We start from the raw sequence: 72089 nt of genomic DNA on the forward strand, positions 1-72089 counted from the left end.
GAGCCGGGGCTGGGGCTTGAACCTGAAGGGCCCTCACCTGTGCCGGATCCTCAGGAGCAGACACCAGCTGAGGTGATCAAGGACCCATTGCCTGCAGGTGCTCCACTCTCAGCCCCGTCAGGGGAAGGTGAGGTTGCCTCTGGGTCCAGTAACCCTCCAGGCGCTCCTGAGCTGCAGAGGCTCAGGGCAGAGAGGCGGAGGGAACTAAGTTCTCGCAGGAGGAGTGCTCACCTCCAAGCCAGGAGAGGTGAGTCACCTGTAGACCGGGACCGCCCTATGCCTAGGGGCAGAAAAAAGCCAGCCAGCCCAGTCCCAGGTTGTGGGAGCAACATTGTTGGTATTCTGTTCCTGCTGGCACCCTGTCCTGCTCTTCTGCCAGAGTTCCTGACCACACCCGACTCCTTGCCTTGGACCCCGCTTCAGCCTTGATGGACAGCCTCCATACCACACCCTCTACCTCGGACTGGACTCGGACCACGCCGCATGGTAACCCCCTGGGACCAGCACAGTTAGATGCACTGAAAATTGTGGACCTGACTAACTTAGGTTCATTAATTTCCACTGCTGTCACCTTGGACCAGTCAAGTTTGTTATGTGGGTAAACGAGGAGAAGGAGAACCACACACATCACCTTATGCTCCTTGGAGGAAAAAGTAGAAGAGAAATGTAGCAGAATGAATGAATGAATGAATGTTGCTCCCCAAGGTTTTCAGAAAAGAAGCGTGTATGGGTGGGTGGGGGGAATTCTAGAGTACTAGCATGGCCTCACTTACTTCCAAGATACAAAGCTAGCCCTGCTGTGTTTTGGGAGCTCTCCTGCTCATTCTGCTAAGTGGGGTCCTGGACTTCTTCCCCCAAGCCCTGTCCTGGTGTCACCACTCAAGATCACCAATGGTCAATGATGGTCCTGCTGAGTAAAAAGCATAGAGAGGTAGAGGCAAGGGTTGCACTCCAGTCTCTAGCTCATTTAAAGGAAAGTCAAACTGCTCATCAGGCAACTGGGACCCTCTTTCTCTGCGAACATCTCTAAAGACTGTCCAGCCTATCCTGTTGGCTTCAACATGACTGGGGAGAGACTCACTTGGAAATCTAAGAAGGTGCTCACCCTTGTGTTCCAAAGGTGATCTCCAAATTCCTTGTTATAGAAGAGTATAGGACATCCAAAGTGTTGCTAGTGGGAACCACTACAGCCTGCTGATTATGGCACACCCCACCCCCATTTCCTCTAAACCTCTCCCTCATACAAGACACGCTACAAACTTTTCCATGCTTCAACTCCTTAGATGCTATTCTGAGCCAGAATTTTAGGCTCAATGAGTGTCCCACTAACCTCATTTGCTGTTATTCACTCTACTGCATACAGCAGGTGGCTTCTTATTAACCTGCACATATAAATTCATTAGACTCGTGTGGTTAGAAGTGTGTGCATATCCTGAAGTGAGCAATTTCTACATATAATAAATACAATTGCTCCTTTCAAATGGCATATTCGTGAGCCTCTGTGCACAATTGTGAGTCCCTTTCCCTTAGAAATTTCGACCATTAAAGTGTAATGATTAAATGATTCCACCTTGCTTCGTGTCATTGGACCAATCTTTTTCTTGAATTGTAACTCATTCTTTCCAAATTGCACTGACTGTCTTCTTCTTCCCCAAATTGTTACAGTGGCTTGCTTATTTATTTATTTAGATTAGATTAGATTAGATTAGATTAGATTTATATACCACACTTCATCATAAGAACTCAGGGCGGTTCACAGAATAAAATACAGGATAAAAACAAGTAAATAAGTAAAATAAAACAGCAAAACAATAACCTCCCCCTTAGGGGACTAAGCATGAATGAAAGGTGTTTATATTCTTTGAATACTGCCATAGGCAAACATTTTTTTAAAGCTTTAGTGTGGGAAATGTCTTCACCCAACAATATCCTTGCTCACACACTAATATTTTTTTGTCATTCTCCTTCTGATTCACAATACAGGATTTAACGAAAGCCTCTTAATTTAGAATGCTGACATCCATCATAGCTATCTGAATAATTCACCTGGATCACGTCCCACTGGACCATCATTTGAGAACTTTTGGCAAGTTCCATTTATCATACTAAAAATACAGTTCATCTGTTTAAGATTAACTGTGAACATCCGTGTTTTGACCTGAAGGAAAGGAAGGAGATGGATCGATGCAGCAATGAGAAATCAGTGGCACTCCAGATGTTGCTGGACTCAGCTCCCTTCATCCCTGATCATTGACCATGTGGGCTAGAACTGATGGGAGTTGGAATTTAACACCAATTTCAATTTCAATTCAGTTTACTGTATATAGCCAAAGGACTTAACAATGAACAGCAGAGGGGAAAACCAAGGCATTCCTCTAAAATCACACAGCATTAGTCTATAAAGTTCTACAGCATAAAAGTCTACAACATAAAAATTTACGGCATAACAATTTAAAGTTGCAATGCATTAACCTAACTGCAGCAAACTTTCTTAGCTGCCAGAACAAATTTGGCTACCAGATGTTTAATTTTATTGGGTATGAGTTCAACTATCACTTCCTGGGGGGAATTGATCTGAGAAGGCCAATAAAAGATAGGAGATATATATATATATTCTGGACATGGTATATAAAGGGCAAATCAAGAAATACTGCATGATGTTCTCAACCTGATGACATCCATAAATGCATTTTTGTGCCATATGAACATCTCTCCTATAGTAGGCATCTCTCCTATAAGTATGCTGAGGGCATCTATGTGCTGTATTTTTTGCTCCATAAGACACACCAGACCACAAGACGCAGCTAGTTTTTGGAGGAGGAAAACAAGAAAAAAAATATTCTGAATCTCAGAAGCCAGAACAGCAAGAGGGATTGCTGCGCAGTGAAAGCAGCAATCCCTCTTGCTGTTCTGGCTTCTGGGGTAGCTGCACAGCCTGCATTCGCTCCATAAGATGCACACACATTTCCCCTTACTTTTTAGGAGGGAAAAAGTGAGTCTTATAGAGCAAAAAATACAGTAATAGTGGAAAATTCAGTGTCTCAAGGTAGTGAGGCCTTAAATGGTGTCCTTAATTTGAGGGTACCTAAGAATAATTGGCAGTGATAATGGATGCTCTGTCTTGGTTGACATCATGGTTGAAGATCCAGTTTCTAAATTCATGTGAACTAAGGGATAAATATTTCTCCATTTGGAGATTATAAAATCTAAATTTGACACTTTTGTGCTCAACTTCCTGTCCTTAGTTTCTCTAACCAGCATTGCTTGGAGAGAATATGGTCCTCAAAGACATTTAGTCTACATCAATATCTCGGATATCAATTCTGGCTGCAATCAATGGGAAATCTAACACCATCTGGAGGACCACAGCTGTTAATCCCTGTTCCTGGATTAATGGAAAAGAGCACTGACCAGAATTCAAGGAACACTTAGCATTAGACTAAGATTTTTCAAGCTGTTTTGCTTTCAGTTCACCTCCAAATGAAACTATGTGAATGCCGAGTCATCAGTAAGCACTGAGTAATCAATCCTAAGCACATTTATTTGGAAGATAGCTCCATTGATTTAAATGGAAGCTCTGTCACAATAAACCTGCCTAGTTTTGCATGTTGTCTAATGGCTGATTTTTAGAAATTCTGGCTCTAACTGCAGTAGCTAAGTAATCTGTAAACATTAATTCGTACTGGTAAACATTTGTACTTCCAGCATTCAGAAGGAGTATGCTGATACTGTTGGGTGAATCAGGAAGAACACTATCGCTGCTTTGCTTTAGGTTTGCACTAGAATATAGCAAAAATTCTCCCTCTCCCAATCTATATCATAATAATTTTGATATCTGCATTTTTGTACACAGTGCAAATTTTGAAGGATGGTTATGTTTTGTTTTTTATATTGTTCTGGAAAGTACAAATTTTGCAAGCTCAGCTGTGAATGCAAATTGAATCACATTTCTCTCTCATCCCTATCCCTGACCATTACTGTAGTCGTGCTGGTTGGGGCTGATGGGAGTTGTGGATGAAGGAAATGGATGAAGGAATTGAGGGGATGCTCATCAAATTTGCAGGTGACAGCAAACTGGGAGGGGTAGCTAATGCTGCAGAAGACAGAATCAGGATTCAAAATGACCTTAACAGCTTGGAGAACTGGGCCCAAACTAATAAAATGAATTTCAATAGGGACAAACGTAAGGTTCTGCACTTAGGCAGGAAGAACCAGCTGCACAAATATAAATTGGGGGACACCTGACTTTCCAATAGTACATGTGAAAAGTTCTAGGGGTCTTAGTAGAACAGAAGCTTAACATGAGTCAACATGTGATGCAGCAGCATACAGATGCTGCCTCAACAGAAGTATAGTGTCACGGTCAAGGGAAGTAATAATACCACACTCTTTTGCCTTGGTCAGATCGCACCTGGAATACTGTGTCCAGTTCAGAGCACCATAATTTAAGAAGGATGTTGACAAGCTGGAACGTGTGCAGAGGAGGGCAACTAAGATGATCAAGTGTCTGGAATCTAAGTTTTATGAGGAATGGTTGAAGGAGCTGGGTATGTTGAGCCTGGAAAAGAGGAGACTGAGAGGATATGGTAGCCATCTTCAAATATATTAACGGCTGTCACGTGGAAGAGGGAACAAGTTGTTTTTTTCCTCGAAACAATGGTTTCAAGTTACAAGAAAGGAAATTCTGACAAAACATCAGGAAGAACTTTCTGACAGTAAGAGCTGTTTGACTGTAGAATGGTCTCCCTTGGGAACCTGTGGATTCTCATTCACTGGAAGCTTTTAAGCAGAGGTTGGATGCCCATCTGTCATGGATGCTTTAGTTGAGATTTCTGCCTTGCAGAGGGTTGGACTAGATGACACTTGGTGTCCCTTTCAACTCTATGATTCTATGAGCCCAACATCATCTGTGGGGCAGCACATTGGGTACCCCTGGACTAGCATATGATAAGAATTTATGACTGTAAAAGTGAATAGTGCCTTTAAAAAGAAGTAAAAACAAAACAAAACCTTTTCTCAAATATAACAAACATTTATTTCCCTACAAATATAAAAGTTGAGAGACCAAGGTTCATTTGTTTGTTTTGCTTTGTTTTTGTATCGATGGGTTTAATATTGCTTCTTGTTAGACACTACTCCCCCCCCCCTTTAGTGTGCATTTTTTAAAGAAAGGAAAACGTAAACAACTTTACCTCACGACTTTGTTTCCAGCCTTCCCTCCGCACCTCCCTTTCAATCAGAATTTTGTTTCTGCTACCCAAAAGCCTTTTTAATTATCTGCGTTTTGCAGTGTGGTTATATTTCCCTCCCTGTCTCTGCAGGTTTGAAGCGTAACATTATGGGTGGATTCAATGAACTAAAGAATGCAGTCAGAGGGGAGGTAAGAAGAGCTGTAAAACTAATTGGTGTCCAACATGTCTTGGGCTGTGTTTAATTTTCTTGAGGGGAAAAGAGGTCAAGAATGGAATGAAGTCAATGAAAATGAGTATAAGACTCACAGGAAAAGTGGAAAGTGGAAATGGCCGGCATTAGAGGGTCAATAAATATCCTAGGGACAGGAAATGAACTTTAAACAAAGTATAAAAAGTAGTATTTCTACCCACATTTGGGAGCTGTTAAAATTAGTATTAGAGGGGGGTAACTTATATCACCAGATGTTCTTTGTATGAAAGCTTTTAGCATGCTTTCCATTTATTGGAAAACACGAGTAGCCCTCAGATTTCATGCACTACACCATTAGGAAATGAATATTTCAATGCAGTGGTCAAATTGATTTAAATATTCGAGATGGCCTAAATGTTCTAGGCAAGAGTAACTTGCTTCCTGTTGTACACTAATAATCTTGTTCTTAGAAGAAACCGCTGTGCTGCAAAGGAAATGTTAATTTCCCATAAGCTTTCTTTAGTGGGGGAAATTTGTCCCTATCACCCAACAATCCAATTTATAATTGCAGGCAGACAACACACACTGCACTGGTATTTGTGCTTCCTAAGTTCAAATTCATAGTAAAGGTCTATAAAATATGACTCAGAATGGCCTAGTTTTGAGTCTCTCTTGCTCCCAAAGGCCATTTATCATTAGGAATTTCAATGCAGGGATTTTTTTGGCCAAAGCAGAACAGTAAATTGTGCGGGTGCCATCTGGTGTATGTATCTTCTTAAACAGAAAGGACCGATTTTGTGATATGTTTCAGATTCTATTGACCTCTAAAGACTGTGGAGCCCATTTTTAAAACAAAAGAAAAATAGAGAGTTGATTTCCATGATCCTTGGTGCATTGCAGGAAACTTTGTTCCTAGCTGACAGCTTATAAGATTCAAGAGAGGGAGGAAATTCTTTCAAACCCAGTTACAGTGGTACCTCGGGTTACATACGCTTTAGGTTACATACGCTTCAGGTTACAGACTCCGCTAACCCAGAAATAGTACCTCGGGTTAAGAACTTTGCTTCAGGATGAGAACAGAAATCGTGCTCTGGCGGTGCGGCGGCAGCAGGAGGCCCCATTAGCTAAAGTGGTGCTTCAGGTTAAGAACAGTTTCAGGTTAAGAATGGACCTCCAGAATGAATTAAGTACTTAACCCGAGGTACCACTGTATAGCAATCTGACCACATGGGTGAGCAAAACCAATGTACTGAGGACTTTCCCCAAATGAGAGGCTTTGTCTCCTAAAACATTTGAGCAAAACACTTTTCTTCCTGGCTTATTTGCACTGTCTGTGCCATTGCTATCATCCTCCTGTTACTGGAAATAAAAGATTGCTCCCCACAACAAGGCAAGTGGGCAGTATCTTTCTGAAATATGCTCCAGAGACCCTTTTCAGTTCAGCAAGACCTGGTGCAATACACTTGTAAGCCTGTTGGAAGTAAATAGCTCTGAACTCCATTGCAAGTGTGTGTAGAATTGCAGAAATAGACTAACTGGTCAAAGTGGATGTAGTTATGTAGGTCCAGGCCCCCTCCCCACTGCATACTCTTCTACATTATGTACAGTGGTACCTCAGGTTACATACGCTTCAGATTACATACGCTTCAGGTTACAGACTCTGCTAACCCAGAAATAGTGCTTCAGGTTAAGAACTTTGCTTCAGGATGAGATCAGAAATCTTGCTCCGGCAGTGCGGCAGCAGCAGGAGACCCCATTAGCTAAAGTGGTGCTTCGGGGTTAAGAACAGTTTCAGGTTAAGTACAGACCTCCGGAACGAATTAAGTACTTAACCCGAGGTACCACTGTAATAGGTTTTATTTTTGGTGACTCGTTCTCTTTCACAGGCTTAATAAATGTAGCTGGCTGAGGCCAGTGACAAGATGGTGGTCCTCTTCAGTCCATGTATAAAAGCTGACTGAACTGGCTGATGAATCATATTTCAACTGGCAATGGGTCAATATCCCCCATCACACCTGAGGGAAGCAGGTGAGCTATGGGTGTTTAGGGTATTCTAGGCAGCACAAAAGAGTGTTGTCATCCAACATCTCCCTGCCACTCGCTCGCCCCCCCCCCATTTGATGCCTCACTCTACCTAATAGTAGGGCCAGCCTGCTCTTCCAACATGTTATTAGAAGAACCCAGATGAATGCATATTGGACATGCCTTTGAAAATATAAAGCTAAGCATTCCAAGAACAAAGGGCAGCAAACTTCCTGAAAGGCTAAGCATTTGACTTGGTCAGGCTTTTAATGTAGAATGGCTATTCTCACAGTTAGTGCATTTTAATGAACAGAAATATTTCAATATGTTCCAGAAAACAGTTATGGGCAGGGCTTTTTGTGAGTGATGGTAATTTACTGGTATGGAGTACCATACCCTCCAAGTGTCCTGATTTTCCAGGGACAGACCCAAAATTACAAAGTACGTCCCGGCTTCTGATTTCATCACAGAATGTGCTGCTTTCCCCAATAGTGCTGCTTTCCTTATTTTCACCGGAGAAATTTTGGAGGGGATGGAATAGGATGTCCCTATTTTCATCAGAGAAATGTTGAAAGGGGTGAAGTACTGGCACCTCTTGTTTTGTTGCCCATGGCAGCCATTTTTGTTCTGGCACTATTGGGTTATGGGTCTGAGAAAGTGGGTTAATGGGATTTTCTCCAGAGCTTGTGCCTCTGGACACCCCTTCTCTCCCATGTGTCTCTGTAGGTCTAGGAATTTTTCTTGTGCTTCCCAGTCTAGGTTTTTGTTTTTTTGTTTACAGCTGATGGCATGTCTGACAAGTTTGATGCATCATTAGATATCCCAGGCAACAACATCATAGCACATTCCTCTCTCATGCTGGCAAAGTCAGCAGCGTGACACACTTTTTATAAAGATTAACCAGTCTGGCAGTAAAAACCCAGGAAACTGTTAAAAAGCACCGAGCACCCACAGATCCTAGTGACTCAAATTTCTAACAGAACTTGAAACTGAAACCCACATTTCTGGCTTTGTCTATGGGAAATAACATTGGGGAGCGTTGTTGATTTGCCATTGGTTTATGAGTGCTCCCACAGCTGTAGGTCTGAGTTAGGATACTAACTTTATCAGGGGTGGGGAAGCTGTGACACTCCACTTGTTAATGGACTATAAAAACCTCTCACATTCCACAAGACTGCAAGATACTGATTCCTAGAGGTGACAGCGAGCCACTTTTTGTCTTCAAAAGCTCTGTGATGTTTCCCTTATACAGAACTCTTTCATTCCACCACCGGGTCCCCCACCCCCAGCATCAAACATCCAAATGTCATTCAAAGCTAGAGATGTCATTCACGCAACCCAGTCCTTAAATGGCTAGGTGGGACAGGAGTCTACTTTCGTTCTGTCAATTCTTTTACTTGTAATTTAAAATTTTGCACGCATTTGATCCCTTTTAAAGCGATACATCATAAAATGGACTTTAAAAATAGTTCTGCAGCCCTGCTAATATAGCAGGGAGGGGGTGGGTTTAATTGAAGTACCTGGTCTTCTAAACGTATCCATAAAGGAACAGTCAGAAACCTCAAGAAAATCTCATTAAAACTGGAGTATTCATATAACACCTGCCAAAGCTAAAAATCAGAAACTAGAAACTTGGCAAAGTGTTCCCAGCTTGTCCCTAGGAAAAAACAAAGGAGAAAATACAGAACCATTGGAGAAGTGTGTGTGTGTGTGTGTGTGTGTGTGTGTGTGTGTGTTTAAAAACCAGGTTCTCCCATGAAAACATGAAAACTTGAGCTGTAAAAATAAAAAAGCATGCATGTTCTTCTAAACTGTACTTTTCACACATTTTTCTTAAACACATGGAATGTTGATTGAAAGGGCTTATCTCAAAAGTCAGCAGGGTAGCTGGAATGCAGATTTACAAAACCTGGCCATCTTTCAGCAAGAGTGGGTGGATTTTCAGCCCGGCACATGTTTATGTATTATAAAGTATTTGCCATGGTGACAAAGCCTTGGTGAAACATCCCATTAGCCACAGACCGGAAGCCCTTGCAGATTGTTCAGATTATTCATGGCCACAGCTTTGACTGGTTGTGTGTGTGTGTGTTTCTGTATATTATTTCCAGAATAATTTTGTTCTCACAAATTCCAGTTAAACAGGTTGTGACTATGGATGCAATGCCTTTCAGTGGACTTTCCCTGGCCCAGTGCAACACGTGATTTACATCTGAAGATGTGCTGAGAGCATGCGGTTTTTAAGAGCAAGGGGTTGTTCCTTCATTTCTTCCCTAATACACCTTCCAAGAGACACAAAAAAAATTGTCACTATTTGCATAAGCAAATAGTGTGGTCCTAATCTATACAGATTATTACTGCAGATGACACTTTTTAAAATCACAATGGACTCTAAAATTCAGAACATATACAACTGCATTTGTTTGTAGTAAAAAAAAAGTTTGTAGTAAAAAAAAAAGAGGTCCCAAATGACTACCTATAGACCAAATTCAGTACAGTCGTACCTTTTTTCAAACAGTTTAGTTCTTGAAAGTTTTGGCTCTCGAATGCTGCAAACTCAGAAGTGACTGTTCCGGTTTGTGAACTATTTTTGGAAGCTGAACGTCCAATGGGGCTTCCACAGCTTCCGATTGGTTGAACAGACTTCCGAAACTGATTCCATTTGACTTCCAAGGTACGACTGTATTACGCATGACTTCAGGTTGAACAGGGGATCAGCAGGAGGAAAAGGATGGGTTTTTGCCCTTGCCACCCATGTGTACACTTGCCCCTGCCCCCAGCTGTGTTTCCACCTCTGGCAGAAAAGGCAAAGGACCCCTACACTCTCTTTACTCTCTCAAAGAGAAAAGCAGCTTCAGGTAATTTTGAATGAGCAAATAGCACCAAAGAAAGGACTGTGGTTGTTGTTGTTGTTGTTGTTGTTGTTGTTGTTGTTAATATATCAGTCATTTTTTTTGCCATGACAGCACAAAGTGACTTACAACATTTAAAGCAAGCAAACAAATGCATACATATATTAAAACCGGCATTAAAAAACCATCTAAAAGACAAAAAACCTAGATCAAAACATCCCACCTGTGCAAAAAGGGTAGACAATGAAAAGCCAAAGGCTGGATTTAAAAAGAGTGTTTTTTCCTGGTGCTTAAAGATGAGGCCAGGCAAGTCTCCATGGGGAGAGCATTCCCCAAGTAGCCACAACTGAAAAGGACTGTTCTCATTTTGCCATCCTCTGGACTGCCCAAGTAAAGCATTTGTTCTCTCTCACCAGCTTTTTGTTCAACATTAAGCCACCTGTGGCTGCTTTGCATTTTAAAAAAAACCATAACACTGGGTGAAACAACCACACATCTTCACCCATAGTGTATCTTTGGTCTGAAAGTTTGAGTAGGGTGTTATAATTATAATTAAAGCCCACTTAATTTTAACAACATGCAGTCATTTGTTTTATAAAAAGCATCTAAAAACATGCTAGCACTTCTGGCATCTCTCTTGCCCAGGAAAAAAGAAAGTTATTATTATTATTAAAATAAAACTTCTTCATAGGGCTTCATGGCCTTCTGGCTTTCTTCCCAGATGCCCAGTTGCAGCTCTGCCTAGGAATGCTTTCAATGCTTTTAATCAGTCACACTTGAGAAACTGAATACACTTTTCTGTCTCTAAGAGAGATCTGGTCATAGTTATTCATGTAACCCCTTGCATAGACCAGTGCAATATATGAAATGCAAGACAGCCCTTGAAAACAGGAAGCTTCAGCTAGCTTTTGATGGGAGTCTGACACAAACAGAATATTGAGCCAACTGTTGCTCACCTGCTCAATTTTGCAGTTTGCTTTTGGTTCAGTACAAGTTGCTAATTGTTACTTTTCAAGCTTTTAGATGCTTGGGCTCAATATGGATGAGCCTGTTTTCTCCCATGCAAAGCTGTCCAGTACCTAAGGTCTGCAGGAGGGAGTCGCCTTCAAGAAGAAATAATCTGCACCTTCAAGAAGAAATAATCTGACTTTTAGGGGGTAGCACTGCAATTAAGACACATTCTCCTTGGATAGGCTCTCCAGCACATCTACCCTACAGCACTAAAACAATCTATCTATCTGTGTAATTTTTAATATTTTACAACTTTTAGCTTGCAAATATCACATGATACCTCCTCGGCTAGTGCTTTATTATATCATTCTTACTGTGATTTAGATAATTATTTTTAAACCCGTGACTATTTTTCCGGCTCATTTGTAATATTGTTCAGTGCCTTGGCAGGGCAGTTTGGAGTTTTATTTATTAAAAAGAGACAAACCAGCATTCATTAGCACTTGGTAATTAAACTATTGACATGCAGAGGCTGCAATCAAAACTGACCCGTGAAGAGATCCAGTTGAGCACAGCGAACTGGATCTTCTAAGTAAACTGTTTAGGGTAAGGCAATTCCTTTAGCCGCTCTTTTGAACTTCTAATTGGGGTGATTAAACAATGTCACAAGTAGATTACAGACATCCACACCCCAAGCCTGAGGGTGAAGTTTGATTCTAAATGGCACTAGAGTGTAACCAGAAGTGCTAATTTGTTACCTCAGGGAGAATAGTCCCAGATTAATTACTTGAGCTTTAAAGAATGCAAGCCTGAGGTGGGCCTCAGATCACTTTCTCAGACCTTATTTAAAAGCAAAGCCTTGTCCCTAGCAGTGGAAGAAGATGAAGCTTTTAGCCTTTCTTGCTCAGGACTGCATGTTAGATACTGCTTTAGTTTTAAGCAGTAGATAAGTATATGAAACAACAAGAAGAAATTGTATCTAATGCTGCATGAGCAGTGTCCTGCTTGCACAATCTAACTTCCCTCTCCGCTCTTCTCCTCATGCACCCCTCAAATCTACTCCAGAGGGTCCTCTAATCCTCTGGAGCAGATTTTGTGGGTACACAGGAGACTGTAGCAGAGAGAAGACGAGGGAGAAATTTCATTGCATGGGCAAATGTCTGTTGCATGAGCGAAACAGAAGTGTTGGATACAAATTATCTATCTATCTACCTATCATCTATCATCTATCTATATCTATCTATCTATCATCTATCTATCTATCTATCTATCTATCATCATCTATCATCTATCTATCTATCATCTATCTATCAACCATCTATCTATCTATCTATCTATCTATCTATCAATCATCTATCTATCTATCATCTATCTATATCTATCATTTATTTATTTATTATGAAAGCACATCAAAGTGCAAGTAGATAAATAGGTACCGCTCCGGCAGGAAGGTAAACAGTGTTTCCGTGCGCTGCTCTGGTTCGCCAGAAGTGGCTTAGTCATGCTGGCCACATGACCCGGAAGCTGTACGTCGGCTCCCTCGGCCAGTAAAGAGAGATGGGCACCGCAACCCCAGAGTCATCCGCGACTGGACCTAACGGTCAGGGGTCCCTTTACCTTTTACCATTGATAAACTGGGTTTAGGGTTTTCATACGTTTATTAGCCTCTTGTAAGCAAGTTGCTGAGTCTACTGTCCTACTGCCAGAATGCATTATTACTGTACACATCTCTCTATGTTTGTTACTTTCCTGCTGCATAGTTGGGCTCCTTGAGGAGTGGCACTGAAGAAGGAAGTCAAATTTGGCGGGATTAGAAAGGAATGAAGGGTGACTAAGTGGGTGTGAATTTTTGTTGTTGTTTAGTCGTTTAGTCGTGTCCGACTCTTCGTGACCCCATGGACCAGAGAACGCCAGGCACTCCTGTCCTCCACTGCCCCCCGCAGCTTGGTCAGACTCATGCTGGTAACCTCAAAAACACTATCCAACCATCTCGTCCTCTGTCGCCCCCTTCTCCTTGTGCCCTCCATCTTTCCCAACATCAGGGTCTTCTCCAGGGAGTCTTCTCTTCTCATGAGGTGGCCAAAGTACTGGAGCCTCAGCTTCACAATCTGTCCTTCCAGTGAGCACTCAGGGCTGATTTCCTTCAGAATGGAGAGGTTTGATCTTCTTGCAGTCCATGGGACTCTCAAGAGTCTCCTCCAGCACCATAATTCAAAAGCATCAGTTCTTCGGCGATCAGCCTTCTTTATGGTCCAGCTCTCACTTCCATACATCACTACTGGGAAAACCATAGCTTTAACTATACGGACCTTTGTTGGCAAGGTGATGTCTCTACTTCTCAAGATGCTGTCTAGGCCTGTCATTGCCCTTCTCCCAAGAAGCAGGCGTCTTTTAATTTCGTGGCTGCTGCCACCATCTGCAGTGATCATGGAGCCCAAGAAAGTAAAATCTCTCACTGCCTCCATTTCTTCCCCTTCTATTTGCCAGGAGGTGATGGGACCAGTAGCCATGATCTTCGTTTTTTTGATGTTGAGCTTCAGACCATATTTTGCACTCTCCTCTTTCACCCTCAATAAAAGGTTCTTTAATTCCTCCTCACTTTCTGCCATCAAGGTTGTGTCATCTGCATATCTGAGGTTGTTGATATTTCTTCCGGCAATCTTAATTCCGGCTAGGGATTCATCCAGCCCAGCCCAGCCCAGGGTGTGAATTAGGTGATGCCAAACTAATAAGACAGACCCATTTTAACAAGAGTCAAAAGGGAATCAAAACCAGGCTCTCTTTCGCAGACAGAATATCCTTTTAAGCAAAGGTGTGTTAATAGGAAAGTTCTGTTCCTTCACAGAGAAGTTTTACAGTGTGGAACTAGTTCTTATCAGGTGCCCTGCTATTTGGGCACCACTGCATCTGTTTGCTTAGATAAGATGGAATAATGAACATGGGGCATGTGAGGTGGCCAAAGGAACATGGAAAATACATTTCCCCTCATGAAAAGTAGGTACTGTGAGAACGAGAGAGATATATGTATATGTATATGTACATGTGAACATATCAAAGACTTGATTAACCAAAAGCAAAACTTAAGATACCTTACATCCAGACTTATCTTCTTGGGTTTTGTGAACTAGAGACTAGGGTTGTGTCCCAGAATCAGTCAAAGCCCAGATTCTAGGCCAACATGAGCCTATTAGGAGGGATCTGGGTTTCTTCCAGTCCGGTGGAGACAGCCTCAGATTACTACAGGTCAGGTTGAACAGCCCAGAGCCATCCTGGGCTGTCAGAAGGTGAAGCATCAGGCAGGAAGGAGAGGCAAGAAGGCTGAATAACTGTGAAAATGAGACACCTGGCAGGCAGCAGCATCTTTGCATGAGAAGGTAGGGGACACCTTTCTTGCCAAGTCTCTTTCTTCCCACCAGTGCCTCTCCTCCTTCCTTGTCCTACCCCCTGAATTTGTTTCTCACAGGCTCAGATCCTGTGTGTGAGAGTTGCTGCTCCTTTGCTTCAAAGGAGCAGCATTGTGAAGGGCCTCTGGTTTTATTATTATTGATATGCTGTATACGTAATAACAGCATGAGCCCTGGAGAATCCTAGGATCCTGGCCAGAATAGCCAAATGTATTGCACATACCTTATGTAATATGTTTTGCACATCCTTTGAAGCATAATATTGGCTCTCTTTTGAGGGGCAAAGTTTCATAGGAACTAAAGGCTTGTGTCATAAAATTAAGTATAAGGGAGAGCTTTGCTTTGAAATTATTCTTGGCCTCACTGCATGGATGACCAAGAGTGTAAGAGAAGGGGATGGAAAAGCATAGAGGTCAGATGAAGGTTAAAAACAAATAGGTCACAGCAAATTAATCCTTATCATCTGACCAGTGTGGTCAAAACATAGGCATGGCTAAAGCTGAAGGGAAATAAAAGTCTGTAACAATGTAGTGGAAGGTATAAAACAATTCATTAGTTCTTTTATGCCTGTCTTGTCTTCCCTTTCATCTTTTGTGTGCCCTTTGTAACTGAGGGAAATGGGGTGTCCTGTCCTACATACATAAACAGCAAAGCTTGATTACGAAGCTTTTTTACTTGGTGGTGTTTTCAGCACCTGATCTTTCACAAAATTTGTTCACTTATTTATTGATTTATTTCTATGCTGCCCTTCAGCAGATTTTCCAGGGCAGTTTACCAAAAGAAGAAAGAAAGAAAGAAAGAAAGAACACATGTGTATTTATCTGTATGAGGCTAGCTATGATACCATTCAAGCTACCATGCTGGTTACTGAGGGCAGGATGCAAACAAATTTTGTGACTTTCGTTGTGGTGTGTACATTTTCCGAACCTTAATGCATCAATGCAACCAAACTTTTGTTTTGTCATCAGATTTTTGTCCTGAACTGAAGGGTAGCCCTTTGAAAGGAAGTGTAAAATCATTCACAGGAAAAGGTAGTTGTTACTGTTATGACAAAGTTTATAAAAGATACTCATGCCTATGAGTGTCTCTATGACTGAAATCCTAAACATGCTTACTAGGAAGCAAGTCCCAAAGGAACTTACCCATTATCTCCTCCCCCTTGCAATCTCCCCCAAAATGTGTTTTGCTTGTATGTCCTAACCCTCTGGAGCATACCTGGGGTACACATAATAGCTGCAAGCAGAACGGGGAAATCCATTTCACCAATTACGTCTGTTCTGCTAGTAGACTGATATCATCAGATTTCCCCCAGTGGAAAACTTAAAACTAGAGGCTTAGAATGGGTGACTGGAAATTGTCTAAAGTTTTGTGTTGATACGATCTTCACACAAACAATGCCCATTCAGCACTATACATTTGAAGCAGTATTTGAAGCACTTCAAACAGCCTTGGCTTCCCTCAAAGTATCCTGGTAACTGCAGTCTGTTAAGTGTGCTGAGGGTTGTTAGGAGACTGCCTATTCCCCTCACAGAGAAAATTCCTCTTACCAGAGAATTATGGGAATTGTCATTTTGTGACGGGAATGAGGCCTCCAAACAACTCTCAGCACCCTTAACAAACTGCAGTTGCCAGGATTCTTTGAGGGAAGCCATGGGTGTTTGAAGTGGTATGATACTGCATTAAATGTATAGTGCAGATGGACCACAAATGTAGAGATACCTGTCAGGACAGAGGGTTGTATCAACCCTCAGTTTACCTCAATAAGAATTATTCTATTTTTCCTCAATGAATATGGCAGCAAAGTTCTGCCTTTAAACTCTAAACAAATTTATGCAAGGTTTATTATAAGAGGGGTTCACAAGAGCTCAGTTACAGTGCCAGGGCTCAGCTTCATGTATGATTGAATAATGAACACTTTACCTAATAATTCTGCTAACCTATATCTGCTATTGCCATTGAAGACCCTGTTTTATTCCTTTTTATTTGAAAAAGAACGATAATTCATGCATGTTACAGCATTAATTAACATGACCCCCCCCCTTGCGCAAACAACAAATGCTTTTCATTTTAATGTTTTAATTAGTATAAATAATGTGTATGGTGATATGGAGAAAGATTCTGTTGGAATACATTTGGCTTTTTAAAAGAAAAGGAAAAGAATTATGCTTGAATCTGATCATACAGGGCTGATTGTGTATCTGCTCAGGTATCTCTGAGGTGTTTATTTAATGTTCCTTCTCTTTTTTACATGCAAATGAATAAAGAAAATTCAGCATCCGAGAGTGTTGAGTTGCATTTCAGTGCATTCCTGGACCTTGAATCTGATCGTACATGGCTGCAATTGAACCATGCAAATATTTAATCAGTCCCAGAACTGTCAGAGAAAAGAATTTACAGGCGAGGTTCTTATTTTATTGCCTACATTGATTTAATAGCAGTCAGGAAACCAAGAGGAATACAATAATCCAGTGTCCTTTAGACTGGTGCAATTTTGAATTCTCGTTGCATCAATAAAATACTGGTCTGCAGGTGAGGAAATCATCTCTGAGTAGCATCTGTTTTGTTTTGTTTTATTTTGTAACTGGTCGTCTAGTGTGTAATGAAGCATCTATACTAAAGGACAGTGTTTTTCAATCTTCTCTACCAAGCCAAACACAGTTTCAAGGAGGTGAAATACGAGCTATAGCAACAAGCCAGGGCCCATATCCATGACCACATTTCCCAAGCCAATCTCTCTTTTTGCCAAAATTATATCGTGATGTGGGATGTAAAAAGAAAAAAGAAAAGAAAAAGGCTGGCTCTAAACTCTTACAAACCTTTCATAAACCTTTGACTTGAGCATCCATTCTGCATCGCTCAGGGGCATGTGTATAATACAGGGAAAGAATGTACCCTGCCACAATGAAGGCCAAGAGTTCTGGAGCCAGGGCAAGCTGCACTTCCAAGCTGCCATGGCTGAATGATGAGCAGTAGGATCCAGGAAGGAGCCAAGTGGTTGGGAAGTGAGAAACAGGATGAGCAGGTCAGGTGATGCAGTGGTCACCAGGAAGAAATGGTGCTTGATGCTCTCATCAGTTTATAGGTAATAGGTATAGGTAAAGGACCCCTGGATGGTTAAGTCCAGTCAAAGGCGACTATGGGGTTGTGGCACTCATCTCGCTTCAGGCTGAGGGAGCCGGCGTTTGTCCACAGACAGCTTTCCGGGTCATGTGGCCAGCATGACTAAACTGCTTCTGGTGCAGTGGAACACTGTGATGGAAACCAGAGCACATGGAGATGTTGTTTACCTTCCCGCTGCAGTGGTACCTATTTATCTACTCACACTGGTGTGCTTTCAAACTGCTTGGTTGGCAAGAGCTGGGACAGAGCAACGGGAGCTCATTCTGTCGTGTGGATTCAAACTGCTGACCTTCCGATAGGCAAGCCCAAGAGGCTCAGTTGTTTAGACCACAGTGCCACCCATGTCCCTTTTATCAGTTTATGGATACACATTTGCCTCAAAGTAATTTTCTTAATCCACTGCCTTTTGGGACATCTTTGGGAGAAGAAAAGGCTAAGGAGTAAACCCTATGGCCTACACAAATCCAGAGTGGAGTCCTAAGACATTTAGATGACTAATAACTGAGGACTAGAGATGTATTCATGCTGCGCAAGAGATGTGAGGGAACAAAGCAATTTTAAGTGGAGTGTTGGATTCCTCTTAATGTAATCTCATCCTGCAAAAGTCTGGATAACAACAACAACAGGCCTTGGCACTCTGGTCAGTAGTAACAAGGAAAACAGAAAACAAGGAAAAAACTAGTGGTATACATGCAAATATGGGTTCCATTAGGGCATGCATGGCCAAACCTGGCCCTCCAGGTGTTTTGGGACTACAATTCCCATCATCCCTGACCACTGGTCCTGTTAGCTAGGGATGATGGGAGTTGTAGTCCCAAAACATCTGGAGGGCCAAGTTTAGCCATGCCTGCATTAGGGGAAGGTTATGACAGTGACATTGGCAGGAGTGAGATTAGGTGCAGCAAAATGGGTGGAGAATGGATAAGGAACCACAACTATGAGAGATACCTCTGAAGGGTGAGCCCAGTATTGGCAGAATAGTTTCATAACATATTATGACTGTGACCATTGTTACATCTATAGGTAACATTTTTTTTTCATGTTGGAGGAAATGACACAAGAAAAAGGGAGCACAGAACAAGGAAGGAGTTTAAATAAACACAGAAGAATGGTCTCAGGAACATTATTTCAGTCCCCAATAAGAATCATATAAGCTTCATTTGCGAGAGGCAGAAAACAGCAAGGCATGACCCACACCATTAGATAACCAATACTGAGGGGTGGGGACAGCGTCAGGGAAAGAAATAAAATTCCCAGGAGACACTCGGGTGGCAAGTCATTACTATAAAAGATAAACTTCAATTAGCCTTTAATTGTTTCCAGAAATAAATGTCTCTCAATCTTTCTTGAAACTAACCACAACTATTTTTTACATAAGATTATAACAGTTCTTTATTACCTTCTAGTTGGAAACATATTGTCTCGTCAAAGTTAAAGGTTGCCACAATATGTCCCACTCAGGATTTTTTTTTCTGGTTAAAAGATTCTTTTTGTGGGAAGACCCATTGCTATCAAAAGGAGTATTAGGTGTGTTTGTAAGCTAGATGGCAATTGATGACAAAATCACATTATATCCCCTGCCTGAGCAAAGACCACCACTCCTTTTGCCCACTTCTCATGCTTTGGGGTCTCAAGTCTGTTCCCTTAGCTGGCAGATCCCTACTAAGCATAGCTAAAACAATGACTCAGCTGCTAAACAGCATCCATGGAGAACTGGATACTAAAGATAGGAATATTAATGGACATCTAACCTCTCACTGAGAATGTTATCTAAATACAGAGAAGCATTGAAAATGGCCAGTATGTAAGATACCAGCTGCTGCTACACCAGATCTGTGCTATTTAGCCTGACCTTATAAGGTTGTTGTTTCATTTTTCAACTGCTGTCTTCCGGCTAATGCTCTAGAGGAGCAATTCTGAAGTCAATGGAATGATGGTACTGCCCATAAACTGTTGAGGATTACAGTTTAACAACTGTTAGTATCATAGAACCAGCTATAGAGAAAATATTTTGTTAAAAAAAATCCCACACATAGTTTTTATTTATGCATTTTTATGGTGCTTTGATATATCCTGTTAATTTCATGCAGTTGTAGAGAGTGTTCACCCAGTGGCGTAGCGTGGGTTGTCAGCACCCGGGGCAAGGCAAGTAATTTGCACCCCCTAACCCGTGGATTTGCGCCCCCTAACCCTAACCCCCAGCTGTTGCGCCCGGTGCGGCCGGCCCCCCTGCACCCCCCACGCTACGCCACTGTGTTCACCCATTACTTTGGTCATACTTTATTTGAAGACATCAAGGGATGGGTGAATTTCCATTTATTCTAGTTTCTCATTTTTCTACTCTTAAGTCCACATTTTCTACATCAGTTTGAAATGTGTGTTTTTTAAATGTCTTCATAAAAATAATCAGCATTTTAGTGTAAATTTCTGCTAATATCCACATTTCTATATGCATTTTTTTTGCCTAAGCAATTTTTCCATTAAAATATGCAGTTTTATGCTACTTTTGCAAATATATATACTTTTGTACACTTTCCCCTAGCATAGGCAATTTTGTACACATTGCTTGGCTTGGCAACTGTCTTTCAGCATTAAAAGAAGTGTAAATTTTGAAGGTTGTGTTTCAGTTCTCATATTTGTTTTAGCAAGTGCAAATTAGGTGTTTTCACCTTTAAATGTGAACAGAATTGAATTTCTTCCCTGCCCCTGAAGAGAATATATCAACAGGTAGATAAAAGGCCTCTATCTGTTAGAATAACAGGGCCTACAAAGCCATCTTTTCCACCCACCAATAACAAAGCAAGAGTTTCCACTCCAAGCAGGGAGTTCAGATAACAAAATCATGCCAGAATATAGTTTAAAAAGGACAGGAGTGAACAAGGTTTGTCACACCTTATCACCTGCTAGATAAGGGCTATGTTTTGTACATAACTACCAGGCAGCTCAAGCAAATGAGCCAGTCCTCCAGAGAATCACAGGGAAGTGAACAGATTTGCCAGAATTATGTGGCTTGCTTCTCTCTTCCATATGATCCCACAGGAATCTGGCTTGCACTGAAGGAATTTCTGTGTGGGTGTAACATCCTTTGTGGTGAACCACTATAGCATAATATCACCAACAGATTAAAAGAACATTTAAAGACATACCATGAATAAACGCAAGGCGTCAATGGATCGAAATGCGATTATTTCACAGATGAGTTAATGCACAAGAAATGTGGCATCTGAACATACCTTTCAGTTAGACCAGCCAGGAGATGGGCTTCTGATTTGTCAAAGGAACTCTATTTGGGTAATATGTTTAAATTTTATATATTTTCCCAATCATGTGAGGTACAGCCTCACTTTTCTTTGGAACTGTCACAAGCTGTGCAACAAGAAGAAACTTGATTTCATTGCACGTAGCCCGTCATGGCTAGTTAAATGGTCAGTGAAAAGCCAACATTTCTAGTAGAACATCGCAAGTTACAGATTTAAGGAACAATCCATTGCGGAATGTCCAGGAACCTTAATTATGTATATACATGTAAAAATGAGGCGATTTGTCTTGCCAAGACCCATGATGTACAGTGGTATCTCGGATTACATATGCTTCAGGTTACACACTCCACTAACCCAGAAATAGTGCTTCAGGTTAAGAACTTTGCTTCAGGATAAGAACAGAAATCGGGCTCCAGCGGCGTGGCAGCAGCAGGAGGCCCCATTAGCTAAAGTGGTGCTTCAGGTTAAGAACAGTTTCAGGTTAAGAACGGACCTCCGGAACGAATTAAGTACTTAACCTGAGGTACCACTGTATTGCAAAACCCATTTAAAGCAGTCTTGCCAAGATCCACCTGCTGGAAATGGCTGGGCATGTTAGGCTCCTCACTGGGCATGGCCAACTCGGAGCTGCTGCCATATGCAGGGTTAAAAAACCCATAATGTGATGGTGTACACAGTTTGCTCTTGATTCTGGAGGTGGCTGGCTTCCAGACGCGCCAACTTACAGAGAAGATTGAAGGAGCCAAAAAGCTGGGCCTCTAGGAGTTGGTACCTATGCTGGCTGCACACAAATGGCTGTCCATTGACAGGAATCACACATGGCTACCCCAAGGCCAATGGTTTTCTGAATTATCTGGAATTCAAGACAGCCCCAGAAGTTTACACCAACTGAGCATCGTTTTCCTCCCCACTTTTGTCTCTAATGCTGAGAAGCTGCTTTTGTTTTTATATGAAGAACATAAATTAGCATGCACAGTAGGAGCCGAGATGCAAGCTTCAGAGAACATTGACAGCGGCAGCCTATTAAACTTTATGTCCTGAAAGGTCCCATTTCTCTTCTGGCTCCAAAAATCCCAAACTCTTTCTTCCCCAGACAAAATAACATGGGGCTTCTTGTCTGCAATCTCAGTTCGGGCTGAGTGCACTTCAAAGCTGCATTGGGGCCCAAGTCTGGATGGGATGCTTATTAGTCACAGTCAGTCATGTGAGCTGTCCTGCTAGTTGAACAAGTAGCCTTCGGGTGCAAGAAGACTGGGAAACTTCTCAATGTTACAAGACGCATTTGAAGCAATCTGGACCACAAATCTGTATGCAGTAAATCCGTCAATCTAGATGCTTTCGCACACGTATCTCTCTTTAAAAAAAACAAAGACAAAACCACATTCTACAATGGGGGTTAACCACACAGTTCAAACTATTCCATTTTTTTGTTACCTCTCCAACAGAGTTCACTCGTTTTGGGAGAGGAGAGGAATTGTGGTAAAGGTCACTGGCACAAAAAGATCTTAAAGCAAAAATACTCTTTTCAACAGTACTAGTAAAAAAATAATAATAGACGGCTAAAGCACAACTACATGTTTAACATCAACCACACAGGTTTCCTCTGAATCCCCTCCTGAGACACCTTAACTCGTTCACTTTTAGATTAATAGCCCAACCAACCTGCAATGCAATAGCCTCTTCTTCCGACACCACCTTACTTATGCCAATTAAAACAACCAATCAATCCAACCAATCAAAGCCAACCAATCACATCTCTAGCCTTTCAACAAGTCATAATTTCCAGCCAAGGAGGTCTTTTTCTCCTTCCTTCTAAGCAAAGAATGATAAAGAGACCATGAGCAAACTGCTGCTCTTGTTTATGAATCAAGACATAGATTTCTAGCTTCATGAGACAGGGTATAAGAAAACACAAAAGACATCCCCATGGTTTAGGGAAAGACTAGCAACACCCAGAATTACACTGAGATAATAATAATAATAATAATAATAATAATAATAAAAATAATAAAAATAAATAAATAAATAAATAAATAAATTGTATTTATATCCCGCCCTCCCCAGCCAAAGCCGGGCTGAGGGCAGCTAACAACAATAAAATACTACAACATTCTAAAATCATTTCATTCTAAAATTAATCTAAGTATTATTCATTCAAATACCACTTAATGCCAATACAGGCTTCTAAGCAGTATAAAACCAGTTAAACACCAGCATCAAAATATAAGCATCCATAATTAAAGTCCACAATATAAAATATTCTCATTAAAACAGCACAACAATTAAAACAGGAGACTCGGGTTCCCCTTTTCATTTTTCTCTGCAATGTTAGCCAGCAAGTGCAGGCAATCGAGGACAGGGTCTGTTGGCAAGACTAGTCACCACCTTCTGTTGACATGGAGACATGCCTAGACTAAGGAGCTCTTGGCCATGCAAAAGCCTGAAGTCCCTCCAGATCTGAATACAAACAAGACAGCAACCTACCACGGAGAGACCCACCCACCTGGAGCCAAGAACTTCTCTGTTTAGAAAAGTTCAGTTCCTTTGGAAATATTACTCTAAATTGTCACCCTAGTTGTTTTTTTGTCATTATTACCGTTTCTAACATTGTTTATTTATTTATTTTATTAATTTACGTATCTCCTTTCATGAAAGTCTCGATGCGATTGACAATCGTAGGTTGAAAAACAATACAAAAAACCCCCAATAAATTTTAGGATAGATTTTAAAACAATACAAATGAAATGCTCAAGGAAGAGGCACACAAACACACATATATCTAAAGTTGGTCTTGGAGCCCCATACTTATTTGTCTTTTTTTTAATAATAATTTTTTATTAATTTTCAATTACAGTCTAATAATAGCCTCGCTATAACAATACCAATTTATAATACAATTATTAATAGCATTCATTCAAATACCAAATAATATAATTTAGATAAAGTGGCCCCCATGTGCTAGTTTTGATGGTTTGATGGTTTTCTTTAGTTCCGCATTCCAAAATCTTATTAGTTTCAATTACGTTTCATTCATAATAAAGCAGGTGTGTCTTGGCATGGCAAGTTGCACCTTCTGAAATTCACTTGTCTCTACAACTCTTAAAGGCAGTGGCGAAGGAAGGGGGGTGTAGAGGGTTCGGTCCGCCCTGGGTGTCATCACTGAGGGGTGTGTGACAAAATGAGGTTTTTCTGGGGGGGGGGGAATGGGAGTGACAGCAGCATGGGACTTGCGTCTGCCTACTGCCTCTCGCTCAGCCTCCCTACAGATGGGGGGGAGGTGGTGAAGAGGCTCTGAGCCTCGGAGAGGCTTGCCCCGCCCCCATGGGTGGATCACCCTACCCCATGGGCACGGATCGCCCCACCCTGGCTGCAGGACATGCCCCCATACCAGGCACCCAAGCAGCTAACTACGCTGCTCCTTAAAGGTGCAGAAGCCCCTTCCTTGTGTGCATCTGCTGACCTTGTTGTTGTTGTTGTTGTTTAGTCGTTTAGTCGTGTCCGACTCTTCGTGACCCCATGGACCAGAGAACGCCAGGCACTCCTGTCCTCCACTGCCCCCCGCAGCTTGGTCAGACTCATGCTGGTAACCTCAAAAACACTATCCAACCATCTCGTCCTCTGTCGCCCCCTTCTCCTTGTGCCCTCCATCTTTCCCAACATCAGGGTCTTCTCCAGGGAGTCTTCTCTTCTCATGAGGTGGCCAAAGTACTGGAGCCTCAGCTTCACAATCTGTCCTTCCAGTGAGCACTCAGGGCTGATTTCCTTCAGAATGGAGAGGTTTGATCTTCTTGCAGTCCATGGGACTCTCAAGAGTCTCCTCCAGCACCATAATTCAAAAGCATCAATTCTTCGGCGATCAGCCTTCTTTATGGTCCAGCTCTGCTGACCTTAGCTGAAGAGTAAAGCTGTTATTAGCAGATTCAAAGAATTAGTTCTAAAAGTAAAATGCCAGTAGAAATTTTGTTGTTGTTGTTGTTTAGTCATTTAGTCGTGTCCGACTCTTCGTGACCCCATGGACCAGAGGACGCCAGGCACTCCTGTCTTCCACTGCCTCCTGCAGTTTGGTCAAACTCATGCTGGTAGCTTCGAGAACACTGTCCTTGCCATCTCATTTTTCACCACATCCAACTTAACAAGGTTCATGGTTCTTACATTCCAGGTTCCTATGCAAAAATTTTCTTTACAGCATTGGATTTCCTTTCGCTTCCAGGCATATCCGCAACTGAGCGACCTTTCGGCTTTGGCCCAGCCGCTTCATCAGCTCTGAATCTACTTGTACTTGTCCTCCGCTCTTCCTCAGTAGCATGTTGGATGCCTTCTGACCTCAGGGCCTCATCTTCCAGCCTCATAACTTTTATATGCCTGTCTTTGTCCATGGAGTTTTCTTGTCAGGGATACTGGAGTAGCTTGCCGGTTCCTGCTCCAGGTGGATCACGTTTGGTCAAAACTCTCCACTATGACCTGTCCATCTTGGGTGGCCCTGCACGGCATAGCTCATAGCTTCTCTGAGTTATTCAAGCCCCTTCGCCACGGAAGGCAGTGATCCATGAAGGGGCCAGTAGAAATAGTTGTGTATTATTATTTGATTCTGCTCTTACAGAACAATTCAAGGTGTGTCTACTTAGTATTTCCTGTTTTCAGTGGAGCTTGCAGCCTTTCACAGGTCAATAGGAATAATAATAATAATAATAATAATAATAATAATAATAATACCCTGCCCATCTGGCTGGGTTCCCCCAATCACTCTGGGCAGCTTACAGCATATTTAAATATCAAATAACATAGTAAAACATCAAGCATTAAAAACTTCCTGGTACAGGGCTGCCTTCAGATGTCTTCTAAAAATTGTGTAGTTCTTTATCTCCTTGACATCTGAAGGAAGGGTGTTTCACAGGGCGGGTGCCACTAAAGAGAAGGCCCTCTCTGCCTGGTTCCCTGTAACTTGGCTTCTCACAGTGAGGGAAACAGCAGAAGACCCTCAGAGAAGGACCTCAGTATCCAGCCTGAGCGATGAGGGTGGAAGTGCTCCTTCAGGTATACTGGGCTGAGGCCGTTTAGGGTTTTAAAAGTCAGCCACAACACTTTCAATTGTGCTCAGAAACATACTGGGAGCTAGTGAAAATTCTTTAGGACTTTTGGGTATAAGGATTTCGGCTAGATTTGGAAGGCTTCAGGACTGAGCATTTGCGAGCAGGATGCATGCTGAATGGCTTATATTCTTTTTTAGGTTTTAAAACAAAGTATTTTAACTATCTCTATTTCGGCTGGACCTCCCACACACATTACGGGGTGGTGCCCTCCTCTCCTTCCCCAAGATGGAAACAAGCCATTTGCTAAATGCTGGTAGAAAAATCTAGCAAATAAACAAACAGGATTTCAAGTTTCGGAATGGGAGAAGCAGAAATCACAGCAAGGTTCAAACGAAATGCAAAACTGGATTCGGTGGGGAAGGGTGCGTGAGTAGGAAGCAGAGTATTTTAAGAGCATTTTTACAGTTGCTTTTTCATCAAGGTCCAAAGAAAATAAATAAGAGGCACAAACTGTATAGTTTATTGGCCAGTGTGTGTCAAGCTAAAATACACTCCCCATCTGGGGCCAGTTAGTTTCCCTGTGTGAAAGGCTGGCCTGCATGTACCCCTTGCCATCAGCACATTCTAGCTTAAAACATGCTGATTTTGTCAATCAGCCCTTTTGCACCTATTATCTTCTTTGGTTACTTGTTTTAGGCAACAGAACTGTTCTCAAAGAATTATCACATACATGCAAGATGGACCTTTCTGTGCTTCTAGTTGGTACCCTGAACATTGCACTCTTGGAAATGTAATGAAATCAGTAATGTCTGCTGGTGCATCCCGGAATGGAGATAAATGTTGAGGGCACTCCAGTGTCAGCATCATATATACCAGGGGTAAGGAACTGGATCCAGACACACTCACGGGCTACGTTTTACAGGTTGGCTGGACTGCCCACCTGTCAATCAACTGACATCACAATGACATCATGCAAACCTCTTTTTTTTTGCCTGTGCGGTTTGAAGTCAAACTGCATGGGCAAAAAAGCTTCCCAAGTGCCCAACAACCAGCTGGTGGTTGGCGGTGAGGAAAGCTCTATGTGCAGGCTACCTCTCTCTCATAATAAAGGGCAGAAAGATGGAACACCCGAAATGTAAAAAAAGTAACCTGCAGCTGGTATGGAAAATGGCAGGAAACCAAAGCAAAGAGAAGGAGAGTCAATTCCAGGAAAGCATGAAAAGGGATTTGAACTGATGATTCAGGAAGGAGAGTATATGCTACACCAGACCCAAATATATTGAAAATTCAGCTGCTTGCACACATGAAGAGTGGATCAGGGACAGAAGAGAAGAGTTATGGATGGGAGTTTGGGGAGACATGAAAGGCAAGTGGTGAAGGCTCCAACCCAGGCATGTCCAAAGTCCGTTTTGAGGGCCTAATCCAGCCTGCTGGTCAATTTAAACTGGCCCCTGTGGCAGTCTATCTCCTGGGGTAAAATCCTAAAAAAGCTTAACAACTTTAATCCTAAAAAAAGGTCAACAACCTTGGTCAGCCCTCACGCATGTTCACGTCATCAAATCTGGCCCTCTTTGAAAAAAGTTTGGGCATCCCTGCTCCAACCTATACAGTCACTTATGCCGCGGTGAAGCTAAGATGTATACATTAGAGACATCTATTGCACATGTGCAGAAGACAGTGGGTGTAGATGATGGCTTTATTGAATAGGTGTTGCTGGGTTGCAGGCATGGGGAAAACAAATAAAATAATGCACGGGGAAATAAATTGCATCCCTTCCAACATTCTGCATGAAACTAGGGACATTCTATCGCTTTAGAATAGGGCAGTCAGGTAAAGGTGTGCATAGCAACGTAAAATGTGACTTGAAATACAGGGGGCGGGAAACATTTTTGCTGTGTTTGAAGCCACTAATGTGTACTGCACTGAATGTCAGGGGACGCAAGTGATATTCTTTTCTTAGTCAAGACTAGGTTACAAAAGACTGGAGAGCCTGAAGGAGGAGTCAAGAGGCCCTGACTTATCCCTTTTAATGATTCTAACCTACATTATGTTTATCCACTTCAGCTCACCCGGTCATTCCTCTGGAAGGCAGGAGTGGTTGGCTTTCCTTTGCTCAGATGGAGTCAGAGCACTTCTGCCTATCCTTAATTACAACCACATTTCTTTTCTCCGTGAAATATCCCTAAGTATGCAGAGGCCATCTCTTTGCCAAAGCTTTCTGGCGTTGATGTGAAGATTGGAATCCAAATCTAATTTCCCCCCCTCTCTGTGAGAAAAGATGCAAAGGGCATTGTAAACAGGATAATTATGTAGCAATACAATTTTAAATATAAGGTTTGCTGGGCATTGGACTGAATGTGTAATTTCTCCCCCACCCCCACCCCCTCCGCCCCCATGAGTCAGGAGGATGAAATGTTACTGTGGGGCATAAATGTGGTTTCACTCAAAACAAAACACACACACACAAAGAAAAACCTGAGTTCTTTCTCCTTCAGACATTTTATGAGTGCAAGGAGAACAGAGGGCAGGCAAAGAAGAGTAAAAGCAAAACAAAACTCCCCAAGGTAATAAATTTACAATTTTGGTGCATACATCATAGATTTAAAGCACAATTTCTCCCTCCAAAGAATCCTGGGAACTGTAGTTCACCCCTCTCAGAGCTATAGCTCTTAGCACTCTTAATACTCTTAATACACTGCAATTCCCAAGATTATTTGGTTATGTGCTTTACATGTTGTTGGGGTGACTGATATTGATGTCTTTCCTCTGTTTCAGGAAGGTGAGATAAATGTTCTTCAATATTTTAGAGAAATTCTGCTGTGCCTCTTCTCAGTGCTTTCCAGCATTTTTTACGGGCCCTTCCAGATGTTCTTTTAAATATGCATTCATGTGGATTTGTGCTTATGATTCCATGGGATGGCCACACACGTTCCTGCTTTCAACAAGCTTTGTGCCCGCAAATGTTTTGGGAGTCATCACACTGCTTCATTTCCATTCCATGCATAACGTGTAACTTCCTGCTGAGATCACCTAACGTTTTATACCACAAATGCCCTGGTTTGTTTTTGGTCCACTTGTGCTGCTCTATATAGCTGCTCCAAACAACAAAAATGTGGCAGCATAGTGAAAGCATCACAGCACAAAACAAAGCAGAATAAATCCACCGACAATGCGCTATTATTGGGTTAAGGGCATGTTGTGGAATAGACCGGCTTCAAAACATCCATCTGGAGGGGGCCCATGCCACTGCCCCCTTTTCAATTCCAAATTTCTCATTTTTTGTTGTACTAGCATCTATTTCTAGGGAGAGATTTTGTTCAACATAAGGAAGTTCTTCAGGAGAAAATCAAGCAATCTCTGCACCCCAAAGGGGTGAATATATATATATATATATATATATATATATATATATATGGTTTGTTACTGCCAGAAGACTCGAGCATGAACAAGGACTGATCCATCTCACCACTCGATAATATGCAGACGCCAGAAAACACTTCCCCTCTCTCCCAAACAATCCATTTCCTCTGCATTATGATATGATAGAACTGAAGTGCACATGTACACTTAGGAAGTCAACTTTAATTATGCTCTGCAAGAGAAAATACCACTTAATTTAACAGGGTTATCAGGCTATTTCCTGGTATGGAAATGTTGTCAGGCAGAGAGGGGAGACACATAACAGAAAGCACTTCAAAGTGTTGGGATTTTATTATTATAATTGATAATAGCATAATATTATCATCACAGATATCTGTCTCTTGGCTTGATCTTACCCAAACAATGAAAATTAGGGGGCAATTTTCAGAACTCCAAAGCCGTTATCTTCTGTTCTATAGCATGGGCAGTTTCTGTGAGAGGTTTTTTGGGGGTGGGGTTTTTTTGTACAACTCAATATTCAGTGGTGAACCACAGGTGTATGCTTAATGTACTGGGCAGTTGGCCATTCCAGCTATCAGGAATGTGGGTCACATTGACTTGCTTGAAAAGTGTCTAAAACCAGTTTTGTCTGAGTCTAAGCAGGAGGGCGGGAGGCTGTGGAACAGAAGTAGTTTGGAGTTGGCTTTCGTAGTTCTTAAGACGGTTCCTAGAGAAAGCCAATTTGTACATTTCCAAGGCTGTGCAGTTACAATTTTCATATTGCCTGCCTTGCTTGAGTATGCATGCTTGTAATACCTGCTCAACAATCTGTTCACTTGCAAATGAACTAATGATTATAAAAACATCTGTAACTCCCCAGTGGTCTTTCTATAAAACAAAATGATCTGTAAAGTCTGCTTGGAACTTCCTGTGCTCAGGGAGAAGCACAAAAACAGTATTTTCCATTTTCAGCATCACTGACCAGTATCAGCATGTGCCTGGCTTTTGCTTGCTAACAGTGTGTATGTCTTGAGCTTCCAGAGGCAAGGGCTGGGGCCCATTAATGCTGTTTTCTCTGAAGGCCAGTTGGGGTAAGTGGGGATTGTGATGGTGTGGTTTTTGCTGAGGTCTAAGGCTGCAAAAATCCTATGTACTCTGGGAGCCAAGTCCCACTGAACTCAATAGAATGCACTTCTGAGTAGACATGAATCATATGATTGCCATGTTTCGTTCTCTCCTAGTTTTGGTGAATTGAGTAGGAACATATAAAGGTCATTATTGTGCAATCTTAAGAGGATTGCATCAAACAGATCTGCCGCAAAGAGATCTCCCAGTTCCTCTTTCCACAGGTCAATGAAGATGAATTGCACAACTTTTTCCAGGGCAAATGTCTCCGGCAGCCTAACAAAGCATGCCATACTATCCAAATTTATCATCAACATCTAATGAGTTTCAGGTTTTCACTTCTAAAAACAACAAGTTAAACAGAAGAGATGCAATAATGTGACCAGATAATGGCATGTCTTATATTTTCCCAAAGAAACTGTTGGTGACTCTGCTTCTTAATCAGGGATGAGGTACCTATGACCCTCCATTTGTTGTTGGATTCTTTAATCTTCAACAGTTGCCAATGCTGGCTAGGGCTGAAGGGAATTAGAATCCAATAACATCTGGGAGGGACAGAGGTTTTGCATCCCTCTACTAAATATTTTTGCTGAAATCTAGAACTGGATGGATAAAATGAAATTACAGAGTTTTGAGAAACTAAAAGATAAAATGCGAGACTGGCTTCATTATTATCAAATAATGGAGGCTTATAAGTTGGACAGGAAAACTGGCTTCCAGGTGGAAAAATCAAAATTGGAAACAGAACTGTTAGAATCCAAAACTGGGAATTTGTCAAAAATGTATAACTTGCTGTTGAAATGGAATACGCAGGATGAAACGGTTAAATCAGCTATGATTAAGTGGGCACAAGATATTGGACACAACATTATGTTTGCTGACTGGGAAAGGTTGTGGACCACCGGTATGAAATTTACGGCATGTAATGCCTTGAGAGAGAATATTATGAAAATGATTTATAGGTGGTACATGACCCCAGTCAAGCTTGCAAAGATCTACCACTTACCAGACAATAAATGTTGGAAATGTAAAGAAAATGAAGGTACATTCTTTCACCTTTGGTGGACGTGCCCAAGGATTAAGGCTTTCTGGGAGATGATATATAATGAAATGAAAAAGGTATTTAAATATACCTTCCTGAAGAAACCAGAGGCCTTTCTCCTGGGTATGGTCAACCAAGGGGTGCTAAAGAAGGACAGAACATTTTTTTATGTATGCTACAACAGCAGCAAGAATACTAATTGCAAAGTATTGGAAGACACAAGATCTACCCACCTTGGAAGAATGGCAGATGAAGATGATAGACTACATGGGACTGGCAGAGATGACTGGCAGAATCCGGGACCAGGGGAAAGAGACGGTGGAGGAAGATTGGAAGAAATTCAAGGATTATCTTAGGAAACACTGTAAAATTAACGAATGTTAGAAAGACATGGGTGTAGAAGTTAAGTGGTTTTCAGCGGTAATGACTAAATAAAAACAAAAGGTTAAAAATCAAATTGAGAATAGGGGAAAGGATTTGCTGATTTGATAAATAGAAATTGGAATACAGAAAGGGGAGGTATGAGGAGGTCGGGAAAGTAAGTTACAAGAAAAAAAGAGATTGAAATTATACTTGTTTTTGTTTGTGTTGTATTGTTGTTTTGTTTATGTGAAAAAATTTAAAATTTTAATAAATATTACTTTTTAAAAAAAAGAAATCTAGAACTGGATGAACTTATTAATTTCAGGCTTTCTCCATTTCTCATTTCCCCAAGTTTAATTCAGTTCACCCCATTTCCACAGCAGTTTGCAAAAACAACAACAAAAAACTGAAAATGTGCAATTTTGGGTGCACATTTCTTTAAATAGTTTTGTATGCAACTTTGCCTCATATATAGTTTTTTAAAAGTGATTCTTCTTCATATAATGCATTTTATTACATTTTTTCAACGAATATAGGCATTTCTCATTCCCTTCAATGATGCATTTTTTGTTTTTTGGTCTGGAAAGGTGCATCAGAAAAGTTGGAGTAGTGCATGTTTTTTTTATATAAAAAAAGTTGTGTTCTGCTTTGTGTCCTTCTGCAGCAAGTGCAAATAGATAGATCTGCATGAAAACATGCATTCCTGTTGACATACATGTCTGAATTATGGCCCTTGATGTTTCCCTGGCACAGCAGGCAAATAGTATATCCCATCATAAGCACTTATTTGCTGGTGCATTTGTTGGACTGAGAACGAGGTACAAATGAAATGAGTTCTTTTGTCTCGGATCAGATGTAGGTATAGACATGGCAAGTGAGTGGAGTGAGCCATAGCTTCATCCTTGCTTCCCAGCTGGCCTGCAATCAAGTCTAGTTGTCAGATTCTGCTCATACACACTCTTTTCTCTTTGGGATTGGAAAATTACAGGGCTGGGTAGGTCAGATGGCATCCCTGGCAAAGACTGATTTGGGCCAGAGCTTGTGTATTGCTGACCTATACCGTAGAAGGGTATTGTTATGAAACCACAGTCCAGGCTTGCTTTGCATATTGCAAAAGAAAAGGCAAATTTCGCCATCATCAGTTACCAGGAGAGCCACAGCAAATCCCAACCCCCAGGGGCAGCAGCCCAGCTTGCATCTTACAAGTGCATCTAAAAGGAAGTAGCATGAAGAGTGGCCCTCAGTTTGTGCAAAAATAATAGTCTAGCCAGAACACTTTGCTTATGGAGCAGAGCAGCTGGATAACAGCTGGATGCCTGCAAAGGGTGAGCAAATCATTCACAATAATAACCAGAAGGAATCCAACTGAAACAATCCCTGAATTCCTTTCATTTGTGGCTGAAACCTCTGGAAGTTTAACCAAAAAATAAAAAAACCACAAACCCCACCATCTATCAGTGCTAGGGAAAATTAATGGGCATATCGTGGGTCTTAAATATGCTTATTACTACAGCAGAAGATTAAGAAGGAAAGGGAGGAAACATAAACGATGTTGTTTGAAGCCCCTAATATTCTGCAGCAACCGTGATGTGCAGAGTGCTAATAAAAAAACATGGACCTTTGTGCTTCAAAAAACTATGCAGATCATTATTCTCAAGCCGCCTTTGAGAGACTCCTGCTATTGATATTAACACCTGATGTCTATGGAAGGAGAAGAGAGGCATGTGTCATGCAAATGGGCATTGCTGCCAAACCAGCTTAAGCAAGAGCCACTTTCAGCCTTATGTGTGAAAGAGCTCATATAAACTCTACAGCCAGAAACACTTGTCGTCCCATTGAGCCCTCTGGATAGCCTTATTATTGTGCATTCATTCTGTGAAAACAGTAAAGCACAGAAGCACAAACCCTAAGAACGATAAAGTCAATTCAATGAATCTTAAAACAATAAAACCACCCATACAAACTCTAAAAACAATGAAACCATTTTATCAGATATAGAATTGGCCTTCAGGGAAAGCCTTCTTAAACACACATGTCTTCAGCAGGCACCTGAACTTGCTGGTGGTGGCAATCAGGCTTCCCACTGCTGATGAACACCATGTTTCTTCAAGGGAAGTTCAGGGACTGCCTGAAGCCTTACATTTGAGATCATACGTAGGAACATCATTAGTCGTTCTCTGAGTTGGTGAGACTCAATCGACAAAAGAAGAAACCGAGCCTTTAGTGCCATTGACCCAGTCCCAAGGAATGCTCTGCCAACAGAGATTCAGCAAGCACCTTCTGTGCCAACTTTCAAACAGCTGCTGAAAACGTTTCTATTCCACCAGGCTATTGCAGACAGTTAAGAGTACATATTTTCCCAATGGTTAATTGGTGTCTGGTTTTAACTTTTTAATGTGATTTTTATTGTTTGGTTTTTATGCGCACTTGTTGTAAATTGCTCTGTGTGGTTTTTTTCAAATAAACAAATTAGTGACATCTAAATATTTTTTTATATAAATAATATAAACTTCCTACCCAGAAGACATCCCAGTGAGAGCAGGAAGCATTGTCTCCTGCTCCTGCTCCTGCCTTTACTTTACTTTGGCTTTAGGACAGTGTTATCTTGGGAAGTCATGAAGACAAAGCAGAGGAAGAACCAGGGCTTTCTTTTCAGTTCTGGCACCTCTCAGGTGAGTGCCATTGCCATTCTAAGAGAACCAGGGAGGCGTTCATGGTGAGTTCCAGCACCTCTGTTTCTAGAAAAATAGTACTGACAAGAACACAACCAAGTACTGATGTCACTCTGGCATTTTCTGGTGGTGTGGGGTGGGGGGACATAACTCAGTGGGAACAGGGAGCTTGAACAACACTGTTGCCAGGACCCAGCAGTCTGACTTATGGTGCGAAGCAGGAGCGTAGCTTGGGGTGTGTGGAGCTGCCAGGGTGATGGTCCGAGGCACATTTTTTCTGGGGGGAGGCACTGCTCTTGCCACCCTGCCAGCCCATGCCTCTTTTCATGGGTGTAGCCAGGGGGTGGGGGTGGTAAATAAATAAAAATACTTAACTAACTGACCAATTGCATTGCAGGTAACTTGATTCTGCCCCCCCCCCCCGCCAACATAAAGCCTGTACCACCACAAATAAAACCTGGCTATGCCCATGCCTCTTTGTGAGGCTGGCAAGAGTTATGCGCCCTTCGATTCCAGCCTCACCCTCTCTTTGCAAGGCTGGGATTAAAGGGCGCATAACGGTTGTGTCCTTCTCATGCTCTCCTCCCTGAGCCAATTCGTGAGGTGCGATCATCCAGTGTGGGCTTGGCGTTGCTCTGGCAGCAGCAGTGGCAAGGGCTGAGCTGGCGTGGTGGGTGAGCGCCAGCAAAACATGCTGTGCCGCTGATGGGATCATATGAACAGGTTGCAGGCATAAAGAACAGGCTACCCATATATCTCTTTTTACCAGCTTTCCTCATGTAGTTTAGAGTTTACAGTGGTACCTCAGGTTACAGGTGCCTCAGGTTACAGATGCTTCAGGTTACAGACTCCACTAACCCAGAAATAGTACCTCAGGTTAAGAACTTTGCTTCAGGATGAGAACAGAAATTGCATGGCGGCAGTGGGAGGCCCCATTAGCTAAAGTGGTACCTCAGGTAAAGAACAGTTTCAGGTTAAGAACAGACTTCCAGAATGAATTAAGTTCTTAACCCGAGGTGCCCCTGTATGTACTATGTCCTGAAAACAAAAAGTGTGATCCAGTCATAGTAGCCTTGATTTCAAAGGGAGATATTTAAGCATATTTTTAACTTTTCTGATTTAAACCCGTAGCCTTAGGTCTAGCTTCCTGGCCCTTCTTTGAACTCTCCTTGGTTGCTTTTGCCTGACTGTCATGTGCCCTTGAACCCTGGCAATGCCTCCTGCTTGCCTGGATGAAGGATAGAGAGTGATGTGGAAGCATGCCTAGAAACTCGCCTACTGTACCAAGGTCAGATTGACATTGGTTGCTCCGCCCACTTCTGCCTTTAGCCCCGCCCACTATGGGCAGGTGGACTCTGGAAGGTTGCCGAAAAGGGTATGTGGCCCGCATGCTAGGGGAGGAAAAGTTACACCCCCCTGCAATAAGATGTAATGGTGTTTTGTGTTGGTTCATGCACAAAGTTTACACAATGTTTACTTTTTAAAACAAGAGCAAAAAGCGACATAACTCTGTTGTGTGGGCTTGGCATACAACAGTATGAAAGCGCTTGGATGGGTGTCATTAATCTTTCCTCCACAAAACATCTCCATTAGAGCTGTAACAAGTACATTTCTCAACTGATGTTCTAAGCTTAGACACATTTCCACGTAGTCCAAGAGGGGGAAATGTGGGAAAGAGGAAGGAAAGACAGTTTCGGAGTAAACTGACTACATACAGCCATGAGAACAGAGCAGAAAGTCTGTCCTGATTCTGTCTTGCCTGATAAACTCTTTCGCCAACCCTCCATAAACCCAAGAGCTCACTTATCAGCGAAAATTGGCAGGAAATAGGAAAGAAAAAATAGTAGAAAAGAACACACCAAACACACCAAACAGGCGTCCTATTGGGAAGACCCAGTTTTCTGAGTGCATGTTCTGGAAGTTGGGCAATAGGGGCAGTACAGGATTCCTACTGGTGTACCGACCTCCCCGCTGCACCAAGGATTCCCTGCCCGAGCTGCTTCAGGTCGTGGCGGATGTTCTCCTGGAGACACCTAGCTTGGTTGTCCTGGGGGATTTTAACATCCATGCCGACACGACCTTACAAGGGGCAGCTCGGGACTTCGTGGAAAGCATGGCCTCCATGGGGCTGTCCCTGAATAAGTCTGGCCCAACTCATAGCCATGGACATGCCTTAGACTTGGTGTTTACCTCTACGGATGTTGGTGATCTGACATTAACTAAAAGCGAAACAAAAGAAGTGCCATGGTCAGATCACTTCCTGGTGCAACTGGACTTCTCCGCAACCCTTCCCCTCCGCAGGGAGGTGGGACCGATTCGGATGGTCCGCCCCCGCCACTTAATGGATCCAATTGGCTTCCAGAGAGTGGTAGGGGATGCTTTATCCCAAGTTGATGGCCTTTCAGCTGATTCCCTGGTGGCACGCTGGAATGCGGAGTTAACCAGGGCTATTGACTGTCTGGCTCCGAAGCGCCCTCTCCGATTGCATGGAGCCCGGACAGCCCCGTGGTTCTCCCCGGAGCTGAGGGTGATGAAACAATCGTTGAGACGGCTAGAGCGCCGGTGGCGGAAAACCCATTCTGAATCAGACCGGACACGGGTTAGAGCTCAACGTCGAGCCTACCAAGTGGCAATGGCGACGGCGAAGAGGGCCTTCTTCGCCGCCTCCATTGCATCTGCAGAAAACAGCAGCAGGAGACTTTTTCAGGTGGTTCGCAGTTTATCGGAACCACCTGTACCACCGGGGCCTGGTAGGGACCCCAAGATCTCTTGCAATGCTTTTGCAAAGTTTTTTGCAGATAAAATCGCTCAGATTCAGAAGGAAGTAGACTCCACAGTGGGAGCAGGGCCAGGGCGGGAGAGTGCTAGAGTTCTGTCTGGTCCTGTTATATGGGATCAATTCCAATCTGTTACCTCCGAGGATGTGGACAGGCTGCTTGGACGAGTGAAACCGACCACCTGTCTTCTTGATCCTTGCCCATCCTGGCTGATAAAAGCGAGCCGGGAAGGGCTGGGCGATGGGCTTTGCGGGGTGGTGAATGCTTCCCTCTGTGAGGGAGCCTTCCCAGACCCGCTGAAAGAGGCGGTCATTAAACCGCTTCTTAAAAAAACATCTTTAGACCCGGCCAATTTGGCCAACTATCGCCCAGTCTCAAATCTTCCATTCTTGGGCAAGGTGATTGAGCGGGTGGTTGCTGAACAACTCCAAGCACGCCTGGAGGAAACGGACCATTTGGATCCCTTCCAATCGGGATTCAGGCCTCACCATGGGACTGAAACTGCCTTGGTCGCGCTGGTTGATGATCTCCGGCGGGCTAGGGACAAAGGTGAGAGCTGTTTCCTAGTTCTGCTGGATCTCTCAGCGGCCTTTGACACCATCGACCATAACATCCTTCTGGACCGTCTAGAGGGGCTGGGAGCTGGGGGCACTGTTATACAGTGGTTCCGCTCCTTCCTCCTGGGCCGTGTTCAGAAAGTGGTGGTGGGGGATGAGTGTTCAGACCCTTGGGCCCTCACTTGTGGGGTACCTCAGGGTTCCGTCCTCTCCCCCATGCTTTTTAACATCTATATGAAGCCGCTGGGAGAGATCATCAGGGGGTTTGGACTGGGTGTTCATCAGTATGCAGATGACACCCAGCTCTACCTCTCCTTTAAATCAGAACCAGTGAAGGCGGTGAAGGTCCTGTGTGAGTGCCTGGAGGCGGTTGGAGGTTGGATGGCGGCTAACAGATTGAGGTTGAATCCTGACAAGACAGAAGTACTGTTTTTGGGGGACAGGAGGCGGGCAGGTGTGGAGGATTCCCTGGTCCTGAATGGGGTAACTGTGCCCCTGAAGGACCAGGTGCGCAGCCTGGGAGTCATTTTGGACTCACAGCTGTCCATGGAGGCGCAGGTTAACTCTGTGTCCAGGGCAGCTGTCTACCAGCTCCACCTGGTACGCAGGCTAAGACCCTACCTTCCCGCGGACTGTCTCGCCAGAGTGGTGCATGCTCTGGTTATCTCACGCTTGGACTACTGCAACGCGCTCTACGTGGGGCTACCTTTGAAGGTGACCCGGAAACTGCAATTAATCCAGAATGCGGCAGCTAGACTGGTGACTGGGAGTGGCCGCCGGGACCACATAACACCGGTTCTGAGAGATCTGCACTGGCTCCCAGTACGTTTCCGAGCACGATTCAAAGTGTTGGTGCTGACCTTTAAAGCCCTAAACGGCCTCGGTCCTGTATACCTGAAGGAGCATCTCCACCCCCATCGTTCAGCCCGGACACTGAGATCCAGCGCCGAGGGCCTTCTGGCGGTTCCCTCATTGCGAGAAGTGAGGCTACAGGGAACCAGGCAGAGGGCCTTCTCGGTAGTGGCGCCCGACCTGTGGAACGCCCTCCCATCAGATGTCAAAGAGATAAAGAATTACCTGACATTCAGAAGACATCTTAAGGCAGCCCTGTTCAGGGAAGTTTTTAATATGTAATGCTGTATTGTTTTTAACACTGATTGGGAGCCGCCCAGAGTGGCTGGGGAAACTCAGCCAGATGGGCGGGGTATAAATAATAAATTATTATTATTATTATTAACTCTTGAAGTAATATTACACAGTGATTGTGTAAATATTCTCTTCTTCTGAATCAAATACAATACCGTACTATGACTTTTATGAAGCGTTTTCAGGATAAATGCAAAATGTGCTTTAAAATTTTCATGCCTAATAGGATTCCCAAGTCATGTGATTAACAATCATGTGATAGGATGTTTAGAACATCCTGGTGGTTATTTTCAGACATATACAGTAATTTGGATTCTCAGGCAGACCGAAGCCCTCACACAGTTAACCATCATGATAAAAGGAGAGGAAAGCCATCCCCACTGGCTCCATCCCATCACCACATCTTCATATGTAATTGGATACTGGTGTGTAATCAAGTTAAATCAGGAGCCCCACCCCCCAAACAGTCCTGTATAAGGAGCTCATCCAGGCTGGGCAACAAATTCATGTATTGCAGGACATTGGACTAGATGAACCTCATGATCCCTTCCAACTCTCCAGTTCTATTATTCTATGGACAATGTATGACTACCAGTATCACAAGAACTATTCCTTTACTGTTGAAGGCTGAGAACTAGACTTTGGCTGTGCACACACTAACCCATTGGTAGTACGAAAATGTAGTTTTTCTCAGTTCAGAATTATTCACACTCAACCTGAACATGCTACTTTCAATGTAGATTGATTCTAGATCCTGTTGTCCACAATGTGGTTGCTTGATGCACATTTGAAATGCCTCCCTGTGATTATGTCACTCACCTTTTGTCCTCCCTGCACATGCCCCAGGGAAAGGAAGAAGGAAGTAGTGAGTCAGAGCTTGGTATCTGCCCACCCACAACAACTTTGAGCTGGTGTGGATAACTAACACCCACACACCCACGCACACCATTTCCAGGATCACCTACATTTGTTTTCAAATGGACACACTGTGGGGTCATGTAGGATGAAACTTCAATGAGTTTTTATTTTCAGGATGAAACATGTTTCCCAGGAAGTGCTTCTCAGGAGCAAAAAATATGCAATAGGTCTAGGTTCTCTTTGGACTACATAGAACAAACAGTCCTCATTACTCATCAATTCCACACTACAATCTGCATAGACAGCCTTAGCTAGACCCCAAATTTCCAGCTTGAGCTCAGTATTCTTGTATCCAGACACAGATTGAAACTGATCCAAAGCTTCTGCACCTGATATGAGCACACATGCTTTTTTAAAAAACCCAAACCCAGTGCCTTTATTACATGTCTTATCATCATCATTATTGTTATTAACAGAGCAGCCACAGCTGTTGGAAGCATACCGTGTTTCTAAAATAGGCAACAAGGTTAAGTCATGTAGAACATGTGAAAGAGAGATTAATTGTACTCTGTCCAAAGAAACTTCAGCAGAAGAAAGGAAGGCAATTTTGGGTGTTGTTGTTGTTGTTGTTGTTTTTAAAAGTAGAATACATCAGGTACTGATAAAATGACATTGTTGATTTATTTTGATTTTTGCTTGTGAAAGTAGCTTAATATACTGGGAGTCCTTTCCTCTGTTACATCAAAAGTACTGTTCATACTTAGCTGAAGTTATATTTATTCACTTGGAGTTTTCCATCAAGTGACTTCATACTTGCAGACATTTGGACTTGTCCCACTAGCGTTCAATTATTCTGGGTTTGTCATTCAGGTGTGGGCTGATTCTGGGGTGTGGATGCTTCAGGTACAGCCAAGTATCTTTGCAGGAATGGTGACTTTCATGTTGAGTCTGATTCTTCCATCGCTCCTCCAAGTGCCTTGTGATTGACAGTGGTGAGTGTGTGCGCTCTTAAGTTCTTATCCTGCCAAGATACTTGGTTCTGTTTAACGGCATTAATGGGTGTGTGTGTGTGTGTGTATGCTTTTCACATCGGTCACAGAAAAATGGAAAAGTCATGTTGTGCTGTCATACCTGAAGGGCTTGGTGGTATACGACACACCTTAAAGAATGCCATGAGCATTGGGGAAGTGGGCCAGCGGTCTATGTCACACCCCAGGTTGAGTGACACAAGGGCAGGTACAGGTGAAATATAAAATGTAGCAAAGAGGACTGCCTACCTATTTTTACTCAGAGAACCACACTTTTCAGATTGTGATCCCTCCACCTACTCTCAAGCATCCTGGATATCTAATGTGATGGACCTCAAACACAAGTTTAAATCAACCTCTCCCTACCATGGCTTCTCCTTGTCCTTCATGCTTGTAGATCTTTTCCACTCATCCACCTCATGGGACTTCCTAGTCCCCTTTGTAAACCACTTCAGGGTTTTCTACAATCAAGTGGTATATAAGTTTTGTGGGTGGGAGACCTACCCTACTGTTAGTGGTCTCCCATGACTTGGATGCCCAATTTGTATCCACCAGGACCCATGTGTTCAGTATTGTGGAGATCCATGCCAATGTCCATTATAAGTAACCAATGTTGTGGGACTCCACAACATTTTGAAAAATCTAAGTTGGAGACGGAGTTGTTGGATACTAAAGGTAAAAATTTATCTAAAATGTATAAGTTATTGTTGGAGTGGCATGCAAAAGAAGAACAAGTTAAATCTGTGATGATAGATTGGGCAAGAGATGTAGGACATAATATAATGTTTGAGGATTGGGAAAGATTGTGGAAGAAAGGGGTCAAGTTCACCACATGTACTGTGTTAAAGGAAAATATAATGAAGATGATGTACAGATGGTATTTGACTCCTGTAAAATTAGCAAAGATATATCATAACTGTGACAATCTACATTGGAAATGTAAAGAAAAGGAAGGTGGACCTGTCCCAAGGTGAAAGACTTCTGGGAAAAGATTTATAATGAATTGAAAAAAATGTTGAAATATACATTTATAAAGAAACCAGAGGCCTTTCTTCTTGGAATAACAGGTTTGGAATTGCCCAAGAAAGATGTTAAATTATTTTTGTATGCCACAACTGCTGCTCATATATTGTTAGCTAAAATGTGGAAAACCCAAGAATTACCAACGATAGAAGAATGGCAGATGAAGATGATGGATTTTTCGGAGCTAGTCTACCTAACTGGAAGAGTCCACAACCAGGAGGAGGAGGAGTATCAGGAAAAGTGGATTAAATTTAATGATTATTTAGTTAAATATGTTAAGTTAAATTAACTGAAAACAGCTTGCAGATACTTAATTGGCTTAGGATTTTATTTATGTTAAGTGATGAATTAACATGTTTAATTTCATAATGTGAAGATTTAAGGATGTTAATGTTTAAGTTAAATTTTATAAGAATTGTGGTTTGGAAAACCGTTAAAAGGGTATGCAATAAAATTCAACCAAGGGGAAGCGAGGAAGTCACTTAACAAAGTTAATAAGTGTAATTTTTAATAAGGCTATGATTTATGTTTGTTTGTCTTATGTGTTGGTTTGTTTGTTTGTTTGTTTGTTTATAATATTGTGAAAACCAATAAAAAAAATTTTGGGGGAGAAATGTTGTGGGACTCCAATTCCCATCAGACTCAGCCAGTTAGTCAATTGGTCAGGGATGGTGGGAGCTGTAGTCCATCAAGATCTGGAGGACACCAGGTTGGCTGTCCTTGACGTACATGGGTGCCACTGGTTTCCCAGATGCCTGGCTTTTTCCTGGACTCTGCTTGGCTCTTGATCTTCATCCTTGGATCTGTAAGAATATTTATTCTCTGTTGATTCTCTCATGTGTTCTTTTGGTGTCTTTTGTCAGAGGTATTCATGAGAAATTAATACAGCTGTGGGACATGACAGATATTCTTGGTGATTCTGCTTGGTACCAAAGCATCAGGTGTGGATGCTGGCTAGGGCTTATGGGAGTTGAAGCCCATGCGGAGAGCCACTGGCTCCCCATTGCTGCTTAGAGAAGTCTCACAGTGAGGGGGCATCAAAATGCTAATCCTACCCAGTTGTTTCTTCTTCTTTGTCCAGCACAGCACAGCACAGGAAAATACACACTAGTGCACCATTTGCACACATGGTTATTGACATTTTTTTCATACATCCATGCAGGGCAAATGTCATGGATGAAGCAGCCCTTGGCTACACTGAGAAGGAGGCTGGATGAGAGAAAGGTGGGTGAAATGGAATCAAGAAAGAATGGAATAATTGCATGATAAAATTTATTTTATTAAAGCATAAATGGTAGGCATGGTGTCCTCCAATCTGGAACAGGACACTCAGGCTAGATGACAACAGGGCAGGTGTAAGCAGGAATGTCCCTTTCAGGAAGGTAACAGCTGGAAGGTGGTAGAAGGTGGGTTTCCTAGGGTGGGAGGCTGGGTGAAAAAACAGGCTTCCAGGTGGGAGCTGGGAGGGTCTACTTTTCTTTGTATGGATAAAAGATATCCATACTCCGAGGGCCTTCTGGCGGTTCCCTCACAGCGAGAAGTGAAGCTATAGGGAACTAGGCAGAGGGCCTTCTCAGTAGTGGCGCCCACCCTGTGGAACGCCCTCCCATCAGATGACAAGGAAATAAACAACTATCTGACTTTTAGAAGACATCTGAAGGCAGCCCTGTTTAGGGAAGTTCTTAATGTTTGATGTTTTATCGCATTATTATTATTATTATTATTATTATTAATAAATGTGATGAACAGCCTTTGTATACATTCTTTTTCTTTATTCTTTTCTTTATCATTTCTGTCTCTCTGTTTCTTGAATTTCCTTTCTTCTTATTTTGGTTTTCCGTTATTCTTTGTTATTGCATTTTTTTGTTGAAAGCTTTCAGTAAAAAAATGAAAAAAGGACTGTCCCTTTCAGAGCAAGTCGCAGTTATGTGCAGGGAGGGTTAGCTAGATCAGAACCATGGTGGGTGATGGGCCCCTGCCTCCATTCCACAGTCCTATGCTGGACTAGAAGGGAGATGCCCCCTATTCACTTACAAGGGACCATACAAACCCTCTAGGTGTCTTCCTGTAAAGATACCATTCTGATATATGATCACTGGAAGCAACCAACAACCTGAGATAACCGTGCAGTGAGCAAGCTAAGCTAGGGAGCAAACCCAGCCTGTGGCTTGTGCAGGACCACCCAGGGAGTTTATCAGTAGTCAGAAATTGGAGCCTGAGTAAGGATTCTCTCAGACCTCGGTTCTCACACCCCCCCCCACCCCTCACAGGACATCCAGCCCACATTCTTCTCTTCTTTCAGGGTTTTTTCTTTTTGTAATGGGTCAAAGTATGTTTTGGGTCCAAAAAAACCTCTGTAGAATCCGAGGCTATTTATCCAAGCTTATCTAAGTGTACAGCCAACAATAATCCACTTGGATTCTTGGGCGCTTCAAACATGCCTGGGTTTTGGCAGAGCTCCTCTCCTGTTGTGAAGCAACCTCCCTTGCGGTATTTGTGTTGCTGGTTTCAGCTGAAGCAAGGGAGCACCGAGGAATGCAAAGAATAAACACAACAAACAGTATAACCTTTTGGACTCGCAAGAGTGCTTGGCTTGCATTCCAGGATAAGATTTAAAGGCAATTTGTATTAAACGTCAACCTGTTCCAAAAAGGGGGGTGGGGGTGGAAAAGGGAGAAGAGAGGGAGTTTTCTGTTTTCGTTTATTTCCTTGCAAGTGCACCAAAAGAGCTGGAACTGCAACAGTGTAAATGGAAACAGAATTAGGACTTTACGGTGTAGCTGCTTGCAATTAGTATCCAAACCGCCGATAATGCTCCCCTGTCCCGCCCCCCTCCCGCCCAGGCGGCAGATCCGTCTCCTGCGTTGAGCACCACTGCCATCTTCTGTGCGAGACGCAAATCCTTTTGCAGAGGGTCATTTAGAGGAAACATATTGAAAACAACTCATTTCGGCATAATCAGATGGTTGAAATTTGACAGCAGAAAGGAACAGATTTTCCCCACTGTTTGCAGTGCTAGAGAAATCAATAGACACAGCTTTTCCATGGTGTACACATATTTTTTAAAAAATATTTGGAGATTGAAAAATAGGAGAATTAAAATATCTCATATTACACTGCCAAATGATGGGGGTAATAGACACAAACATATTGTTCAGAAAAAGCTGCTTAGAAAGGGAGAGGGGGGGAAGTATGAAGTGATTCGTTTAGCGGAGACTCACTAGAGCAGATGGTGTGGTTAACAACTAGCATGTTAGCCATCTCAGGAGCTTACAGAAAAGTAAACAAATGCAAGAAAAACATATCACTTTATTCCCCAAAAGGTATGATTTATAATTTGGTAGGAAAATATAAAAATGTATATGCATTCACTAAAGCTTGTCTGATCTTAGCAGAGTTTTTGAGGCCTAGCACAAGAAAGTCTTCCATGGTTGATTTCTCTTCCTGGTTATTTCTTTCTTCTGCGGCCTGCCTCACCTCAGCAGTGCCTGCCTTCATTTCTTCACCCTCTCTTGCCTACTTTTGCAGCTAGCTATTTCCAAGATTTCCTTGTCCCTTCATCTAGATAACATGCTTTTTCACCCAAAAGATATCTATGAAAGGAAGGTTAAACCACTCACTCTTAGACAGGAGTGCCAACTTGGCCCCGTGACTGTGGGTGCCTAGGGCAGTGGGTGCCATGCAGCGTGCATGGCCCTATCACCGAGATTTGTGAGTGCCCACAATTTTGTGCTCAGGCACCCAGGGCCCCAGGGAGTTGGTACCTATGCCCTTAGATGAAGTGTCCTACAGCACAGGTAGATAGGCTTCAGGTTTGTCAGCTCTACTGGAACCCCAAAGACAGGTGCAAAAGATCTACGGTTACAGTGTTTCTCTGAGCACGTTCTGAGCTGGCGGATTTGTTTTCACTTCCAGAACTGAACTGAGCTTGCAGTCCTTTCACACACAAAAGTCCACTCCTGGTTTGCTTTCTTCATTTTAGCATCTTAATTCATGTGTGTCTGTGGAGGGGGAGATTATTATTACCATATTTTTCGCTCTATAAGACACACTTCCCCCCCCCTCTTAAAAAGTAAGGGGAAATGTGTGTAAGTCTTATGGAGCGAATGCAGGCTGCGCAGCTATCCCAGAAGCCAGAACAGTGGGAGGGATCGCTGTGCTCCCTCTCGCTGTTCTAGCTTCTGGCTTAGCCGCACTCTGTCCCTTCCCCCACCTCCCAGAAGAGCCCACAAGAGCCGCGCTCCCTTTAAAGAGCCGTGCAGAGTTTTTGGGCGCTTTTCACCGAGGTGATGGGATGCCCTTCTCCCTCCTCGGGGAAAAGCCTGCAAGCACCGCACACAGCTCCACGCAGCTCGTGAAAGGGAGCGCTGAGCAGAGCCTGGGATGCATACAGGCTCTGCTCAACACTCCCTTTAAATAAATTTTTTTTATTGCATTCCCCCTCTAAAAACTAGGTGCGTCTTATGGTCAGGTGCGTCTTATGGAGGGAAAAAATACGGTATGCTTTGCCTGTTTAAAATCATTGGGAGCTGGACCCAGAGATCTACCAGTGGAACTTCCACATCATCCCTAACCACTTACCATATTTGCTGGTGCTCATTGCTACTTTTCTAGAAAAAGAGGTGCTAGAACTCACCGTGAACACTTCCCTTGTTCTCTTAAAATGGCAATGGCTCTCACCTGAGAGGTGCCAGAAATCAGTTCTGGTGTGTTCCACCTGGGGAAAAAAATCCCTGCTGGTGCTGATGGAAGCTGGACTCCAACTGTGTGTGGACCTCTGCTCTTGGTACTCCAATTTTCCTTCTAATTCTTCTTTCCTCCCTCCTACACAACCTAGTATTCTTCTTTAACTTCCCAGCCCTGATCCTAGATCTCTAAACGAAGCTATATATTTATTTATTACTTTTTGCAGTGTGGCAGCAAATCGATAAACTGGATAGTGGTTTATCGGATGACCCAAAGAATTCTGGGCAATTATCTTCATTGGGGTTTTTTTGTTGTTGGTTTTTTTAAGGTTAGCTGCTAAACAGACCCAGCAAGAGAAATAATAAAAATGAGATGCCTGCTTAAAATTCTCTTCCTTTTCCTTTTATTCTTGATGGCTGAATTGATTGGAAGCCCAGCTACATCAGGCATCATATCCCTGGTTCTCTAGAAAATGAACATGTTGAATTCTCTTGAGGCATCCCTGTGCTTGATGAAAGGAGCATAGGAGAAAATAAAGCACTGAATTTGTGGTAAAGCTACTAGAAGTCTATTTATTTTCTCACCTTTGCTTCTGATAGGGGGAAAAAAAAGCAATAGCTTAACCTGGTGTGATCTGGGTTGTTCTGATTCATTTATCATTTCCTAAACTAATCAGCCACCCATTGTACATGGTGAGACATTGCTCTAGCCACCAGGTAATTTCTCCCACAATAGCAACTGACGGGACAGTCTAAGATTCAGTTTCAAATTCCAGAGGAATTCTTCCGAAGTTTTAAATTAAACTGGGAGCCTTGCATAGACTTGAAGAACTGTAGCCCACACATGGGCTGCAGTCCAAGACCGAGGCACTGAGGCAAGTAAGTTTTGAATTTCGGTGTATCTTCATACTTGCAGTTTCACATCAGCAATAATTACTGTAACCTCTGATTTGGTTTCCCTATGAAAAGCTTCCAATTGCCATTTTGACACCATGGTGCAGCCTCCAAGGGTTGCTGGGTTTTGGCATGGGGGCTAACAAACCACCAAGGAAAACGTATGAAGCCAAGGCAATCAATGTAAGAAGATGACAATGAAATTGCCTCTAAATAAATGAGTAGAAAGAGCCAGAAATATGTAGATTCGAAGTCCATGTTAAGTACCAAGAAAGTGCAGGTGCCTAGATCTAATCATGTTACTCAGCAACATGAGCAAACTTCTGAAATGTGAGTTGAATTAGGAGTAATTTATCATTTGCAACACGCCCAATGCGGCTGCTGGATTATCACTAAATGGGTTGTGTGAACTAGTTGTGAGTCACCTGATCTAGAGTTGTGTACGGAGCCTAACATTCCTGATGTACACATATTACCGGTTGAAAATGCAGCTAGGTCGCTCTTTTTCTTGAAACTGGTTTTGGGGAAACCATTTCAAAACACCATGTTCCACAAGAAATGGCAAGATAGACATAGATTATGGCTAATATATGTAAAATACTTCCCAAACCAGTACACACAACAGTTGCAGTCTATGAGGCTTCTAGAATGGGCCTTTGATTTGTTACAGAGTACTTACTGCTCAGGGACGCGGGTGGTGCTGTGGGTTAAACCACAGAGCCTAGGACTTGCTGATCAGAAGGTTGGCGGTTCGAATCCCCGCAACAGGGGTACATTTTACCTTATCCACAGCTTCACCTGGCACGATATGAGACAGATCATGGCTCTACAGATATCTCCAGTGGAAATATTTGCAACAATCATGGCAAAACCACCGCTTTTAATATGCACAGACTATGACCCAATATGTGCAATTTGATTGCAGGGGAAGTTCTTGCATGGAAGTCTTGTAGCAATGAGCTTGTTAGCTTTTTTCAAAGATTTCGTCCCAGCCTTTCAGTTCAATGATCCTCGAGGCAGCTTGCAACAACACAAACCATATACCTCATGTTACAGACACTTCAGGTGGCATTTTTTTCAGGTTACAGACGCTCTGAAACCCAGAACTACCAGAACAGGTTACTTCCAGGTTTCGGATGTCATGCATATGCAGAAACACTAAATCGTGCTTTGTGCATGCGCAGAAGCGCCGAATCGCAACCCGCGCATGCACAGACACACCGCTGCAGATTGCGAACACTGCAGGTTATGAACGTGCATCCTGCATGGATCACGTTCGCAACCCGAGCATCCATAAATAAAGGAAACCTTCACCTAGGGGCCCTCAGCCCAGTTGCTAATGAATGCATGCTTCCCTTCCATTCTGAAGTTTCAAGGGAGCTAAGAGTCAGAGGAGCAGAGTGCTCTTTCTGGGAAGGAGGGAGAAGCAAACTCCATACAACTGCTCCTTCTCCACCTGATGGATGGAATTATGCTGGTTTTCCCGCTTGCTGTGATGTTCTTCTTGGGAGGCAAGAGGTACAACTTCCCAGTGGGGCCTTGGGCTGAAAATGGGCCCAAAGTCTGCTTCTCTTTCAGTTCTGCAGTCCCATCAGCTCCAGCCAGCATAGGTGGAGTGCACCAGGTTGACCAATGCTTCTGTCACTGGAGTTATCTAGAGAATCACTCCTGGAAGCAGACCTGCTTGCTAATAATATTCCGTACACATGACAATACTGCGGAGTCAGTTGTGAATCCTCATGGTTCATGGCTTGGGACCAGTTTGATATATTTTTGCCTGCATCTTTATTTGCATTGTTATTCCAACAAAACATTGACATCTGTTTTTAGACATGGAATGACTAGTGGGTGGGCGTCTTTCCCCCCCTGAAAATTGTTTAGCATCTGAACTAGGCCTCATTTTGTGCCGAAAGCTGTGCGTTGGTAGTGCTATTTTGGTTTTCGACAGAGAACGTCTTCCTGTTGATCTCTCCCCCGCATTCACACAGAAACATGCACACCTTGACAGGGAGAGAGCAGCGGGTGGGGAGGGGTTGGAATCTGCCTTCATATAATCATGGAAATGTCTGTTGACAACGACACCAACACTGCACCAGATTTGGGAGAGCAAGCATTTATGGCATGAAAGAGAAGGCTTCTTTGAGGAGGTTAGTTTACTGCTCCAGTTGACGGCTGCTTTTAAAGCATTGCCATGGAGGCAGATATATGGAGCAATCCTGGGGCAGAGAAGACTGGAGTGGAGCAGCAGATCCATCACATATCCCGAGATTTCCCAGCTCATGCTGCCCAGGGAATAAGGGTGCATGGCCAGTTCTTTATCCTGACTTGCACTGGGCCACTTCCAGGCTGGCACAGCTGAAGGACCTGAGAGCAAGGTTCTTTATAGAGGCTTGGATGCAGCAAATCCAAATCCCCTGATGTTCTACTCTGTCCTTGGAAAACCCAGTTTCAGGGCTTTCCACCAGCTCCACTTGCAGTAACTTTACACTCACTGGCCACGGTTGGAACCTCCATTGTGGCTGAGTCACTGCCACCACCAACAGCAGCAGTGCTCCTATACAGCAGGGCAGTGGCTTTCAACCAGTGTGCCATGGCACCCTGGGTTGCCTTGAATGATGGTCAGTGGTGCCATGGGCAACACTGGCCTCTGTCCCTCTTTCCTTCCCTCCTCTGATGCCCTCTCATGTCTCTGCCTCCCAGCACAACTGTTTGTTGCAGCTGCCCTGATTACAAGCTCCCCAGGTGAATGGTACCTCTGGGGCTGGCCATGGGGTGCTTCCCAGGCCCCTGTGGGGCAATGTGAAGAGGCACCTCTCTTTGGGATGGGGGGGGGGAGCTCAGAGACCATGGGCAGCAGCTGTGGCTGCCCAGAGGACTCCCAAGGAGAGGGAAAAGGAGAGGAGGCTGAGGAGCACTTCACAAGGGAGGGTGTCCAAAAAGGGCTGAGGGGCTGCTGGCTCTGCAGGCAAGGGGCGACATAACTGGGCTCCTGAGCCCCACAGGGGTGTTGCAGAAAGAACGCATTTGGTCAAGGGAGCCGTGGACTCCCAGGGGCTGAAAACCTCTTCAGTGGAGGTAGAGCAGCTCTGTCCTGTGAGCCAAATTTGGCCCACAATACTGTTTCCCCCCGCACCACATCCACTTGTCCAATACAGTGGTACCTCAGGTTACATACGCTTCAGGTTACATATGCTTCAGGTTACAGACTCCGCTAACCCAGAAATAGTACCTCAGGTTAAGAACTTTGCTTCAGGATGGGAACAGAAATTGTGCTCCGGTGGCGCAGCAGCAGCAGGAGGCCTCATTAGCTAAAGTGGTGCTTCAGGTTAAGAACAGTTTCAGATTAAGAACGGACCTCCAGAATGAATTAAGTTCTTAACCCGAGGTACCACTGTACTTGATCCTATGTTATGTCAGGTGTGAGACAGCTAGACCCACCCAGTCAGATGGGCAGGGAATAATAATAATAATAATAATAATAATAATAATAATAATAGCAGCAGCTGTGGATTGGCTGTGTGACCAAGTGCCCCATGGAGAACTCAGTCATGCCGCTGATTCTTGCAGAAAACAGCATTGCCAGCCCTGTGTTTGGCACTTCCTAAGCACTGATCAAAAACCTTTTGCACAATGGTTTCCATGCCTGACAACCAGCTGGCTGTTGGGTGCTTGGGAAGTGGGTGGCCCAACTCACCTATCAATCACCTGATGCCATTGTGATTGACAGGTGGGTTGTCCCACCTAGCCATCAAAGTTGGTTGCCCACCCCAACTTGATAGCCATCTACATCAGGCAGATTAGCCTTGCGCTCTTACACTCATGCTGAATTAACTGTGCCCCCCCCCACCTCCAAGTCTGACAATTGTCAGATCTGATTGGCTATGGGATAGCATCACTAGTTACTGTTGGTGTTGGGAGAAAACAGATATTGAAGTAGCAGTTGATCTGGGCTAAGAGGCTCACCCTCGCAGGGGAGAGTGCATTGAATTTGTATCACGTGATGAGACATATTTTACATGCACAGCTCAGCAGTTACTAATTTTCATCAATGATTTATATAGCAATTTTAGGTTATTGAAGTCCCCTACTCTCTCATTAGCAACACCAGAACCATGTTCACCATTTCCGCTCCCCCTGCAGTTCAGTTGAAAGGAAACCTGAAACCTTTTTTCTGTTCCTTGGAAATGTCTGTGTTATGTTTTTACAGCATAGAAGCATGCTATGGCGAGTGATATATTCTTTTCTCCTTTGTGTGTGTACATGCTAAGATTCTAATGTTATGCAAGACCTTTTCCTTCTTGTACTTACAACTGTGAGAATGTGCTGATTCAACAGTTTCTACAAGCATAAATTTTTCCCTAGAAACTGTGCAGGGAGTATAATTGCCTTCTGGGCCAATTTTTAATTGAAATCAGATGATACAGGCTTTACACTAATTAGCAGATCAGTTAAAGGCTGCCCCCTAGTGCCAATTCTCATCCTACGAAAACAGGCCACTAGATTTCTTATTATTAGTTTTGAATTTACCTCAGGTATTTTAAAAGAAGTCAGGATTGGAATACACTTATTGTACTCTTCAGCTTTTCAGTACAAATTTCTTCCTGTTTTACACACACATACACACACACACACACACACTTTTGCAATTTATACTGCAAAGTATTTTAAAGGGGGGGGATACCATTAAGTGAGTGGAGTGTTAGTGTTGTTCTGCAACCTTATTTCCATTTTGCAGATAGCACCTTTTTAATCAGGCTTTTGGGAGAGTGGATTGCAGACTGAGACTGTGGGCTTGTGTCCTGCTACCTAATGAATTTTATTGAGGGTGTTGACTATGAGGGAGAAATGATAGTTCTTTTGATTCTTTGTATGGAAGATGCTTTAAATGTGTGATATGTAGTTCATTAACATCTAGAAGGCTGGCTGCACAGGTTTGCAGATCCTTCAAGTGTCCCTATTTTCCAGGGACAGCCCAAAATTTACAGAAGTTTCTGATTTGATTCCAGCATGTCCCACTTTTCCTTAGGATGTCCCTATTTTCATTGGAGAAATGCTGGAGAGTATGGAGTTATGCTACCCCCGAGCCACAGAAATAAGTAACTATACAACAAGACATCTGAAGGCAGTGATGTATAGGGAGGTTTTTAAATATTTAATGTTTTATTATGCTTTTATATATGTTGGAAGCCGCCCAGAGTGGCTGGGGCAACCCAGTCAGATCGGCAGGGAATAATAATAATAATAATAATAATAATAATAATAATAGAATAGGACATCCCTATTTTCATTGGAGAAATATTGGAGGGTATGGGTTTGTCACCCTTGATTTACACTGGGCCTGTCTATCACTGCCTCCATCATCTAACCATCTCCAGGTAGTCATTTGAGGGAGAGTGTAGGCTGTGAGGTCCCAGACTTTGGCCCTGAGGTCCAGCTCAGGTATACCATCGAGAAAACCTGTGAAGGAGTGGAAAGATGGGCAAACTACATCTCCCTTCTGCATTTAACTCATGTTATTTATACCCTTACACAGAGTTCTACAGCTTCCCTGTTCTATCCTCACAACAACCCTGTTATGCTGAGAAAGCATGACTGACTGAAAGTCACCCAGTGAGTTCCATGGCTGAGTGGAGATTTGAACCTGGGTCTCCCCAGGTCTAGTCCAACACTAGCCAAATATTAGACTGTACAAAATTAAATTAGGGGTGAGGGATCTCAGACCAAGGTGCTGGATGTAGCCCTCCAGCCATCTCTATACAGTGGTACCTCGGGTTAAGAACTTAATTCGTTCTGGAGGTCCGTTCTTAACCTGAAACTGTTCTTAACCTGAGGCACCACTTTAGCTAATGGGGCCTCCCACTGCCACCACAGGGCTTCTGTTCTCATCCTGAAGCAAAGTTCTTAACCCAAGGTACTATTTCTGGGTTAGCGGAGTCTGTAACCTGAAGCGTCTGTAACCCGAGGTACCACTGTGTTTCATGACCTCAGAAATCTCCATAAGCCACATGCCCTTCTCAGGCTGTTCCCCATGGCCAGGCCTACTTTGTGGTCTCCTTGAGTGCTTGTGCATGTGGAATGTGTCGTTGAATTTGATAATGACTCTTCTGGATAGAGGATGGAGAGAAGTTGTTGGGGGTGTCGAAACTTCTGACATTTGCCTAGCTTAGATGTAGACTGCTGAAGAAAGGTAAGAGCTGCATCTGTTTCTCCACTCGCTTTTGCTTCTAGTCACATCCACTAACATCCTCTGTCCTTACCCATCATTGTAGTGCAGGTTGCTCCTAAGGAACTGTGGTGTTTGGACCAAAAAGAGTTCCCCACCCCTGCCTTAAATAATACAGCTGCGGTATAAAATCAACCCTGTGTGAAACCGAAGGTAGCAAAAGCTGAACCAGACTCCTAGTTGTTATCTGAAAAATAAAAATAAACATATATGCTGAAAGTGATGCATACAAGTGAAATGCAAGAGCAGGATGATCCCAATTAATATCTTTGCTATTTCAGCTGTAAACTCCAACCACATAGGGTCTTTTTAATGAGCATATTAGCATTTCACTTTGTTACTGAAATTGCCATCGTTTTGAGATTGTGAGATTTATTGCATTATAACAGGAGCAGGTTATGTCTACCCATGATCTTGGGAGAGGGACCTCGACTAATTTATTCCTATTAAGGGCACCTTCTCGATATTCATCTCCTTTCGTGGAAATTAATACAATGAGATCTGTTGTTACAGAAAGACCTCTGAGAGCTAGCCCAACATTTCCTTTCAATAATGATTTGAATGACTGAGACTTAATGAGTTTCACAAAACCTCTTTGCTTTGCACCAAACAGGCAGCAACTATACTCTTGCGCATTTGACTCAGTGTGAATCAGCTCATTAGGAAACGCTTCAGGCGCACCATTTGAAATGCAGCAATGTAGGCAGAGAGGACAAACAGAACGGTGCATGCAACCTAGAAAATGAAGAACAGGCAACAGTAGACCTTTTTTAAAAAGTTCAGTTAAACAACATAGAATTCGACTCTTCTGATACTGTAAGAAATGTGAATGCCAAGTGTCACAGACATTAAAAATCCAAAACTAATGGTCCCAATCCATTGGTTGCGCACGATAAGGCGTCCCCCCCCCCAAACGAGTGGCCTCAGACAGGAAACAAGAGTCTGCAGTCTGAAATTGCAAATTTACCTCTGTAGAACTCTTCCCCGCGGGAGGTGCATAAATCTCAATAAGCCATGAATGGGGAACCTATTTCATTGGAAAATTAAAATGCAAAAATTATGGGCCCACATGAGATGGAGGTGGAGTGGGAGAGAAGAAAGGAGAAGGCTAAAAACAGGTTGCTGTGGTGGTGGTGTTTGTTTGTTTTTTAAAGCTGAAGGTAAACCATGGAACACTCTGCCACACGTGGAACATTATTAGATTAGTTCATCCCAACATGGGAGAGAGGAGGGGCAAGGGGAGGAGCTGGTTCTGCAAAGGATTATGAAGGTTACCGTACTTCACAATCTGATTTCTTCCCTCTTCAGGAACTCTCATACAGGACTTGGAAAAGGGAAGAATTCCCGACAAAAACAGAAGGATAGATGAGGATAAGTACAAGCAAACAATTAACGATGACATAATACTTTCAATATAAAATGGCTTTCTCCCCTCTTTCAGAAACCTGCATTGTCAAGGCCTAACCGAAGTCCACAAATGAGAGGCAGAGTGGTAGCGACGCATGTAGATGTGACTCAAAACAGAGTATTTTATTTGAATCCCCACTCAATCACAAAATACTAGGAGACCTTGAGACCATGTCTATCTCTTCACCCAGGGATGGGGAACATCTGGCCTTCTAGATGTTGCTGGACGACAACTTCATCACCCCTGACCAGTGATATGGGCCCCTCCAGACTGGTGTTTATTGTGGGTGTATTGTACAACGTGTTATTGACACCATTAGAATGCATTACGGGTGGACTGAGTCTGCTTTAGCTTGTTCCGCAATGCTACCCCAATGTTGCCACATAATTGCCGTTGGGAGGGGCTACAGCACAACAAAAGTGGAGCAAAAATAAACAAGAACATTTGTGGTACAGAGAGTTACCAGATTTCAGCAGGAAGGTGTGGGGTATGCACTGACTGAATATGAGGCAGTGTGACTGCTTTAAATCTTTTTGCTGCAACAAACAGAATCAAATGCAAGATGGCCATGATAGCACCATAAGCACACATCATCATGAATGCACCATAAAAGCGATGTCCAGAGGGGCTGGGCCTCATGAGAATTGGAGCCCAACAATATCTGGAGGGCCACAGGCTCCATATCCCTGTCTTAGCCTAACATATCCCATAAAGCTGTTGTGTGGATAAAATGTGGACCTCCTCTGCACACTTCCCTGTGTTTCTCCAAGGAAGAACAGAATATGGACAGGAATAATAAATCAAATCCAGCAAACAGTTTGACACCCTTAAGCCACTTACTCTGCAGTTGTCACATCACCCATGAAAAATAATCCAAAGTATGTCCATTGTTGCAGAAATGAGTTCTTCACTTTCACAACCGTCTTTCTGAAGTTGGCCATTTCTTCAAAGTGACTCTTTCTTTTATTGATGATCAGAGTGTCTTCTTCCAGGTTCATATTGAGGAATCTAATCATAGCCTGCATTTTTATTAAGGCTTGATCAGGGCCTGTATTTTAAAATGAGCTTAAAGATTTTCAAATGTTCATGCCAGGCAGAAGACCAGCTGCCTAAGAACCTTGGCAAGATGTTTATTCTCCTGGACAAGGGGGAAACAATTCTCAAAGTCGTAAAAAGGGAATTACAGGCTGACAGCCAAGGTTACACTGACCCTACATATTACAGAAGATAAAAAAAGAGATAAACATAATTAAGAGTTGATAAATAGTAAAATAAAACCATGTGCCTCCCATTAAACTTGAGCCATATTTTCCTAAGGTTGAAAGGTCAAGAGCAGTGAAAAAGGCAACTGGCTTGGCTGGAGAAGATAGGTTTCTTCCTATCTTATTTTGAGGCTGGAAACTGTTCCTTCCTTTTTTACTTTGAAAAGGTTTATTCTTCTAAAAAGCTATCTATGTTATGTATTAAATATATTGGCTTAAATGTAATTATGCAAAGGATTTAGAAAGAAAGAAATGTTAAATCCTTATGCTAGATTCTTATTTCATATAGTTGGAAGAGATCACAGGGGCCATCAGCCATCAGCCCAGCCCCCCTGCCAAGCAGGAAACATCATTAGAGCACACATATGGTTGTCAGGCCTTTGTTTAAAGACCTCCAAGAGAAGGAGATCTTTCAATGATGATGTGAACTCAAGATCCTTGACATCTGTTTAAGATAAAAATTTAAGATTAAACCATCTGTTTTGGAGGGCAATAGGGCGAGGTGAGCTGGTAATTAAGGTTCCTTGTTGAGACACATGTAAGATATATTACTACTTATTTGTCATTTATAGATAGAAGAATATATAGCTTTTTGTTTCCCATAAAAGGGCAAAAGGAAATGGGTGTATCTTTTGTGATTGGTTCTAGCAAACAGCCAATAGGAATTTCAACCAGGCTGATTGGACAGAGGCAGCCACAGGAGGAGCAAGGGGGCTGGATTAAGGAAATATAAGTGCTGGCCAGAATGGCAGGAGGCCAGGCCAGAGCTTGGTAACCATATACCACTGTGCCTCATATTTATTTGTCTGACAAATAAATTATTATTTTAATTTCTCTATTGCTGCGTTGAATATTTCATTCCAGCTAAGCGTTAACCACAAGCAGGGTGCTACAATATGAGAGGGCATCAATGGGAATCTGACCTCTCTCGGCGCAAATGCATCTGAATTTATTAATGCAGGGTTGTCAAAAGTCAATACCTTCAAGAAACAGATTCCAAGAGTTTTGACACTGAAGCTGAAAAAACTAGTAACTGGCTGCAAAGATACAACAATACATTCTTGGGATTTCCCTCTATCTCCCAAATTGTGGCTGTGGAAAACTGATCAGATTTGTCATTGTCCACCAGATTCATGCAGCTCTTGTTAATAGTTTCAGTGATCTAAAAATATTTTTGCGGCAGCTGTTATATCTTACATTTTTTTTGTCAGAAAAGAGAAAAGAATCTAGTGTGTAAGTAGCATAGTCAAATGAAAAACATATGCCCATAGTGAATAGTATACAAAAAGAGCACTATGTATATCACTGAAAAAACGAATAACATAAGCTTTCATTATTGGCTTAAATTAATACTTTGCAACCATTTCCCCTTAAAAGGTGTGAACTCTGAGGGAGGGGGAATACTGCTGGGAAAGATGCCCTCTCTAATCTTAAAACGTGCGAGAATCTAAACAGTTTATTTATATGCAGCATCTTGTATTGATTACATTACGCTACATACTGTGTGAATCAGTAGCATTCAGATATTATTCCAAGGATTCTGGAGCTTGTAGTGAGCGAACCACCCAAATATTTGGCTCTCACACTGAGTGTATCTCATACTTATATAATTCCTTACATATCTTGGAAGCCCCACTGAAATATTCTTCAAAGTGGGTCACAGGGGTTCTGAAAATGATATGTCAAGTTGCCAGAACCGGCTGTTGGAGACAATGACCACATTCACACCATACATTCAAAGCACTTTAAACAATCGTTTATTCTGGGAGCTGTAGTTTGCTAAGGGTGCTGAAAATTGTTTGGAGACCCCTACATTCCCCTCAGAGTTACAGTTTACAGAGTGATTTAACAATCAGTTCCACAACACAAGGAACTGTAGCTCTGTGTGGTGCATGTGTTCTTTCCTCGTAGCGACTTCTCATGCATTTATGTTTCATTTATTTGATATTTGATCTAACTTGTCATTACAGATGTGGGATGCATTGGGCATGATCCATGAGAGAGATAAATAGGATAACATACTTTCCAGGGTATCAGGGACTGGCTGGATAACGAAGAGTGTCGGGAGACGCCAGTCTAAGACCTCCCCAGGGATGACACAGAGGAAGAAGACTTAGACCCAGGACAGTGGTGGTGGAACACTGAGGACAGATCTTGAGGAGGGGACCAGCTGGGAGGTGGAAGAAGCAGGAGGCTTGAGTGAACACGGGGAGGTAGAAGAAGGAAGCTGTTCAAGCACTCAGCTAAGGGCCAAGGGTCTCAGTTTGGGCGCAGACTCTGACAGAGAAGAGCCAGACGATGCCTCACTTTCACAGCAGCTGCCAGCCCTTCTACAGTGAGCTCTCCTCTTCCACCGACACCCAAATGATGAGGAGCCTTGCACACTGCTGAGCAGTGAATGGGGTCCCTCCTCCTCACCATAGTTTACATCTGCTTGGGAGGAGTCCAGAGGCAGAGGGCTAGAGAGGGAAGCAGGGGCCAGACACCAGTCCCAGCAACATCTTCCAACTAGGGCCAGCTAGCCCAATTTCAGCATATGCGTGTAGTTACTCTCACAAACTCCATACTATGCTTTGAACGACATTTACAATATAAGGTTTTAGAACTGGCAAGGACCTTGAGTGTCATGGAGTCAACCCGCCCTCCCTGCTGAGTGATGATCCACAATGCAGCGTGCAACTACAGTATTCATGACAGATGATGTGCAGCTTCTGCTTAAGTATCACCAGCTCACTGTAATGTATGCATCACCTATTAAATATCTCGCACGTGTGACCTTTCAGAGAAATGGCAATGATGCAGGAGGAGTTCGGCTCCAAGAGAGCTGTCTCAGAGTAGTGGCCTGGCTAAAGAAGTGAATTATTACTACGTGCAGTTCCCAAGCCTCTTCAGAAATACCCTTAACTCAGCTTTTCACGAGTTTCTAAATAAGCAGCAGAAGACAACACACTCGCTGCCTCCCACGACAGCCTGTTCCACTGTCAACAACACTTCTACTGTTAGGAAGTGTCCTGTAATGTTATCCAAAATCTGCTTCCTTGTAATTTCCACTCATTAGTTCTAGTCCTGCCCTCTGAACAGGATCAGATTAAGACATGCTGAGGCCCTAAACTGTGTCAAAGCTTATGAGGTCCCATAGCACTGCACCCCTACCTCGCCCCCCCCCCTTGCCAAAAGTGTATTGTTCCAACAGAACAGGCAATGAAAATAGAAAAAACTGAAGTGTTATATTTACATGTGTACTGGTACATAGGCAACAGGAAACTATTAAAATGTATACTGTACCTTGTAATAAGCTTATTTGCACACGAAACATTTAAATAAAAATATACTGACTTCTTACTTTGCATATATGAAAGTTATGTTATCAATTTTCCTGCACAGATTTATAAACACAATGCAATAAATAATTATGCAACCATTAAGTGCATTTTTGCCATATCATAATAATGTCTCTTTTCGAATAAGCTTCACCCCATTTCCTTTATTTACCAGTTGTGTAAACACTGGAAACTTAATAAGCTATTTTATGTGGAGACTCCTCAAAATCTGAGGCCCTAAACTTACCTTGTGCGTAAATCTGGCACTGCCTCCAAAGCAAAAGAGAACAAGTCTTCTCTATCTTCTGCATTACAGCTCTTCAGATATTTGAAGGCAGCTGCCATTGTCTCCTGTTAATCTTCTCTTTTCCAAGTTAAATATACACCCATACCTTTCAACTGTTCCTTCTAGGACTTGATTTCCACCCTCACCACCCCAGTTACCTTCCTCTGGATAACTTTCCAGTTTGCCAATATTCCTCTTAAACTCACTTTAAGAATGTTCTTGTTTCACCACAAACACTACAGCCATTGTAGGCCACAGCACAGCTAATCAGTGGTTACCGACGAAGGGGAGAGAGAAGAAGTAGAGGAGGAGGAGGAGGAGGAGGAGGAGGAGTAATATTTTTTGTACCCTGTCTATCTGACTGGGCTGCCACTCTGGACATTTTCCAACATAATATACAGAAACACAACAACAACAACCACACAACACAGCACATTAAAAGTGTCCTGATCAACAGTGTGCATTCAGTAAGAAATATATGACACCCAGCATGGGAACGAAATGGTCACAATTTTATTGATTACAGATGTAAGCCAGATTTGGCATAGGCATTCGGTATGTATCCTGAATCAGTCAACCCAATTGCTGGCTAATATTTCCATCAGGGCCAATTCTGGCGAAAGGGCACACTCGCCCCCATTGACACAGAACTAATGGGGAAATCCCACCAGGACATTTTTCAGGAGTGTTCTATGGCCCATCATGCCCCTCTAGGCTTTCAGACAGAACTCTATCTTGGGCCCCTTTACCAGGGTACCCTGAGTTTTATCCACCCACCCCCAGCTTTAGACTATGGATTCAACCCAATGCTTTTTTTCCCATCAAAGTTGTGACAATTTCTATGAGGAAGGCAAACAACTTGAAACAGCCCTTACGCTGAATTATATGAGGTAGGTGACACTGTAAGGCCTGTGCCACATGATGATGAATGCGTTTTCTTTCCTGTCCTTCACCATAAGGTCTGAGAGCAGGTTACAAGCATTTTAAAGTCTATATTAAACTGCTTTTAATAAAACAAATAACAGTCATGGGAATAGGATGGGGCCTGCAAACATATATCTTAGGTGTCAAAGGCAGGTTTTCTCTACCCTTGATTATACAGCTGATTATCTAAAATCTAAAACCAACAGCAGAGCTTGTGTGGATGTAATGAGCAAACAACAGAGAGCGCTAAAGAGCAATTGAAGAGGCATTTATCCAAGAAGATGATTAGTAAGTTCCAGTTCCATTGGAAAGAATTGTGTTTGAGGAGATGTGAGGAGTTACTAAAGTGCCCTCTGTGGTGCTATTTCTGAAAGGAGATGTTTGCGCATATAAGTCATTGCTTGATGTGACAGTCATCAAGTGATGAGCATGCATTTATCAACCAAACCCAACTCCAACTGAAAACTATCCTTCACTACTATCTGTCCTGATAAATGTTGTCACCTTGGACTGTGGCTATGTGTCTCTTGTCATCCTTCTTCCTGTTGATTTTTCCTACCCATTCGTCATCAAAGTCAATCCCCCCAACTCCTCTCTGTCTCCCGCTCTGTCTCCCGCTCTCTCTATAATTGACAATTCATAACCTGTTACAGTTCTGTTTTTACCCACCTGCTATTTTCCCATTCCTTAGTCTACTGTAAACTTCCTGAATATTGCTTTAGAAAATTATTTTACCATCTGCTCTGCACTGCCTGGTATTTGATATCCTGTTAGGGTTTCCTGAACCATCTTTTGCAGCCCAGTCCTATTTGCATGCACCAAATTGAGCCAAAAGACAATTAGACAGCAGACGGTGTGTGAGTCCCAGTGCCTTCCCACTGAGTTGGGAATGCCACTATGAAGTCTTCCAGGTAACAAATGGGCCCGTGTGTGGTCCCTCTCCGTTTTCAGCAGATGCAACTCTCCCATCTCGCAAATTAGCAATTAAAACAAAAGATTTCTTTGGGGGTTCAGTCAAATATGGTTACGTTCTGGAGGCTGCATCCTTCCAAGATCAAAAGATTCTTTGACAATGTGATAATACTTCTCTCTGCTTCACTGCTGAGAAGGGCCTGTTTTTCTTTTCCCCACCCTCTTCTCCTCCTCCTACTTTAAGTTGGGCCAAAATATGCGCTTCCTTCATGGCATCCTTCACTGTTCCCCCGATTTCTTTAATTGTCAAGATGCTGTTCTTTTCACAACATGCATATACTTTGTCTACATAATTCTTAATGTTAACTGTTACGGTATAGGTGTTGAGGCAGTAACACCCCAAATCTAGACCAATCTGAAGGGTCCTTGCCTTCCCATGGAGACTGGCATCAGGCAGCTATGGCTAATGTCATGATCCCAAGTCGTTCCCCATGTTCCCTCCAAGCTGTTCCTCATTGGCCAAGCATGTTCTCTGACTGAGCTCTTATTGGTTTGTTTATCTTTTGGGGGGAAGGGGGAGCTAAGCATTTCAGGTTCTGCGTTCTACTTGTCTCAGCATATCTGAAATGGGAGTGTGAGATTTATTCTCTGTCATGTAGCAAGAGTGGGATGACCTGCCCTGTGCACCGTCTGGAAAGAGACACAAATGGGCATCAGAGATCATGAAAGACAAGATGAGTTATTCAAATAACACCAACAACACAAACCTATGCATGTCAACTCAGAAGTAGGGATGGAGGAGAAATTTGAGTCAGTATGCATTTAGAGCTGAAACTGTCCAATTCATGCTTTCCTTTGAAAGCTATCCTTTGAAATTCACACATCTCTGAATTTTGCAATGTGGTTTTCCAACCAAACACTGTTTAAAAACATGCATATATTATAGGGATGTGTACGTAAAAATAAAGACATTGCTGAAAACAGCACACAAAATGCATTCTATATGGGGAAATTGATTGAAAAATATCTGCACATTAGTTAAAACCCCATATAAAATGTGTTTATTAGAAGAAATTCACACAATAAAATGCTGGTGAATTTTCAGGTGTATTTTTTTTTAATGTAAATTGCTCCAAAATGTGGAGAACTGGATTTAGGGTGCCAAAAGGGAGAAACTGGGAGAACTGAAATAGACAATTCCTTCTATCCTTACTCTGAAGTAAGACCCATTGTAGTCAGTGGGACTTACTCCCAGGTCAGTGTGTAAAGGACTGGAGTCTTAATTACACACTGCCTTTTGTATTGGGAATGTGATGGTTTATCAAAATGCCAAGTGAAGAACCAGACATCAGTGTTTCCACTTTTGGTGAGGACTGAAGGTCAGGTACCATTGCATTGCCTCAGTTTCTCATTGGTCTAAAACAGTGCCGCACATCTGACAACAAGTATTGTTGGTGGGCAAAGCGGAAATTGGGGAAATGGCATTGGACAGCAGCCACCAGTAGTAGGTTTTCTGCACAACAAAGTATGAGCAAAATAGACTAAGTAGTATCAGAAGAAGATGACATGCCTGTGTTCTACCACTCAGCTATGGCTCCAACCTAGAAAAGGCTAGTTACTGTTTATCACAGTGGCTAGAGAGCAATGGGTTATACTGTTTTGTTCCACACTCAATCCTGGTGAAAACAATAGGCTGCATTCTACTCCTATCTGAGATCAGTTCATTTTACCCCACTTCAACAAAAATTTACAATTTTGTTTAAAAGCCTGCATGAAAATATGTGCATATTTTTGTGCTAACTTCCAATATATGTTTCTTTGCATGTCTACTTGCAAGCAATTTCCCCTAATATAATGAATTTCTGTACATTATGTTCACTAACATACAATATATTGCACCGACTTCCCCCAATATGTGCATTTTTGGTTGGATGACTGCATCAAAAAGTGCCGTTTTTGAAGGACAACTGCATTTTGCTTCACATCTTGGTTTGGGAAATGCATATTATATAGGTTCACCTTACAGTGCTAACTGAACAAATTTATCTTCTGTCCCTTTTCAGTGTGCAACCTGCCTCAGTACTCTAAACAAAGAGTTATTTAAACTGGATTCATATTTGTTTATTCGTTTTCTCAAAACCTATTTTGCAAAACTATTTTGGAGCTTGACAGTGCTTAATTCTGAGATAGTTAATATGGCAAAGTAACAACTCAATATAATTCTTTGTGTGGTTCCTGCATGTCAGCAGTGAATCAAGCATCATACTCTGATCAGTAACCTGAATGCAGGGGAAGTTATCTTGTGATTGTGGGATATATCTAGCCTCATATTACCAACATGCTTAACTCTAATTAATGCACGATGAGTTAAAACAATAGAGTAAGCAGTCCTGCCAGACTTAGCTAGGTCACACACTCATACCTTGGGAGGAAGGGTTACCAAACTCTCCATTCTCTTTTTCTACCTAGTGAATTCTACCAGTAATGAGGTGTAAACTGGATGCTTTAACCTTAGAATGCGTGGCTTAAGCAAGCCATCTTTGTGTTTCTATACAAATAATTTAGAAACTATTACCACTTTGAAATTCAGTTAAACGGCCTGTCTTTTCTTGCCACTGTATGGAAAAACATATGAATCTGACCTTTGAAAAGGTTGTAAGTAAACTATTTTTAGCTTACCAAACATGTGGTCTCTTTCTATGCTGAGGGGAGTGGGGAACTTTGGAAGCAACCTAGAAGCAGAAATTTTAAAAGCCTAACAGTCTGTATTTCCACCCTCTGCTGCATGTTTTGTGATTTTAAAACATTGGTGTGGCTCGCCCACCTGAGGGCATTTGCTCCAAATTTGGATCTAGGCATGCAGGGAATTCTCCATTTATTTTACCTAACGTTTATTTCCTTTTAATCAAAATATAAAAATACTAAAACCAACAATGATCATGCTGAAAACTGCACAAAAACTGCAAAATATCTTAGAGATGCTTCAGGGAGTAGACATGGGAAAATATTCTTAAGCGGAGGAAATTACAAAATCTTGAATGTGCATTATCTTTTATAGTTTCTATCCAGTCAGTTACAACTTAACTATGAAGTAGGTGAGGTGGATAGAACCTTTCCAAATACTACCCAGGGAGTTTCATGGCTGAGCAGGCTTTTGACCTTCATCTCCTTCACACTGCACAATATTCTATTCATTGCACTACAAAGAATACCCAAATAAGACACACGCAAAAACGATTTGTCCTGCCTTTCATGTAATTACAAAGCAAACCGGTTTGGGTGCATCACCTCCTAAACAAGTCCTTTTAAGAAAAATGTATGTTTGTATCATAATGAAGTCTTTGGGGGGGGGGGAATCTAAATTTGTTTAACATATAGAGTCTGTAATACAGTGAGTAAAACTCTGGGAGCCAGTCCTGGAGGATCTCACAGTGGTAACAGAAATGAAAATATTTTGACAAGATACTCACATGCAGACATCACCAGTAACTGTTTCAAAGCAAACTTAAAGTCCACTAATCCTTCCATTAGCATTTATCGGCAGCTGAATTTTTTTCCCAGCAGCCTTGCTTCTCCTGCAGCAAGAAGGAATTCCGAAACTGGGATCAGATCCTAGTGCTCTAATTCCATGACAATTTAATGTAGGACAAGCCTACATTTTCCATTTCTTAGTTTTAAAATATATAGGGTTCCTGCCCCCCTCAGAGCATGCTTTATTATGCCATATGTCCCTAGCCTACAAAGCTATCTTAAGTGTCTTTGAACTGACGTTCACATCTTCCTTCTCTGGGTGCTCTCAGATTATAATCATACAGTGGTACCTCGGGTTAAGTACTTAATTCGTTCCAGAGGTCTGTTCTTAACCTGAAACTGTTCTTAACCTGAAGCAACGCTTTAGCTAATGGGGCCTCCTGCTGCCACTGCGCCGGCGGAACACGATTTTTGTTCTTATCCTGAAGCAACCCGAGGTACCACTGTACCTAGGTCCCAGCCACACTATGCATTTAAAACACACAGCTTCACCAAAGTATCCTGGGAACTGCAGTTTGTTAAAGGGTGCTTTGAATCGGATCTCTGTGAGGAGTAAACTACAGTTCCCAAGCTTCTTTGAGGAAAGTCGTGTACTTAAATAGTTTGGTGTGGCTGTGAATTCAGAGTCAACCCATTGAAACGAATGGAGAAGTAACTGAAATCCACGGATTTCAATGGATCGAAGCTTGACTAATGTTGGGCTATCACTCACTATTCTTAAGACACATTAGATACGCAGGTGGCACTGTGGGTTAAACCACAGAGCCTAGGACTTGCCGATCAGAAGGTCGGCGGTTCGAATCCCCACGACAGGGTGAGCTCCTGTTGCTCGGTCCCGGCTCCTGCCAACCTAGCAGTTCAAAAGCACGTCAAAGTGCAAGTAGATAAATAGGTACCGCTCCGGTGGGAAGGTAAACGGCGTTTCCGTGTGCTGCTCTGGTTCGCCAGAAGCAGCTTAGTCATGCTGGCCACATGACCCGGAAGCTGTACGCCGGCTCCCTCGGGCAATAAAGCGAGATGAGCGCCGCAACCCCAGAGTAGGCCATGACTGGATCTAATGGTCAGGGGTCCCTTTACCTTTTTATACCCTATATATATGTGTGTGACACATGAGACCCACACAAATGCACAGTGAGAAACTGCTGTAGCCACCACAAAGCCCTCAGCAGAACGGCAGCGCCATTTATTCTCAGTCTACGTTTTCCACTCTCTTCCTTTAATCCCGAAATGTCTGTATTTCCTCTAACTCCCTTTCCTCAAAAAAAACAAAAACAAAAAAACCCTGAATAATAAACCACACTGGAAAGCAGTGATGTTGCTAAGGCTTAGCATTTGGGGTGGCAGATGGGGTGATAAGCACAACGTTTGTGGGGGTGGAGGGTAATGGTCCCTATCACTCTGTACCCACTAAGTGTATTTTTAGCATTAAAATAATCATGCAGCAATTGGGTGGAAATGAGAGCCGTGTTTTATTATCTGGAAATTACACCCTTCGTGGAAATAACAATATTGAGAAACCGATCATATGCAAAATTAAGACTAAAGCTCAGTTATGATGGCGGCGTTATATTTTCAAAGGGAGTAGCCCTCCTGCTATACAGAGTGCATCTGTTTGGCAAAGGTTGAAAGTTAAGTATGGGGTATTAGGTGTGGAGGCAGTGAAAATAATGCCTATGGGGATATGGCAGAGAAAGAGCAAAATGGGAGGTGGTTGTGCTTTTGGATCACTCTGGCATCATACTGGGTGTCCAAAGTCTCTCTATGTGAGCTCCATTTGCTTCATATGACAGCTGAACCCAGTTGATAAACCGGTATGAAACACAACTGGACGTTGCCCCTTCATAAATACAGCTTCTATACTCCGTAACATTTTGAATCAAGTCAGATACCTAGAACATAAGAAAATTCCAGACAGAGCCCAGTACAAGTCACAGAGCAACAGAACACACAAGGTGAATCCTTTCTTTGCTAAATGATCAACTGTTTGCTAAAATAGTTTGCTAAAATATATAAAATAATTTGCTAAAATATCAACTATTCCTCCCCCCAACTCTTTTGCTGTGTGTACCTTTTGTACCTACCTGTGATTACATTGCCTCTTCATTATATCTGACCTATGATAGCCGAACATTCCTGCAAAGCTTGTTCTAAAATATTTTCAACAGAGAGAGAGAGAGAATAGGATTCAGCGTTTGGTATTATACTGCTGTCCAGTGTGATTGCTTTGCCGTTCAGAACACAATAAATTTAAGTAATTAAACGTGGTAGACCTTTGAATCAAAAAGGCAAAGCATACACAAAGAATATTAATTAAAATAAAATAAAATAAAATAATAGCCAAGTCCCTCTAGACTCCTCAGTAACATATTCTCCTTGATCTGGGATTAGAGTCTCTTCAATTCATTCCTACGCAGAATTAGGCGTGCAAAATCAATTGATTTCAAAGGGTTAGGCACACTTAAACCGGCATTGGATTGGGCTGCTTTTTAAAGTTCTTTATTTGAGAGCTCTTTTCATAGGGTGCCAAGAAGCTAACATATTTATATTGTTTGTACCTTACTCCTCTTTTAATTCAGCATAATATGGTGTGTGCTTCTGTAGGGAGGTCGGAAAGCTCTTCTCCCTTCTTAACATGATTATATTGTGCCTAACATTTCAAGAAGGAAATATTTCTTTGTGCCTTACACCACACATTATGCGCAGAGCACAATGTGCAAAACTGCTAATAATCACATATAATCATTACTTCTGAATCTTGATTCCCAATCTTTTTCTTTGACGTCGGTGACTATTGTCCACATTAAAACCGACACATCCTTATAGGTAAAAATAAAATCCTTGTTTTAATAAGGGATGGACAAAAATCTGGATGAAAGGGATGGACAAAAATGCAAGCACACACATACACACACAAATATAGAAGCAGATTTGTTTTGACAGCCTATTATGCCACAAAAATCATTATAAGCGTAAGCTACAGCTCAGCGCATCAGCTTAGAGACTGTAAATCCCTGGACCATAGTTAAATACATTTGCAGTAAGCCGTGAAAAGCTGAACAAAACCCAGTTGGTTCTTAGCAGCTCAACACAGCAATTTACTTTTGAAAGAAAAAAAAGGGGGGGGAGAAAACCACCCCTAAAACAACATTTTAAACTTTTTGCAAAACAGAAATTTTCTTTGCATATACTGTTAAGTGACCACACTTTTATTTTGCAATGAGAGACCAGATCTGGCACTACATATTTTGGCAGCTCCTCATACGAAACTGAACAAACAGTTTCTTAAGTGATGCTTGGAAGACAAATCTGGAAAAGATTCAGATCTATTTAAATGGATGCGTACTTGCTGTCATTTTGGGAATTGTTAAATATGATATTTTATTTCGGTGATCATTCTGAGGGTGGAAAACGTAAAGAAATCAATGAAAAATGCATACAGTAGATCAAGAGATAGCCAAGGCTGTTATAGTTCATTTATTGTTTTATTTAAATAATACATCATTTTTCCATTTTAAATGCTCAAGGTGGCTTGTATATGCCATGAAACAAATAAGTAGGTTCCTTGTTCCTCATTGAGTTCAGTTAGTCACCAAGCCTGATGCAATTCCCTTGCGTACATACTAAGACTTTTCATCCAAAAGTCTCACCCATACAACTTCTCTTTAGATGACACCTTGACCCAAGGCTGGTTTCTGGACAGCTTCATTTGGACAAATACCATAGTAGAGTGTTTTCTAGAAGTGGCAATGAATGTCCACATCCATGTCAACATGGATGTTGTGAACAAATGCATGAGCACATTGGCTCCCATCATTGAGGGATAGCTCTGGATGTACAATGCTGTTTCCATACATAAAAAGGATCACTGGATCCAGATGACAACGTTATAATGGAAATACCCTAGGAGACAGCCTGTGTGGCCCTCCCATCCTGCGTGGACTCCCATCAGTCCCAGCCACGTCAGGGATGATGGGCATTGCAGTCCCACAACACCTAGAGGGCTGAAAGTCCCCTGTCCCAGCCTTTAGCAGGTTTAAACAGGGGGGAGTCCGACTGAATTCAGTCCTATTAATTTGCTGCTAAGTGCACTTGAGATTGCAGCTGTAATGTTACGGCGGGTCCTGCAGCCTCATTTGTTCTGTTGCTGTCAGTGATGGAGTTGCCCAGTGGTTGCCTACAGCAGCCTTCCTGAAACTGGTTGCCCTCCATATGTTTTAGACTACATCTAATTTGCTGACCAGCCTGGCCAACGGCCAGCAAAAATGGGAACTGTAGTCCCAAACATCTGGAAGGTGGCAGGTTGAGAAATGCTGGCCTGCAGCTCCCACGCTCACCGAAAGGTTGCATTCACTTTCAGAAATGCTTTCTTAGAAACTCTTGCTGGAGCATCATCCATCACAATATGCGGATGACAACCCCATCACCACTTTCTGCTGAGCAAGTACCTTCGAGTGACATAAAACACCATCAGGCTGAGGGATCTTTCTACGTTCCTTTTGTTCTTCGTAGCCTTCATTTCGTACCAGCGTCATGTATAAAATGTCTCCGCAATGGCACCTTTCTTGACCATTCCATCCACTTCAGGTGAGAAGCTTCTTCATCAGAAAGTGGGAACGAAGGAAAGATGGAAAATTTCCATTGTCTCCTAAAATGTGTTGTCTATTGGCAAAGCCAACACAAAAGAAAGACGAATTCGCTCTGTAATGCAGCAACAGCTTCTAATTCAGCATGAGGTCTTCCTAGACAAGGAGGTTTCATTGTGCTGGCATTTGGTCATGCTAGCCAAAGCAGCCAACTGGCTCTGGCTTCAGTATTTTGACACATCGTATGAAATTTATCTTTACAATAGATTCCGCATTTTCAGTGGTGTAAAAAAAAAAAAAGCGGGGGGGGGGGAGGAAGGAGCCTTTGGCATTTCAAAAAAAGAAGAAGTTTTTTTAAAAATAATAAAAAAAAAAATCTTGTTCTCCTGGCTATAAAGAAAATCTTGGCATCATGGCTATAGTTTGTGTCCCAAAGGCCCAGCAACAAGCCGGCAAATTAAAGCATCTCCAAAATCGTGGGTTTTTTAATAAAAAAAACCCCTCAGTATTTTAAACCAGTGTTATGCATTTGGAGATGTGATTTTTCAGTATCTGGGACCTAGGAAGCTGCCTTGCATTTTGAGACCATTCATCCTCCCATCTCAGTATCATCTATCCTGACCGGCAAAAATCTTTTCTGGCCCTACCTAGAGACTAAACTTGAGATCTTTTGCATGCACGATAGATGCTCTCCCATCCATAAGCTATGGTTCTTTGTCCAAACGACCTCGCAAGACAAAAGCTTAGGATGAACAGCAGGTTGAAAGCTATGCAGGTTTGTGGCCACCACCACATCTTAATGGCAACAAATTTCATAGTTAAACTATGATGGCCAATGTGATACCTGCAGGTGTATATGAACCTAGAGAGACCTTCCCTGGTACCCACTGGCCCCTCTCCCTGCTCAAATTAGGGTTGAAGTGTGTGGTACCAATGACAGATTCTCGAGATTGCCAATCTGTTCACAGGCCCAAAAAGTTTGGCAGTCCCTGAACTACATATGCACTATTATAAAGATGTGTTCTCTCTTGTCTCTGTGTTGCTGCAGCTGTGCGCATGTTGTATTTACAATGGGTCCATTGTAAAGTAGTATACTCATGATGTTTGAGAACAGACCAGAAGAGAAGACAGGGCCACAATAATTTATAAACCTACATATTTTTAAAATGTCCCGCAGTGCAGGTGAAAGCGGGAAGGGCAGATTGTGCTGCTAAGCATGTCTCAGAAGGCAGGACTTTATCTCCTTCCGCGGAGCCTGTAAGACAGAGCTATTCCGCTTGGCCTTGAATTTGAATTAGCCTGATCCTCTATTCCCTTTCCCCTTTCCTCTTCTATAAAGAAACCCTTTCTGGGGCCCCACACTTAAATTCATCCCTGGTCTCCTTGCTGGCCCTAGTAGGACCAACTTGGCCAGTTAGCCCTGGTGATCATTTGATGTCTACTGACTGGGTTTTTTGTTTGTTTGTTTGTGTCCCCCCCCAAAAAAATGACCCCTGAATTTTTGAATTTTATTGATATTGATGCTGTATTTTATGTTGTATTTTATGCTGTTTTTAAGTTGCATTTTAATCAATGTTTTATATTTGCTGTTAGCTGCCCTGAACCCGGTTTTTAAACCAGGAAGGGTGGGGTATAAATAAAAAATTATTATTTATTATAGAGCACCGTTCTGAACTGAAAGTCCCTGGGCACCCAGAGACAATTTCTAGGGAAGCCACTGTTCACCTTAATATTGGCAAGTTCACTGCAGTCTCTATTTAATAGGTTATTGTATTTTAGTGTTTTGTTGGAAGCCACCCAGAGTGGCTGGGGAAACCCAGACAGATGGGTGGGGTATAAAATAATAATAATAATAATAATAATAATAATAATAATAATAATCCCAAGTTACAGCTAACTTTCCAGCACTGACCTGGAGTAGACCTGTTCCCATGAATAGGGACCGTGCTGTTTCCTTTATGTGAGTCCCCACACTGTGCTAGGGGAGGGAGTCAGAGTAAAGAATGCCTTGCTTTTCTCCCCTTTTCCCTGTTCACTGCTGGTGTCTTCTGCTCTTTCAAAGTATTGTTGTTTTATTTTTCTGATTCCACTA

The 72089-nt window shown here is 42.6% G+C and overlaps 2 long non-coding RNA genes across 3 annotated transcripts in view; one reads left to right on the plus strand and one right to left on the minus strand.

The window, feature by feature from the left end:
- The first annotated feature begins 1982 nt into the window (after positions 1–1982).
- On the plus strand, positions 1983–17131 carry LOC307220449. 2 transcript variants are annotated; one of them, XR_013840881.1, is made up of 3 exons: positions 1983–2086; positions 5322–5380; positions 16873–17131. It is a non-coding gene; the product is annotated as an uncharacterized lncRNA (long non-coding RNA). The 2 variants fall into 2 exon arrangements; XR_013840882.1 differs by lacking the exon at positions 16873–17131 and adding an exon at positions 11270–11603.
- A 47998-nt stretch (positions 17132–65129) lies between these two features.
- Positions 65130–72089, minus strand: part of LOC307220804 — a 9283-nt gene continuing 2323 nt past the window's right edge. Inside the window, exons 2-3 of the long non-coding RNA XR_013841113.1 lie at positions 67496–67561; positions 65130–65185 (exon numbers count right to left, since the gene is read on the minus strand). This is a non-coding gene — a long non-coding RNA (uncharacterized lncRNA). The remainder of the gene's footprint in view (positions 65186–67495; positions 67562–72089) is intronic.

This window comes from Podarcis cretensis (genome assembly GCF_951804945.1).
Source record: "Podarcis cretensis genome assembly, chromosome: 1".
In the NCBI taxonomy this organism is placed as follows: domain Eukaryota; kingdom Metazoa; phylum Chordata; class Lepidosauria; order Squamata; family Lacertidae; genus Podarcis; species Podarcis cretensis.